This window comes from Miscanthus floridulus, chromosome 6 (genome assembly GCF_019320115.1).
Source record: "Miscanthus floridulus cultivar M001 chromosome 6, ASM1932011v1, whole genome shotgun sequence".
In the NCBI taxonomy this organism is placed as follows: domain Eukaryota; kingdom Viridiplantae; phylum Streptophyta; class Magnoliopsida; order Poales; family Poaceae; genus Miscanthus; species Miscanthus floridulus.
In genome coordinates this window covers 15,512,749-15,584,837 of record NC_089585.1, presented here as the reverse complement: position 1 = coordinate 15,584,837, position 72,089 = coordinate 15,512,749, and the positions used below count along the sequence as shown (strand labels likewise).

At 49.0% G+C, this 72,089-nt stretch overlaps 1 protein-coding gene, 1 long non-coding RNA gene and 1 pseudogene across 3 annotated transcripts; 1 reads left to right on the top strand and 2 right to left on the bottom strand.

The window, feature by feature from the left end:
* Positions 1–32,496: 32,496 nt before the first annotated feature.
* Positions 32,497–33,796, bottom strand: LOC136457738 (carboxylesterase 15-like). The gene has a single exon (XM_066457752.1). It carries the CDS (start codon positions 33,608–33,610, stop codon positions 32,597–32,599), a length of 1,014 nt encoding a protein of 337 aa, XP_066313849.1. The 5' UTR covers positions 33,611–33,796; the 3' UTR covers positions 32,497–32,596.
* A 20,996-nt stretch (positions 33,797–54,792) lies between these two features.
* Positions 54,793–57,225, top strand: LOC136457737 (uncharacterized). Of its 2 annotated transcripts, XR_010759794.1 has the most exons (4): positions 54,793–55,080; positions 55,304–55,505; positions 55,656–55,991; positions 56,698–57,218. It is a non-coding gene; the product is annotated as an uncharacterized lncRNA (long non-coding RNA). The 2 variants fall into 2 exon arrangements; XR_010759793.1 differs by having other exon boundaries at positions 55,656–57,225.
* A 445-nt stretch (positions 57,226–57,670) lies between these two features.
* LOC136457736 (carboxylesterase 15-like) lies at positions 57,671–63,889 on the bottom strand (annotated as a pseudogene).
* Between the last annotated feature and the right edge of the window lie 8,200 nt (positions 63,890–72,089).

Below are 72,089 nucleotides of genomic sequence, written 5' to 3'. Positions count from 1 at the left end.
TCTGACTTGAGCTCCACCTCAATGTCACTCCTGTTCTCCCTAGCCCACACGCATCGAGCGATATCCTACTCCTTCTAGTGCCTCCTTCGAGCCTTCTCAGCTCTCTTCTTCTTTTGGCTATCCGCTGCCTCCTTCAGGGCCAGCTGCCAAGCCACACCCTCTGACCCCTTTGGGAGATGTGTCCGGGACTTGTAGCGTTCGAGTGCCTACTAAACGGATGACTCGAAGTCAAGATTATAGGAGAGCAGGATCAAAAGGGACATGAAATAAGGAGAGGAGAACATACCAGGCTGGACAACTTCAAAGCATGAAGAGCTCTAGGCTTTCTATCGAGGGACTCTTTGGGCCTCATTCGCAGCACCTGGTCGAGTTGGCTCTAGACTTCTTCCTTCGCCAACTCCTCCGATGACGCACGGTTGGGGTCCGTCGGGCCGGTGTACATCCACATCGGCCATGTCCTCTCCACCAGCTGGGTGACCCGATAGTAGAAGAAGGTGTGGAACACCCGCACCCCATCAAGGCCCTGCTGCACCAACTTCTAGAGCTCCGCCCTGATGACCTCCATCTTGTTTTGTCGGCTAGAAGGGCCCCATGACCAACTGTCCCCCTCTTCAACCTCCTACCAGTGAACGACAAGAATGGTGCCTCCACTGGGTTCCTATTGTAGAACCACTCCCCGTGCCCCTCCCGATTGGAGTCATAGGGGGAGTACGCGGGGTAGGCGCCCGACGCACTCGGCTTCTTTTGTAGCGTGATGCCCCCCATCGGTGCGATCCTAGGTGGGTCCCCCTCTAATAGGGCTCATCTAAAGAAGAGCCGCTAGAAGAAGTCCACATGTGGCTCCATCCCAAGGAAGGCCTCGCAGATAGTGACAAAGCCGGCGATGTGCAGCACCCTAGTCGGATTGAGGTGCTATAGCTCCAGGCCCCACTCATTGAGGAGCCCATGCAGGAACCAGTGCATGGGGTATCCTAGCCCATGCTCATGGAAGGCGAGGAAGGAGACGACCTCGCTGACCCGAGGTGGTGGAAAAACCTCCCCTGCGAGAGCCCTTCAGTGCGCCACCTACTTTGGCGGCAGCACCCCCTTCTCGGTGAAGGCGGCCAGCACCGACTCGCTCACAACGGATGACCTCCAGCTTGACATTGCGCTCTAGATTCATGAATGGATCTATGAGTTTCTCCTCTCCCTCGCTCTACCCTTTTTTTCTCCTAGGAACCGCCTTGGCACACAAATGCTCTTGGCAAGAAGGAAGAAGGAGGAGAGGCGGCAGATGGGAAATAGCTGAAGGAATGGGATGAAAGCCCTCTCCCTTCCCCTATTTAAGGAGGAGGCACAACAGTTGGGGAAAGGTGAAGGATTGGGGCAAAAACCCTCTCCCTTCCACCGTTTAATGCAGATTGGATGAGGTGGGAGGCGCCCTGACCAATGGAATGTGCCTTGCCTAACGAGACAGCACCTGGTTAGATGGGACATGGCCTAGGCATGGCCCACCACTATCACATGCTGGGCATGGGAAACAAGGCGCAACTACGTGCAGGCAGCCCTCCGCCTTCCTAGACAAGACTTGGAAGGGCCCAACAACGGGATCTCCACCTAGGGGAGACCAACGGGCCTCCTGAGTTGATCGGATGGCTCAGGCGAATGTCGAGAGATAGGTAAGGAGTAGAGGGACACCTCATGTGGGCCATGCCGACTCCGCCATGAACAAAAAGCTCGGATCCTGTTTGGACATATCCGATAAAGACTGCTCAAACCCATCACTCGAGTCATCAAGGTAACTCTACCAAACCCCTCTTACTTCATTTAAATTTCTGAATGCATAAAACATTCATTCATCCATTCTCATGCATGCATTCACATATTCATTCATACAAGTCATTCATTCATCTCATACATCCGAAGCATCGCATATGCAGTTAAATGCATCACAATGCTCCATGTTGCGTCATGAAGCGGCAGTTGCCTCATTCAACATGAGCAAATGACCGACTGAGGTTCAAAGGCTGGCCCACACATAGCAAATGACCGACAGGGGAGAAAATGCAGATGAGCCCTAGCGGCCCTCACCTAGTCTGCTCCAAAGCAGACAGGGTCATTTCAACCTTCTCGTTTGATCCTAACCTCAAGCTATGCCCACAGAATCTCCATCGAGGGAAGGCCAGCGGGCCACCTAGGTTGGTCTCCGAAATGACCTAGGCATCTATCAGGACATGGGTTAAGGAGCAGTGGAATGCCACATGAGGGCTATGCTGACCCCATCACGAATGATGGGCATGGATTTCACTCAAACATGCCCGTTAGCAAGCTCACCGAGTGCGTCACTCGAGCCATCGAGGCAAGCGACGTTAGCTCAGCCCCTCCGATTACGGAAACCGAGGATGGGGTAAAACATGAAACTCAACCGACCCCTACCAAGCCCAATGGGGCTCAGGACGCCTAGATCCATGACTCTAACTCGCCCGATCCCTCGGCGCACTCGATGCCTAGATCTGCTACTCTGACTCGTTCGATCCCTTGGCTGCGGTCGACACCTGGTCCGTAAGTCCATCTTGCCCGATCCCTTGACGTGACCGATGCCTAGATCCATGACTCCAACTTGCTAGATCCCTTAGCGCGACCAACGCCTGGTCTATGAGTCCATCTCGCCCAATCCCTTGGTTGTCCCTTAGCTACACCAAATGCCTAGATCTGCGAGTCCATCTCAACCGATCCCTCGGCACGCCCAATGCCCTGGTTGATGACTCCGTCTCACCTAGTCCCTCGGACGCGACCAAACGCCTAGGACCGCGCTCCTGGAAATGATGGGTCAAAACTAGAAAGAGGAGGCTATGCCCACCAAGGTGCACACACACACACGCCCACTGACAAAACCCCCTAGGCGATTCTACCTGAATCACCCAGGGGCTTGGGGGGCTACACCCACGGGGGCGCTCGCGCGCACCCGCTGTCAAAACAAAAAAATTCCCCCACTAGCAACACTGTAACACCCTAGGTGTTTGGCTTCCACTAATTGCATTTCCTTTCATAAACATGTGCATCATCTATCTCATCATGCCTTTGTTACTGAAACATGCATATGCAACATTTTCCAATTGTGTATGTTTCATACTTGAGTGTTGTGAATAGTAATGGTGTAACATGTGAATGCAACCTGAGTTTCTTATACCTTGAAACATGGCAACAAGGTAGTAATGTGACAAGTATAGAATAACAACAAAGTCATGAAACATGTGAAACATGGAATTGAAACATATGAATGAATTGCTTGTTTTAATTGCTTTATCACATGTGATCTTTAGAAGTGGTATAACAATTTTGTAAAGTGGTTGATCATGGTCTATTACACCTTAACTACACTTAGGTTACTTGTTGGGACATTGTTCATGAAGATCAAAATGACCAAAATGCCCTCAAGTGGAGGTTTGACTTGAATTGACTCCTGAGTCTCACAGTTTGATTGATTCAAAAGACCAACTTAGAGATCTTGCATGGCTATACACTCTTTACAAAAGTTGTATCTAATTTTTAAGGAACAAAAGTCTCAATATGACCATCTCATGAAAATGGCTAGAACATGTTCAAACAAGGCCCACAAGTCAGATGGCCATGCCGATTTCACTGAAAAATTTGTCTAAGTCTTAAACTGCATTTTTAGTTGCATTAAGCTCACTTTGGCTTCATGTAACTGCTGATCCATGGCGAATTAGGGAATGGTCCTTGATGAGAAATTGTAGATGGATGGTAGACCTACATTTTTCATATACACCATTTTTGCAAAGGTGCAGTAGATTAGCCGTGTTGACACTTTGAACTAACGCTGTCAGTCGGTTTTCTTCGTCTGAATGGATGCTACAGTGACTGACCAATTTCAGAAAACGCCCAACGCATGTGTGCCGCACGTCGCCGATCGCCTGAGCATGCTACCACGCGCCGCGTGCCTCCTGGCGTGGCTGGCCGTGACAAGAGCACCCCGCGCACCTGCCCGACGCACTCGCCGCGCCATTTGCTTTTCCTTTCTCCTTCCCCGTGTGCTGCGCCAAGCCACAGCAGCTGTTCACCATTACCAACCGTGTGTCGCCATCATCATGCGTGCTTGCCACCGCAAAAACGGGTTGCCCAGTCTATCAGTAGCCTCGCCGTGGTCTCCTCTACCTTTTCCACCCCACCGTCGGTCCGATTGTGCCGTGGTAAGGGCAAAATCGCAGCTTCGTCCCACCGCCACCATGGCTGTTCTTGCCGGCGTTGTTGCTCCACGCGGACAGCCACCACCGTGACCCTCCCATCCCTCCTCTATCTCGTGCTAGGGTCTAGGAATGCTGCCGTAGCTCGTAGGGTTGCCCTATTGGGCTGCGACGCCGTAGCGTCGTCGGAGCCGGCCGTGCCGTGGTCGAGCGCCACCATGGCCATCGCCACCCCCTCTAGCTACGTCAGTAGCTGCAAATAAGGGTTCCCCTAGGTCCGCTAGGGTGAGGCGAACACGTAGGCACCGTTGCCTTCACCGGAGAAGCCACCGACGGCGAGTTGCGTCGTCGTCTTCCTCCGCTCCCCTGTTTCTCTCACTGGCACGCGAGCCCCTCTCGTCAGTCGCCACGGCTGAGGCGGGAGCCCAGTGTGGGCTATGCCGTTGTCTAGGCCACGCTAGCGTTGCTCGCGGGCCACCGTTTCCTTGGGCTGGCCCAGTAGCTGTGTAGGTTTTTCCATTTTGTTTTGTTTAATTGTTTTTCATGGTTTTGGGTATAGATTCAAAAATGTGTAACTCAAGTTTGGTAGATCCAAATGTGATGGTTCCAATTTTGTTAAGTTCCTGGTCATGTCTAGTATTTAATAAAAATATTATATGAGCACATGTTTTAGAAATTCTAGATAAATTAAATAGGACTTTGAAATGTGTTTTTGGATACATGCAAACTTGTTTGAATTTTATCTTGAGTTTCCGTGGTCCAAAAATAATGAAATTTTGTGGGTAATCTATTATTGCTTAGTAGAATATCTGGTTAAAATTTTAGAGCTAGTGCATGTATAGTTTTTGAGTTATAGAATTTCTTTTTATCAATGGATGGATCTTGTGTGAATTTTCATAATTTTTCTATAGATCCAGTATAGGTAAAATTTGGTGAGTAAGGTTCTTATGCTAGAATGATGCTAGAAAAAATGTGACATCTGTTGCTTAACACTTTTCATTAGGGTTTCCTAATTATGCTAAAAATGGACATGCCACTTGTTATTTTGGGATACAGCAAGTTCTTCTTGCTCAATGGCTTTGAAATTTTTATGGTAGTCTATGTGAAGCATGAGATAGCTACTATAATTTTTGTAGATTTTTATGAATAGTTTTGCTATATATTGCTTTAATCACTTAATTAACTAAATAAATTAGAAAAGGATATTAAATCATTTATTTAGAAGTTGGCACTATACTTTCTAGTGTTTCTCTAGTATGCAAAACATGTTGGTTAACTTGGCTCGGTCAAATTATTGTTTTGCATCATCATTAAATAATTAAGCTAGTAACCCTGTTATTTCTAGAACAGATTCTAGGTTTACTGGAAATTGATTTGGTTAACATAAGAATCATGCTTTGCTGTTTACAATTGATTGTAGAGAATTTCATAAGCTTTCCAGAATGCCCTCATGCAAATCATTTGGAATTGTAGAGCTCTGGCTGTGATTAAATTAAGGGACTTCTTGCATACATATGAAACTTTAAATGTTAAATTATGTATACCTTTACTATTTCTAAGTTGTGGTAATATTCCTAGGTGTTAGGCCTTTAACTAAAGATGAGCATCTTTATCTTAGGTTATGTAAGTTAGGTAAGTTGATCTTGTTCTTTAAGTTTAGTTAGATACATGCTTAAAGTGATTTGAATAGAGCTATTTACTTGGTAAACGAGTGTCCAGTGATGCTTTCGTAAACACTTACTGTGATTCATTCATCATGAGCATCATGTCATTCCTTATGCATCCATGATATTTATCTTGTGCATCAGCATGCAATAGGTGTACCGGAGGGAGTAACACTGCTGGAATTCGAGGAACCAAGCGAGCAGCAGCAGCCGACACCGGAGGTTCAGGAGGTGCAGCCTTCAGGAGAAGTGCCAAACAAGGTCACCGTTGAGTGCCCGGATCACCGTCCTTGCAACTTTGTGAAAGGCAAGCCCCGGAGCATATTAAGCCTCCTAATTTCTGAAATGCAGTTACAGTATTATTATTACATATATTGTTGCATTAAGTTTAGGTGTTGGATGCAAACACTTGCTGCATTGGTTATCCATTCCTTGTCCAGATATTGTTACCCTGAATCCTATGTAGCTTAGGCTCGTGTAGTGCTTAGCCCTGCTTAAACATGATAGAAGTCAGGTGATTTCCTGTCACCTGCGAGATATAGGAAGATACATGTGGCACAGTTGGCTATATTTGCTATCATGGAAAAGAACCAGTCTTAATTTGAAATGAAGACCGGACGGAGGCTTGCCGGTTTGTAGTGACTCCGTCTGTGTCGCTTAAGGACTGATTCCTGGAGCCTTTCCTGTTCATGTTGAATGCATGCCTCTCTCTTAGTTGGCCGGGTCTAGAGACCGACCACGAAGCCGAGTAGCTCAACTCAGGCCGAGAGTCGATAAGTATAAAGTACACCTCAAAAGGGAGCCGTAGGCGTGAGTCCAAGGGCAGGTGATTTAAAAGTCCTGATCGTCCTGGTAGAACGGTAATCCCTGAGAGCGCTGGTGCTGATCGAACCCGCGAATTTGGTTCCTGAGTTGTACCAAAGGTAACCCACGGCTACCCTTGCTAAGTATGCCAGGGTGAGAGTTAGGAATACCCCCTCAGCTGAGTTGTAATTCGATTCGAGTCGCTGTCTCTCTCGGTTAGTGAGAACTTGACGGGCTTATCTCCAATGTAGATACACTAAATAACTTAATGGTTTGGAAATGATGATATGATGATGATAGCCTTATTATACCTGCTATGGTTAATATTGTTTGCCCCTAATAAGTGAGTACTCTAGTACAGGTGCTAATCTAGTGGACAGGTAAATGATGATAAGCTTGATGCTAAGTTTAAATTGGTTACTATAATCATAAGCTCTTTTATGCAACTGTGTCAAGCTAGCCCACCTGAAAAGCCTTGCATGACCCTTGGTGTCTTTTAATTTCTGGTTTTGACGGGTAAGTCTAGCTGAGTACCTTCTCGTACTCAGGGTTTATCTCCCACCTGTTGCAGATGACCAGTTCTACTTTGGTTGCTACAAGTACTGCCTTCTCTCGGCTGGGGATGAAGACTAGACCGTTGGGCGCGGTCTCTACTAGTTCTCGTACCTGATAATGCTTTTGTGGGACATGACTCAGACTTGGCAATATATTTGAAAACTATGATGTTTTGTATTAAACTATGTTGCTTCCGCACACTCAAACTTGGTTTGTAATATGTTATTTGAACTCTGATGGATGTAATCCGAATGCTACTTATGAAATGTTGTAATGGATGATGTGTTGTATTGAATCACTATGATCTTGGTTTGTATGTCGAGAGTTGGTTGAAATCCTTCGTGATTTCTAGACTACCGGGATTATGGGAGCTTAAGTATAGGAATTTGATCGCTTCGGTGATTGTTTTTATACTTACGTTCTTATAATTTGGTCGGTTTTGTTACAGCTAGTATCAGAGCAAGATTTGACACTAAACATGTCATTTGTGTATTTAAAACAAAAGTATTTGTGAAAATCCTAAATTAAATACTAAGTATTGCCAGTGGTCATATCCCTTATGCCCAAATAAGGACTCTTAGGTGGCTTATTAAAGTACTAACTTTGGGGTTCCTGCTTGTTTCTGTTTCATCGTCCATACGGCGTGCTATTATATGGATGCCATCCGCTTGGGTGGTAATGTATGGTTCAAAATACCTCTACACTCTGGTAAGTGGGAGTTGTGAGAGCATGACCGTCCAACCGTTGGTCTAGGGGAGAGTAGTTGTGGTTGCTCGCATACTTACATGCTCAATCATGTATCTATGAGAGTACTTAAAAGTGGGTATCTCTGACGAGTAGCTGTGATACTAGAGTATATGCATCAGGGGATGCATGTATGAAAGTATTTAGTACTGCTTGCTTTTTATGCTTTTTGGGAAATTATTGGGCTGAAATGAGATTTTCTGCAGGTACACTAACAACGTATCGTTGTAGATCGACTAGCTACTGTATACGAGAGAACGTATATATGCCACCGTATATTTCGCTAGCCTTTAAATTTTTCTAGGTTTGTGAGGACGTACGGATCATGCATGCATCATGTTCAAGCATACATGGCATTTCTTGCATTATTCCCTCCCTTAAAATTTGATTGTCCCGACTAATTAAATTTCGTATCCCTTAAATGATTCTTCCCTTATGTTGCAACTTTTTGCTACAGATGGCGCACACAAAACTCACTGCTCGCAAGTCTGCTGGAGGAGGGGCACCTCATCACCGTTTAGCTCCTCGTGAGCCCCGTCCTGAGCCTACTAAGGTGGAAAGGCTAAGGATAGAGCTGGCTCAGGTGACCACTGAGAGGAATGTGGCTCAGCACCATTTGGAGCAAGTAACACAAGAATGGGACCAAGAGACCCTTGAGGTTTAGAGGTTGATAGTTGCTCACTGCAACTGTGAACGTATGTTGATTCACGTGATGAACCAATGGAATAAAGCCTAGCACAAAGAGAATGTGTTGAGGGCGTGACAGGTGGAGTTAGAGCAGCAAGTGGCAGTTGCTGAAGAGTACAATGACCATCTCCATGAGGAGGTTCACCTGTTACACAATCAACTTCACCCTCTCCTGCCACCTGAGGATGAGGATGAGATGGGTTCTGGTGTCATCATGGCTGAAGGTGATGATGACATGGAGGTCAATGGACCCAAGGACATCCCACCTGATGAGGAGGAAGATGAGGAGTTAGAGCCTACTAGTGATGAAGATGGAGGAGAGATCTTCGACACTGACTCCGAGGATGATGTGTAGTTTAGCTTACTACTTAGCTAATGCGCTAGAGCTAGTCTTTTGTTGATCCTCATGCATGAATGAGTAGCTTTGTCTCAAGTTAATCATTGGGATGTAATATCAAACCCTATGTTACCCTTGATGTAAGTTGGAACCACTATGGTTGAGATGTAACCTATCGGACGTATTATGCTCCACGTATGTGAGCTTTTGATGAAATTCGTCTTTGTGGTCTATGGATCTCGATTGTTGGTTAAGTTCATCTCATTTATGTGTCAATTGATGCGCTTGATGAGTTGTGTGATTGTGATGAATGATTGTGCCTCTGTTGATTATATAAATGCATTCTCTCCGATGGAATCAGTTTGGCATAATTATACAATTCATCTACAAAAGTTTTCACATTGTCAGTGCTCATTGGCTATACCTTTTGCAGATGGCTTATAACCTTCGTCGCGGTCGTAGCATGGGAGATGAGGAACAACCACCTCCTCCACCACCCACACCAGCTGAGCTAATGCAGACGGTTGTGGAAAGTCAGCGCATGCTAGCTGAGGCTATGCGCCAGATGGCTAACCATGAGGATCGGCATGTCCGCCAGGGACCTGAGCCAAACTAGTACAATAGCTTTAAGGATTTCATGGACACAAAGCCTCCTATCTTTCGTGAGGCAGAGGAACCATTACAAGCTAATGAATGGTTGAGCACGATAGAGCAAAGGTTTGGATTGCTCAGTTTGACTGAAGGAATGAAGGCTTCGTATGTAGGACACCAGCTCCAAGGCCCTGTAGGCATCTGGTGGACCCATCACAAGACCACTTTCCCTGCTAACATTGCGATCATTTGGAACCAGTTCCAGGCAGCCTTCAGGGGACACTTTATCCCTCCTGGTCTCATGGCCATTAAGCATACCGAGTTTATGAAGCTAACCCAAGGTAACAAGAGTCTTAATGAATACCTCCAGGCATTCAACAACCTGGCGAGGTATGCTCCCGAGTTCGTTGATACTGACACCAAGAGAATAGCTAGCTTCAAGAGGGGACTTTCCCCTAAACTGATGAAGTCTATGGGCAACTGCAAGTGTGTCACCTTCAATGAGTTTATCAGTGACACCCTAACCCAGGAGAATAATGACAAGATATATGCTGCTTCTAAGAACCGTAAAAGAAACTTTGAGGCTGGTGCTTCTCAGTCTAAGGCTCCAATGGTATCCAAGACCCTGTATCGTCCACCCAATGCTAATGTCCAGTACCGCCCACCTCAGAAAAAGAATCAAGCTAAAACTGGTTTCCACAAGGGGTACACAATTTCCTTGCCAAAGAATACCTCTAGGCAGGGCAGCTCCAATGCCCCACTAGCTAACAGGCCATGCTAGAACTGTAACCAGCCTGGTCACTGGGCCAATAAGTGTCCCTATCCTCCCAAGAATGCTCAAGGAAACGTCCATCAGGGGCGTGTTCACTACACGATGGTGGAGGAAATTCCTGCTGGTGAAGTGGTCACCGCTGGTAAGTTTCTTGTTAATGATCACCCTGCAGTTGTGCTCTTTGATTCGGGTGCTTCACACTCCTTTATGAGTTCTACTTTTGCGTCTATGCATAAGATGAATGTGATTACAATTGTCAAGGGGGTTATTGTATTAGTGCTGCTGGAAATAATATCCTAACTAACCAAGTAGTTAAAGATGTAAAGATTGAGATTGGGGATCGAGAGTTCCTTATGGATCTTGTAGTTCTACCGGGGGTAGGAATCGATGTAATCCTAGGAATGAAGTGGATGAGCGGGAATGGAGTGTTGATCGATACATCAACCCGTGTGGTAATGTTGAGGGATCCTGTGGATAAGAAGGGTTTTCTAGTGCAGTTACCTCATGATATCTCTATCCACAATACAGCCAATGCTGCCCTAGCCAAAGCCATTGAGGATCTACCGATTGTCTGTGAGTTTCTAGATGTCTTCCCTAATGACTTGCCTGGATTACCTCCAGACCATGATGTAGAATTCAAGATAGAACTCATTCCAGGTATGGCTCCTATTTCTCGAAGGCATATAGAATGCCGCCCAATGAGTTGGTTGAGCTAAAGAGTCAGTTGAATGAGCTATTGAAGAAAGGTTTGATTCAGCCTAGTTCTTCTCCTTAGGGTTGTCTAGCTATATTTGTGAAGAAGGATGAGTCTCTATGCATGTGCGTGGATTATCGCCCCCTTAATGCTATGACTATCAAGAACAAATACCCTCTTCCTCACATCGATATTCTGTTTGATCAGCTCTCCAAAGCTAAGGTATTCTTCAAGATCAATTTGAGGTCTGGCTACCATCAGATCAAAATTTGTCCTGAAGATATACCAAAGACAGCTTTCTCTACTCGTTATGGCTTGTTCGAATACCTCGTCATGTCATTTGGGTTGACAAATGCTTCGGCACACTTTATGTACCTGATGAATTCTGTATTCATGCCAGAATTGGACAAATTTGTCATCGTGTTCATTAATGATATCCTGGTATATTCTTAGAATGTAGAAGAGCATGCTGAACATCTAAGAATTGTTTTAACTCGGTTGCATGACAACCAGCTTTATGCTAAGTTCAGCAAGTGCGAATTCCGGTTGAACAAGATACCTTTTCTAGGTCATGTATTATCTGGTGATGGAATTTCGGTTGACCCTACTAAGGTGCAAGAAGTCCTTGAGTGGAAGGCACCTACTACGGTCACAGAAGTCTGAAGTTTCCTAGGATTGGCTGGCTATTATCGTCGCTTTATCTCGGATTTCTCAAAAATCGCCAAGCCCATGACTCGACTACTGCAAAAGGATGAGAAGTTTGTGTGGACTCCGAAGTGTGAAGAGGCTTTCCACACTTTGCGGACCTTACTAACCTCTACTCCTGTATTGGCGCAACCTGACATAGAGAAGCCTTTTGATGTCTACTGTGATGCATGTGGCACCAGTTTGGGGTGTGTTCTTATGCAGGAGGGCCAGGTAATTGCTTATGCTTCGCGCCAGCTTCGAAAGCATGAAGTCAACTATCCTACCCATGACTTAGAGCTAGCCGCGGTTGTTCATGCCCTGAAAATTTGGAGACATTACTTGCTGGGTAATGTGTGCAACATCTATACTGACCATAAAAGCCTCAAGTACATCTTTACTCAACCCGAGTTGAACATGCATCAATGGTGATGGTTAGAATTGATCAAAGACTACAACCTTCAAGTGCACTACCATCCTGGTAAGGCAAATGTGGTTGCTGATGCCTTAAGCAGAAAGGCCCATTACAATTCCTTGGTTAGTGAAGACTTTCATCTGGCACACCTCCTTCATCCTGTAGTGCTCCACAACATCACTATGGATTGCTCTCTTAGAAGTCGAATTATCGAACTCCAGAAGACTGATGTGGGTGTGTTTCACATCAAGTGAAAGATGAAAGAGAAAGAAACCAAGCACTTTAGGGTCGATGACAAGGGAATTCTCTGGTTTAATGATAGGCTTGTGGTACCCAAAGATAAAGAACTTAGAAATCAAATTCTGACTGAAGCCCATTCTTCTAAATTGTCCATACATCCTGGTAGCAGTAAAATGTATAAAGATCTCAAGTTGTATTATTGGTGGACCAAGATGAAGAAAGAAATCGCAGCCTACGTGGCAAGGTGCGATAACTGTTGCAGAGTCAAGGCTATTCACATAAGGCCCGGATTATTGCAGCCACTCTCTATTCCTGGCTGGAAGTGGGAAGAAATTAGCATGGATTTTATTGTTAGATTACCCACTACCAAAAAGGGTTATGATTCCATCTGGGTTATCATAGATCGTCTAACTAAATCTGCTCACTTTATTCCGGTCAAGTCTACCTATCACCCGCACAATTATGCTGAGATTTATTTTCAACAAGTGGTACGTCTCCATGGTGTACCCAAAACCATTGTTTTAGATAAAGGACCACAATTCATGGCTCGCTTTTGGGAGTGCTTACATCAGAATCTTGGCACTCATTTAATCCGTAGTTCTACCTATCATCCGCAAACATTAGGACAGACTGAGCGTGTTAATCAAATTCTTGAAGACATGTTTAGAGCTTGTCTTATCTCTTGCAAAGGCTCTTGGGAGGACTGGTTACCTCTCACTGAATTCTCTTATAACAACAGTTATCAAGAGAGTATCAAAATGGCTCCTTTTGAAGCTCTTTATGGCCGCAAGTGTAGAACTCCTTTGAACTAGGTGGAACCCGGAGAAAGAAGATTCTATGGTATTGATTTTGTAAAAGAAGCCGAAGAGCAAGTTCGAACTATACAGAAGAATATGACTACCGCTCAGGCTTGACAAAAGAGCTATGCTGACAAGAGCAGAAAACCTATTGAGTTTGAAGTAGGTGATCATGTTTATCTGAAGGTATCCCCTATGAAAGGAGTCAAGCATTTTGGAATTAAAAGGAAGCTTGAGCCTCGATATGTTGGACCTTACCGCATTATCGAGAAAAGTGGAAGAGTAGCATATAAGCTCAATCTACCACGTGAGATGGGAGCTATATTCCCGGTATTCCATGTGTCCTAGTTGAAGAAGTGTCTTCGTATTCCCGAGGAAAAAATAGCGATAAGAAAAGTCAACTTGAAATCCGATCTTTCTTATGAGGAAAAGCCCGTGCAAGTTCTAGATACTCAAGAAAGAGTGACTCGTACATGAGTGGTTAAGTTATACAAGGTAGTTTGGAGTAATCATAGCGAACGGGATGCAACTTGGGAGCGGGAAGATTATTTAAAAGAAAATCATCCAACTCTCTATACTAAATGGTACGCTTTCCAAATCTTGGGACAAGATTTTTCTAAGGGGGGAGGGCTATAACACCCTAGGTGTTTGGCTTCCACTAATTGCATTTCCTTTCATAAACATGTGCATCATCTATCTCATCATGCCTTTGTTACTGAAACGTGCATATGCAACATTTTCCAATTGTGTATGTTTCATACTTGAGTGTTATGAATAGTAATGGTGTAACATGTGAATGCAACCTGAGTTTCTTATACCTTGAAACATGGCAACATGGTAGTAATGTGACAAGTATAGAATAACAACAAAGTCATGAAACATGTGAAACATGGAATTGAAACATATGAATGAATTGCTTGTTTTAATTGCTTTATCACATGTGATCTTTAGAAGTGGTATAACAATTTTGTAAAGTGGTTGATCATGGTCTATTACACCTTAACTACACTTAGGTTACTTGTTGGGACATTGTTCATGAAGATCAAAATGACCAAAATGCCCTCAAGTGGAGGGTTGACTTGAATTGACTCCTGAGTCTCATAGTTTGACTGATTCAAAAGACCAACTTAGAGATCTTGCATGGCTATACACTCTTTACAAAAGTTGTAGCTAATTTATTAAGGAACAAAAGTCTCAATATGACCATCTCATGAAAATGGCTAAAACATGTTCAAACAAGGCCCACAAATCAGATGGCCATGCTGATTTCACTGAAAAATTTGTCTAAGTCTTAAACTGCATTTTCAGTTGCATCAAGCTCACTTTGGCTTCATGTAACTGCTGATCCATGGCGAATTAGGGAATGGTCCTTGATGAGAAATTGTAGATGGATGGTAGACCTACATTTTTCATATACACCATTTTTGCAAAGGTGCAGTAGATTAGCCGTGTTGACACTTTGAACTAACGCTGTCAGTCGGTTTTCTTCGTCTGAATGGATGCTATAGTGACTGACCAATTTCAGAAAACACCTGACGCATGTGTGCCGCATGTCACCGGTCACCTGAGCATGCTGCCACGCGCCGTGTGCCTCCTAGCGCTACTGGCCGTGACAAGAGCACCCCACGCGCCTGCCCGACGCACTCACCGTGCCATTTGCTTTTCCTTTCTCCTTCCCTGCGCGCTGCGCCAAGCCACAACAGCCATTCGCCATTACCGACCGTGCGTCACCGTCATTGTGTGTGCTCGCCACTGCAAAAACGGGTTGCCCAGTCCGTCAGTAGCCTTGCCATGGTCTCCTCTACCTTCTCTACCCCACCGTCGGTCCGATTGTGCCGTGGTAAGGGCAAAATCGTAGCTTTGTCCCACCGCCGCCATGGCTATTCTCGCCGGCGTTGTTGCTCCACACGGACAGCCACCACCGTGACCCTCCCATCCCTCCTCTGTCTCACGCTAGGGTCTAGGAATGCTGTCGTAGCTCGTAGGGTCGCCCTATTGGGCTGCGATGCCGTAGCGTCGTCAGAGCCGGCCGTGCCGTGGCCGAGCGCTACCGTGGCCATTGCCACCCCCTCTAGCTATGTCAGTAGCTGCAAATAAGGGTTCCCCTAGGTCCACTAGGGTGAGGCGAACACGTAGGCACCGTTGCCTTCGCCGGAGAAGCCACCGGCGGCGAGTTGCGCTGTCGTCTTCCTCCGCTCCCCTGTTTCTCTCACTGGCACGCGAGCCCCTCTCGTCAGTCGCCGCAGCTGAGGCGGGAGCCCAGCGTGGGCCACGCCATTGTTTGGGCCACGCCAGCGTTGCTCGCGGGCCGCCGTTTCCTTGGGCTGGCCCAGTAGCTGTGTAGGTTTTTCCATTTTGTTTTGTTTAATTGTTTTTCACAGTTTTGGGTATAGATTCAAAAATGTGTAACTCAAGTTTGGTAGATCCAAATGTGATGGTTCTAATTTTGTTAAGTTCCTGGTCATGTCTAGTATTTAATAAAAATATTATATGAGCACATGTTTTAGAAATTCTAGATAAATTAAATAGGACTTTGAAATGTGTTTTTGGATATATGCAAACTTGTTTGAATTTTATCTTGAGTTTCTGTGGTCCAAAAATAATGAAATTTTGTGGGTAATCTATTATTGCTTAGTAGAATCTTTGGTTAAAATTTCAGAGCTAGTGCATGTATAGTTTTTGAGTTATAGAATTTCTTTTTATCAATGGATGGATCTTGTGTGAATTTTCATAATTTTTCTATAGATCCAGTATAGGTAAAATTTGGTGAGTAAGGTTCTTATGCTAGAATGATGCTAGAAAAAATGTGAAATCTGTTGCTTGACACTTTTCATTAGGGTTTCCTAATTATGCTAAAAATGGACATGCCACTTGTTATTTTGGGATACAGCAAGTTCTTCTTGCTCAATGGCTTTGAAATTTTTATGGTAGTCTATGTGAAGCATGAGATAGCTACTGTAATTTTTGTAGATTTTTATGAATAGTTTTGCTATATATTGCTTTAATCACTTAATTAACTAAATAATTTAGAAAAGGATATTAAATAATTTATTTAGAAGTTGGCACTATACTTTCTAGTGTTTCTCTAGTATGCAAAACATGTTGGTTAACTTGGCTTGGTCAAATTATGCTTTGCATCATCATTAAATAATTAAGCTAGTAACCCTGTTATTTCTGGAACAGATTCTAGGTTTACTAGAAATTGATTTGGTTAACATAAGAATCATGCTTTGCTGTTTACAATTGATTGTAGAGAATTTCATAAGCTTTCCAGAATGCCCTCATGCAAATCATTTGGAATTGTAGAGCTCTGGCTGTGATTGAATTAAGGGACTACTTGTATACATATGAAACTTTAAATGTTAAATTATGTATACCTTTACTATTTCTAAGTTGTGGTAATGTTCCTAGGTGTTAGGCCTTTAACTGAAGATGAGCATCTTTATCTTAGGTTATGCAAGTTAGGTAAGTTGATCTTGTTCTTTAAGTTTAGTTAGATACATGCTCAAAGTGATTTGAATAGAGATATTTACTTGGTAAACGAGTGTCCAGTGATGCTTTCGTAAACACTTACTGTGATTCATTCATCATGAGCATCATGTCATTCCTTATGCATTCATGATATTTATCTTGTGCATCGGCATGCAATAGATGTACCAGAGGGAGTAACACTGCTGGAATTCGAGGAACCAAGTGAGCAGCAGCAGCCGACACCGGAGGTTCAGGAGGTGCAGCCTTCAGGAGAAGTGTCAGACGAGGTCGCTGTTGAGTGCCCGGATCACCGTCCTTGCAACTTTGTGAAAGGCAAGCCCTGGAGCATATTAAGCCTTCTAATTTTCGAAATGCAGTTACAGTATTATTATTACATATATTGTTGCATTAAGTTTAGGTGTTGGATGCAAACACTTGCTGCATTGGTTACCCATTCCTTGTCTAGATATTGTTACCCTGAATCCTATGTAGCTCAGGCTCATGTAGTGCTTAGCCCTACTTAAACACGGTAGAAGTTAGGTGATTTCCTGTCACTTGCGAGATATAGGAAGATACATGTGGCATGGTTGGCTATATTTGCTATCATGGAAAAGAACCGGTCTTAATTTGAAATGAAGACCGGACAGAGGCTTGCCGGTTTGCAGTGACTCCGTCTGTGTCGCTTAAGGACTGATTCCTGGAGCCTTTCCTGTTCATGTTGAACGCATGCCTCTCTCTTAGTTAGCTAGGTCTGGAGACCGACCACAAAGCCGAGTAGCTCAACTCAGGCCAGGAGTCGATAAGTATAAAGTACGCCTCGGAAGGGAGTCGTAGGCGCGAGTCCAAGGGCAGGTGATATAAAAGTCCTGATCGTCCTGGTAGAAATCCCTAAGAGCGCTGGCGCTGATCGAACCCGCGAATTTGGTTCCTAAGTTGTACCAAAGGTAACCCACAGCTACCCTTGCTAAGTATGCCAGGGTGAGAGTTAGGAATACCCCCTCAGCTGAGTTGTAATTCGATTCGAGTCGCCGTCTCTCCCGGTTAGTGAGAACTTGATGGGCTTATCTCCAATGTAGATACACTAAATGACTTAATGGTTCGGAAATGATGATATGATGATGACAGCCTTATTATACCTGCTATGGTTAATATTGTTTGCCCCTAATAAGTGAGTGCTCTAGTACAGGTGCTAATCTAGTGGACAGGTAAATGATGATAAGCTTGATGCTAAGTTTAAATTGGTTACTATAATCATAAGCTCTTTTATGCAACTGTGTCAAGCTAGCCCACCTGAAAAGCCTTGCATGACCCTTGGTGTCTTTTAATTTCTGGTTTTGACGGGTAAGTCTAGCTGAGTACCTTCTCGTACTCAGGGTTTATCTCCCACCTGTTGCAGATGACTAGTTCTACTTTGGTTGCTGCAAGTACTGCCTTCTCCTGGCTGGGGATGAAGACTAGACCGTTGGGCGCGGTCTCTACTAGTTCTCATACCTGATAATGCTTTTGTGGGACATGACTCAGACTTGGCAATGTATTTGAAAACTATGATGTTTTGTATTAAACTATGTTGCTTCCGCACACTCAAACTTGGTTTGTAATATGTTATTTGAACTCTGATGGATGTAATCCGAATGCTACTTATGAAATGTTGTAACGGATGATGTGTTGTGTTGAATCACTACGATCTTGGTTTGTATGTCGAGAGTTGGTTGAAATCCTTCGTGATTTCCGGACTACCGGGATTATGGGAGGTTAAGTACAGGAATTTGATCGCTTCGGTGATTGTTTTTGTACTTACGTTCTTATAATTTGGTCAGTTCTGTTACAAACACGAAAACCCCCTAGATTATTCTACCCGAATCGCCCGGGGCCTCGGGGCAACACCCGTGGGTGCGCTCGCGCAGACCTGCTGTCAAGACAAAAATCTCCCAGACGATTCTACCCGAATCGCCCAGAGCTCGGGGGATCCTGTCGGGTTCATAAACCTGGGGTCTCTCGTGGACCTACTTCCCAGCAAAAGCTCAACCCAGCAAAATGACATTGTGAACGACGTGCAACTCCTAGGCTAGCCCAAAAACTGGAAGGCCTAGCCAAGGAAAGGACGACGCTCGCTTTCGACTCCGGCTCGCCTCTTCGACCGGAAGGCCTGGCCAAGGAGGAACAGTGCTCGCTTCTGACTCCAGCCCACCTCTCCGACCAGAAGGCCTAGCCAAGGAGGAATGGCACTTGCCTCCAACTCCGGCCTGCCTCTTTGTCCAGCACTCACTTTTGACTCTAGTCCGTCTCTTCGATTGGAAGGCCTAGCCAAGGAGGAACAGTGCTCGCTTTCGAGTCCGACCCGTCTCTTCGACCAGCGCTCGCTTTCGACTTCGGCCCGCCTCTCTGACCGAAAGGCCTGGCTAAGGAGGAATGGCGCTCACCTCTGACTCTAGCCCACGTCTCCAATCGGGGATGCACTAAACCTCTACCTATAGCTTGTCTTCGACTGGCGCAGTCAGAGCCAACTAGGACCAACCGACCGGGGATGCTCGCTCAGTAAGGACCCTAGAAACAGGCGAAGCAAGTAAGGTAGGGTGCTCAAGTCAAAACCGCAATACCAAGGACTGTACCCTATACACCTGTAGCACAGTACTGATAGGGCATATCAGAAGGGTGCCCTACCACCTTCCAGGCATAACAGAACCCAAGCAGTGTTGTGGGCTCTGACATTTGCCCTGTAGTGTTGTGGGCACCCTCAACTCCCATACCAGGCGAACATGATAAAACCCCCCACATGCCTCTGGGCATCAACAGTGTTGTGGGCACTGTCATTTGCCATACATGACAAACATGATGGAGCCTACCACATGCGTCTGGGTGTAAATAGTATTGTGGGCGCCCATAATCTTCTTGTACCCGATGGCGTGGGCAACAAGACTTAGCAGCATATGTACACACTCTCTCTCACTCACTTGTGAGGCCGTCCCCTTCATCTATAAAAGGGGATGCGCTCTCTCCCAATAAGGATGATTCAACCACCAGGATTGATACACGATCGATTCACAGAGTCAAACAATCTACGATTCAAACAATTCCAATAAAGCACACGCTCAAATACTTAGCACACATAGGAGCTCCTGTCTCTCTTGGCCCTTCAGTCTAGAGTTCGACTGGACCTCTTGCACCCTCCATCTTACTCCCTCTTGTTTGTAACCCCACAGCAAACTTCAAGCACCTAGGCTCAGGAATAAAGTCACCGACTGACTCAAACTGGACGTAGGGCACGTTGCCTGAACCAGTATAAACCCTATGTCATTGAGTGCTAGGCCACATCCGATCACAATGTATGACAAAACTACAAATATTTATGTGTTGGTCACTTTCTGCACCGACACATAGTTCTCCCTTAGAGGGGCTGGTTAGTTAAATAGGTCGTGTGGTCGTTTTTGTAATAAGAGGACAAGTTCCATCCCTTTTGTTTCGTTTGAACAAGTCTGTTTTTCATTTTGGTTGAACAAATTTGTTCTTTCTCCCCTTTTTATGTGTAAAAATGGGTAAAGCGCTCTGACCCTTCCTGTTGTTAAGATTGTAGAGCTCGAGGTGCGGGCGAGAAACTCTAATCACACTAGTAAGCAAGAGTATCGTAGCCGCTAGGGCGTAGGTTTCTTGCAGTCCGACCAGCCTTACTCAGTCGTTTGTTTCCGCAAACCTTGCCTCTAGGTTTTTAACATGAGAAAGGGTTGGACATGAGGACTATTTCAGAAAGGGTATATATATGCCCTTATCAGCCCCCGAGTGAGACTCGACCCCTTGCTGTTGCTGGGGTCGGGTTTCGCTAAAGATCGAGGAGACGATAATGAATCTAGTAGGAGAAAGCATCTCTCATTTTAGAAATGTAACCCCTCCATAGGATCTAAGCCATCGTTCTATGACTGCGCATTCGGTCTCCTTGTGAGTCCAACTTTCCTCGAGCCCCTACGCGTAGCAGGGGTCCGGTCGAGGGTAGGCTCATCTTTGTGATCATCACCCCATTAGTGGTTTCTGCATCTAGAGGTGTTGAGCTAATGTCACTTGCCTCGATGGCTCGAGTGTCATGCTTGATGAGCTCGCTAACAGGCATGTCTGAGTGGAATCTAGGTCCGTCGTTCATAACGGGGGTGGCATAGCCCTCATATGGCATTCCACTGCTCTTTAACCTATCTCCTGGCAGATGCCCGAGTCGTTCCAGAGACCAACTTAGGTGGCTCGCTAGACTCCCCTTGATGGAGATTCTGTGGGTATGGCTCAAGGTTAGAATCGAAAGAGAAGGTCGAGATGACCCTGTCCGCTTCTGAGCAGGTCAGGCAAAGGCCACTGGGACTCATCTGTGTTTTCCCCCTGTCTCTATTCGACGCGAGGCGGCCTCGAGCCCTTTATGGGACGGCCTTCGAACCCTGGTTGGTCACCGCTCATGTTGAATGAGATGATTGCTGCTTCATGACATGACGTGAAGCATTGTGATGCAATAATTGCATATGCGATATTTGGATGTATGAGAATGGATCAATGAATGCTTATGCACTGGAAAAGTAAAGTAGGGGTTGGTAAAGTTACCTTGATGGCTCAAGTGATGGGTTTAGGGAGCTCTTATCGGATATGTCCGAGTGGAATCTGGATCCATCATTCATGATGGGGTCAACATAATGAAAGGTCCTAATGGCTAGAGGAGGGGTGAATAACCTATTAAAAATTTCTACAACAATACTTAACAAACCGGTTAGAGAAATATGAGGCAAAGCGAGTGTTGCGCTAGCCTACTAAAAATGTAAGCCACCTACCACAATTCTAGTTTCTATCCACACAATGGCTATGTCACTATACTAAGTTAGTGTGCTCTCAAAAGCTAACTAAAGAGCCACACTAACCAAACTAACAAGCTCTCACGACTAGCTACACTAAAGAGCTTGACAACTAGTTTGCAGTAATGTAAAGAGAGAGAGAGAGCAAGATGGTTATACCGTTGAGTCGAGGAATGAACCAATCAATCACAAAAATGAATACCAATCACCTCAGAATCAAATGATGAACACAATGATTTGTTATCGAGGTTCACTTGCTTGCCAGCAAGCTACTTCTCGTTGTGGTGATTCACTCACTTGGAGGTTTACGCGCTAATTGGCATCACACGCCAAACCCTCAATAGGGTGCCACACAACCAACACAAGATGAGGATCACACAAGCCATGAACACTTTACTAGAGTACCTTTTGGCTCTCCGTCGGGGAAAGGTCAAGAACCCCTCACAATAAGCACAATCGGAGCTAGAGACAATCACCAACCTCCGCTCGACGATCCTCGCTACTCCAAGCTATCTAGGTGGCAGCAACCATCAAGAGTAACAAGCGAATCCCACAGCAAAACACGAACACCAAGTGCCTCTAGATGCAAACACTCAATCAATGCACTTAGATTCACCCCAATCTCACAAAGATGATGAATCAATGATGGAAATGAGTGGGAGGGCTTTGTCTAAGCTCACAAGGTTGTTATGTCAATGCAAATGGCTAAGAGTGTGAGCTTGAGCCAGCCATGGGGCTTAAATAGAAGCCCCCATGAAATAGGGCCGTTGGCTCCTCAGTCCACTGAAAATCGAGGTGACCGAACGCATCGGTCGGTTTGACCGGACGTAGGACCCCAGCGTCTGGTCCTCAAATTTTCACCATGTGTCCCCTACTTCAAATGTTGATCGCCCGATCTCAATGGTCAATAGTGCACTTAAGTTGTGATAGGACGCTCTATAGTGTAGGACCAGACATAGGACCCCAGTGTCCGATCACTTCCAGTAAGGTTCTAGTCATGACCGGACACAGTCAGTTCGATCATGACTGAACACAGGAGGGGCAGCGTCCGGTCGAGTCCAGAGAGCTCCTAGAGCTGCTCAACTACGATCGGACACGTCCGGTCGGTCATGATCAGACGCAACAACAATGTCCGGTCCTTCTCCTCTTCTCTACGCCGCCACATCAGTGGGACCGGACGCACCCACTCCGTGTTCGGTCACAAAGTGACCCAGTGTCTGGTCGAAGACCGACGCTAGCGTCTTCACTGCTTTCACTGATCGGACGCACCGGTCTAGTTGAGGCCAGCGACTGGACCACTCTGTGAAACCCTATCTTTCCTGTATAGGGCGCCGGTGGCACCGTCGGACCAATAGCACACAATTAATCAATGAGGAAACATAATACCCTTTCTTTTATTTATTTTTTTATTTTTTTCCTTTTTTCTCTTCTTTCTCATCCTTATCTACTAGCTTGAACTTGGAGTCACATGGCCTCATCCACTCGTACCCCAAGGCCTCCAACTTCATCTGCCTAAAGCCTTGCCAAGGCGGCTACGGAGCCCCAACGCGACCACGCCCTAGTGGGTCTACATGACGGCGTCCTGGTAGCCAGGCAGGTCCATGCAATAGAGCCCCGATGGTCGCATGCCCCAATGACTTGGTAGCCTGAAAGGTCCTAATATGGTTAGAGGGGGGTGAATAGACTATTTCAAAATCTACAAACCAACTAGAGCAATTTGATTAGTATGGCAAATAGTGAAATGCAAACTTGCTCTAGCTCTACAAAGGTTGCAAGACACCTCAGCATGATCGGACGTTGAACAATGTTCAGCCAGAGTCCGGTCGCCCATGTTCAGTCAAGAGACTGAGGGCGGCCTTCACTATGCGCCACTGACCGGACGTAGGACCCCAGCGCTCGATCACTGCATGACCAGCATCCGGTGCACTCTGTGAAACTCTGTCTTTTCTGTATAGGGCGCCGGACACTCCGTCGATGAAGTTTTCAACCCTTGCTCCCAAGTGCTAAACACAATATGTATCACCTTTGTGCATGTGTGTTAGCATATTTTCACAAACATTTTCAAGGGTGTTAGCACTCCACTAGATCCTAAATGCATATGCAATGAGTTAGGGCATCTAGTGGCACTTTGATAACCATATTTCGATACGAGTTTCACCCATCTTAATAGTACGACTATCAAACCTAAATGTGATCACACTCGCTAAGTGTCTTGATCACCAAAATAAAATGGCTCCTACCACTTATACCTTTGCCTTGAACCTTTTGTTTCTCTCTTTCTTCTTTTCAAGTCCAAGCACTTGATCATCACCATGGCATCACCATCATCATGTCATGATCTTCATTTGCTTCACCACTTGAAATGTGCTACCAATCTCATGATCACTTTGATAAACTAGGTTAGCACTTAGGGTTTCATCAATTCACCAAAACCAAAACCAAACTAGAGCTTTCACATAACCCACATGGGTCATCCTACTACTCCTTACACATCTCTTAGCAGCGGCCTGAGCCATCCAATTGACTTGGGTGACCTGCTGGCATAGGACTTACGTCGATGGCTCAAGTGATGAGTTCAGGGAGCTCTTATCAGATATGTCCGAGTGGAATCTAGATCTGTCATTCGTGATGGGGTCGGCATAACCCACATGGGGCATCCTACTGCTCCTTACCCATCTCTCGGTAGTGGCCCGAGGCGTCCGATCAACTTGGGTGACCCGCTGGCATAGGACTTACATGCGGAGATAGAAGGATGGGATCATCCTAAGAAATTAGTTAGATAGATAAGCCAGGTGGCGAACTCATAATAAGTGGACAAGCTCTTAATTTTCATCATGGCCAAATAGATTTTTAGCCCTTCTCCCCTTTTCGTATAAAAAGGTTAATGCATTCCCACCCTTTCTATCGTTAAGGCTATAAAGCTCAGGGTGTGGGTGAACAAACTCGGATCACGCTGGTGAGCAAAAGTGTCATAGCCGTTGGGGCATAAGTTTTTTGCAGTCCGACCAGTTTTACTCAGCATTTGTTTCCACAACCCTTGCTTCTAGATCTTAACGTGAGAGAGGGTCGGACACAAAGAATGTTCGCCAGGTGGATATACTCTTAAATGTGTACCGACTCTTTCCGTATTTAAGGCTAAAAAGCTCGAGGTGCGGAAAAAACTCTGATCATGCTGGTGAGCAAAAACACCATAGTCGCTGGGGCGTAGGTTTCTTGCAGTCCGACCAGTTTTACTCAACATTTGTTTCCACAACCCTCGCTTCTAGGTCTTAATGTGAGAAAGAGTCGGACATAGAGAATGTCTACCGGACAGATATGCTCTTATCAGCCCCCGAGTGAGGCCTGACCCCCTGCCATTGCTAGGGTCAGGTGTCACTAAAGATCAAGGAGTTGATAGCAAAACTAATAAGAGAAAGCATGCGTAAATTAAGGGTAAAAGCGACGTAGCTATTCGATGTTGCAGGCATTGACGAAGACTTCACCATCGATTGTCCTGAGCTTATAGGTGCATGGTTGGAGCATCTCCATGATGACGTATGGTCCCTCCCAAGGTAGAGAGAGCTTGTGGCTATTCTTGTCGCTCTAGACAAGGTAGAGCACTAGGTCCCCGACGTTAAACGCCTGACCCCGTACTCGACGGCTGTGGTATCGGCATAACGCTTGTTGGTACTTGGTGGAGTGGAGGAGGGCAACATCATGCGCTTCATCTAGCTAGTCCATGGCATCCTTGAGGGACACCTCGACTCCCTGTTCATCGTACGCCCTGACCCTTGGCGCTCCATAGTCGAGGTCGGTTAGGAGGATAGCCTTAGAACCATAGACCATGAAGAATGGCGTGTAGCCGGTGCCCCGGCTGGGGGTCATCCTCAGACTCTAGAGCATTGTGGGAAGTTTTGTGACCCATCATCCACAAAACTTGTTCAACCAGTTGAAGATCCTAAGCTTGAGGCCTTGTAGAACCATGTCATTCGTGTGCTCGACCTACCCATTTGTGCGGGGGTGCACCACAGCAACCCAATCGATGTGGATGTGGTATTCATCTTGGAATCGGAGGAACTTCTTCCTAGTGAACTACATGCTGTTGTCCATGATAATAGAGTTTGGGACTCCAAAGCGATAGACAATGTCAAGGAAGAACAACACAGTTTGCTCGGACTTGATCGCGAAGATCGGTCGAGCCTCTATCCACTTTGTAAACTTGTCTACAGTGACAAGCAAGTGCGTATAGCCTCCAAGTGCCTTCTTGAGAGGTCCAACCAGATCGAGCCCCTAGACCATGAATGGCCACGTGATGGGGATTGTTTTGAGTGCTTGGGCTGGCATGTGGGTTTGCCGAGCATAGTATTGACACCCTTCATAGGTGCGCACAATCTATTTAGCATCAACTACTACGGTTGGCCAGCAGAAGCCTTGTCAGAACATGTTTTTGACCAGGGTCCTAGGCGCGGCATGGTGCCCATAGACCCACCATGGATATCACTCAGCAACTGCTTCCCTCGTTCGATGAGGATGCAACGCTGTAGGATCCTGGTGTGGCTTCGCATGTAGAGCTCGCCCTCCATAAGGACAAAGGACTTGGCGTGACATGTGAGCCGCTGAGCCTCTGTTTTGTCCATCGGTAGTGCCTCATGGAGGAGGTAGTCGAGGTAAGGCATCCTCTAGTCGGCCAGAGGGTCAGGCTCTGTCGCTGGATCCTCATCAAGCTCCATGACTTTGGGGTCGGATGGAGCCAACAGCTGGTCAACCCCCAAGCCTAGGGCAAGGGGCCTGTCACTAGTCTGTTCTGTCACCTCATAGCGGACTGAGGGCTTATACTGATCGCTGGCGAAGATGCCCATTGACACCGGCTCTCGGTCGGATGCCATTTTTGCCAACACATCGACCGCCTCATTGAGACACCAAGGGATGTGATTGGGCTCAAGACCGTTGAACTTGTCCTCCGGCTAGCGGACTTCTCGGCAATACGTGGCCATCTTGGCATTGTGGTAGCTTGATTCCTTCATGACTTGGTCGATGACCAGCTGGGAGTCACCTCAGATGTCAAGCCATCGGATACCCAACTCGATGGTGATGCATAGGCCATTGATGAGTGCCTTATATTCAGCCACATTGTTGGAGGAGGGGAAATGGATGCAAACCATGTACCTCATGCATGCCCTAAGGGGCAAAATGAAGACCAACCCCACATCGGTGCCTTTCTTCATTAGTGATCCATCGAAGTACATCGTCTAGTACTCTTGGTCGACGGCTACTGGCAGCATTTGGATCTCAGTCCATTCTACAATGAAATCAGCCAGCACTTGGGACTCGATGTCCGTCCGGGAGGCATATGAAATGCCTTGACCCATCAGCTTGAGTGCCCACTTGGCAATTCTTCCTATGGCATCCCTATTTTGGATGACCTCACCGAGAAGGAAGGACATCATGACCATCACTGGATGTGACTTGAAGGAGTGATGTAACTTTCTCTTGGCGATGAGGATGGTGTACATGAGCTTCTGGATTTGGGGTAGCGAGTCTTGGAATCGGACAAGACATCGCTAAAGAAGTACACGGGACACTACACTTTGAGGATGTGTCCCTCTTCTTCTCACTCTACCACTAGGGCGGTGCTGACCACTTGCATGGTGACCGTAATGTAGAGTAGAAGCAGTTCCCCGTCGGTCGGGGGAACCAAGATCGGGGCCTTTGTCAGGAGCTACTTGACCTTATTAGGCACCTCTAGGGCCTCGGGCGACCATTTGAAATGGTCGGCCTTCTTCAGAAGCTGATAGAGGGGGAGACCTCATTCATTGAGGTGCGAGATAAAGTGGCTGAGCATGGCGAGGCACCCCATAACTCGCTGTACCCCCTTTATGTTCTGAATCAGGCCCATCCTAGTGATGGCTAAGATCTTCTCTGGGTTGGCTTCGATGCCACGCACGGAGACGATAAAACCCAACAGCATACCCCTTGGGACTCCAAAAACATACTTCTCGGGGTTGAGCTTGATGCTGTTTGCTCGGAGTTTCATGAAGGTCTACTCTAGGTTGGCTATGACCTGGTCAGCCCATTTGGATTTGACCACGATGTCATCCACATAGGCCTCAACAGTCCACCTGATGAGATCCCTGAAACACTAGAGCATGCAATGTTGGTACAAAGCCCCTGTGTTTTTTAGATCGAACGACATTATGACATAGTAGAATGATTCGAATGGGGTGATGAAAGACGTCATAAGCTAGTCGGACTCTTTCATCATGATTTGATGGTACCAAGAGTATGCATCAAGGAAGCAAAGGGTTTCACACCCTGAGGTCGAGTCAACTACTTGGTCTATGCATGGCAAAGGAAAAGGATCATTTGGGCATGCTTTGTTGAGACCTGTGTAGTCAACACACATTCTCTATGTTCCACTCTTTTTTCATACAAGAATAGGATTGGCTAACCACTCGAGGTGGTATACTTCCTTGATGAACTCGGCCACCAAAAGCTTCACAATCTCCTCGTCGATGGGGCTGTGTTTCTCCTCGTCGAAGCGATGTAGGCGCTGTTTCACTAGCTTGGAGCCTAGCTTGATCTTCAAGTCATGCTCGGTGACTTCTCTCGGAATTCCTAGCATGTCCGAGGGTCTCCATGCAAAGATGTCTCTGTTGGTGCGGAGGAAGTCAACGAGCGTGTTTTCCTATTCAGAGGAAAGAGTGGTGCCAATGCACACCACTTTGCCTTTGGAGCTGCTAGGCTCTATGAGGACGTCCTTGGTGCCCTCTACAGGCTTGAAAGACCTAGATGACCGCTTGGGGTTGGGTGCTTCTTCGATGACCTCCTCCTTGATGGCCGCAAGCTCTCTAGAGGCGACAATTGCCACGGCGTGTTCGCAGCACTTGACCTCACACTCATAGGCATGCTAGAAGGAGGTGCCGACGGTGATGACCCCACATGGACCCAGCATCTTTAACTTCAGATAGGTGTAGTTGGGAACGGCCATGAACTTCGCATAGCATGGACATCCCAGGATAGCATGGTAGGTTCCATGGAACCTGACCATCTCGAAGGTAAGGGTCTTCATCTTGTAATTGGTTGGATCCCCAAAGGTGACGGGTAGATCGATCTGCCCAAGTGGCATGGCCTGCTTTCCTAGCACGATGCCATGGAAAGGCACCCCGGTCGGCCAGATGCGCGCTTGGTCTATGCCCATGGTGTCAAGCGTCTTAGCGTACATGATGTTGAGGCCACTGCCTTCATCCATCAGCACCTTGGTGAGCCACTTTGTCCTGATGATTGGGTCAACCACGGGCAGATATCTTCCTAGTTGTGGGATGCTTTTCGGGTGGTCAGTCTGATTAAAGGTTATGGTGGACTCCAACCATCGGAGGAAGGTAGGCACGGCCGGCTCGGCTGTATAGACCTCATGGCACGTAAGCTTCTGGTGATGCTTGGAGTCATAGGCCACCGACCCTTCGAAGATCATGAGGCAGCCATCCAGCGCTAGAAATCCATCGTCCTTCCCCTCGGTGTTGTCTGTGGCTGACTTAGGCTCCTTCCTATGCTCCCCCTAGTTGGAGCCTCTAGACAAGAATCACTTCATGAGGACGCCGTCCTTGTATAGGTGCTTGATGGAGAAGGCATGGTTCGGGCATGGCCCTTTGAGCAGCTTCTCGAAGTGGTCTAGGGTACCCTCGGCGGGCTTCTAACCCCCCTTGCAGTTGGCGGTGGCCACGAGTGAGCCCTCATGCCGCTGCTTGTTCTTCTTCTTGCTGGGATGGTTGGAGGCGCCTTCACCGGTGTCCTCGTCCCGCTTAGCCTTCCCTTTGAGGTGGTCAAAAATTGCCCCGGCCGCCTCCTCGCCTGAGGCATGGCTGGTGACAATGTCGAGGAGCTCCTTGGTGGTTCGTGGGCCGTTACATCCTAGCTTATGAAGTAGGGACTCACAGGTGGTCCTAGACAGGAAAGCTCCTATGACATCGGCGTCGGAGATGTTGGGCAGCTCGTTGCACTACCATGAGAAGCGCCGGATGTACCCACAAAGAGTTTCCTTAGACTTCTATCGATAGTTTTTGAGATCCCATGGGTTCCCAAGACATGCATATGTGCTCTGGAAGTTTTCCACAAAGATCTCTTTTAGACCCACCCAACTTTGGATTCGGTTGGGCGGAAGGTGTTCCAACCACGTTCGCATCGAATCGGCCAGGAACAATGGAAGGTTGCAGATAATGAAATCATCACTATCCACTCCACCGTCTTGGCAAGCAAGCTGATAATCCTTGAGCCACAGTCTAGGGTTCGTTTCCCCAGAGTATTTCGAGATGTTGGTCAGCGGTCGGTATCGCGGTGGGAAGACAGCGTTGAGGATGTGTCGGCCAAAGGCCTGAGGTCCCAGCAAGTCAGGGCTTGGGCTTCGGTCCTCGCTGCTATCATAGTGTCCACCACAACAAGGGTGGTAACCGTGGCTAGCCTCCTCCCTCGTATCGCCGTGGGTACGCCTACAGGCATCGAGGGTGTCACGTGCATCATGGTGGAGACCGAGAAGCTCATGCACCAGGACCGTGGTGCATGGCCTACCTTCTTGCTGCACCTGGTGGACTGATACGTCCTTGTCGGGTCACTCTAAGGGCGCGCGCTGGCTGGCGTCGAGCTCGTGTCATCGAGACAGTGAGCTCTTGGCCGCTGCACCGCCGTACGCTCGAGTAGCGTGCAAATCTCGTGATGGGCCAGATGATCCTCGGGAGTCACGAGCTTCAAAAGCCCCTAGAGCAAGGCCGCCGTAGTAGTGATGTTCTGGCTTGCCCAGGTGAAGTGTGGGAGGGCTTCGTTGTCCTCGATTATCCTTCGGTTCATGTTGCGGGCCACAGCGTGTGCACACACACTGTCTCTGTGGCACTCGATCTCTCGCTTGAGCTCCACGTGTTCCTGCTCGAGCTGAAGTCGTGCTTCCTCGATCTCTTGGTGCCGGGCCTTCAGCTGGTCTACCCGCAGGCGAGGTGGGGCCCCTGCATCCTCCTTGACCTCGTCATCGAGGTCATTCGTTGGGGTAGCCTCTCCCTCATGGATGCTTTTGACGTATCCCTTAGGGGTATCTGCCATGAAACATTCATGAGAAGGGTGATGGCTCCCCCTGCTGGAGTCAGAGTCAGACGGCGACCCCAATTCTCCCGTGAGGAGGTTGTGGAAAGATTATGTGACATATTCGGTCATCCTCATGAACTCATCATTCATGAGGGATGGAGACGTGCGTTGTGCCATAATGTGGCCAACGGTATCTGTGGCGTTGTGGAGACCTGACGGGAGCACTGTCGGGGTGCTCTGAATGAGGTATTCTGGGGAGAGTGGCTCTCCTTCAGCAAGCTGCGTCATGATGTTGGTGAACGGGAAGGTGAGGTGGTGTAGGTCCTCCCAGGATGGTCGGGGTCCCAAGAAGGCACCGAGCTGGCACTCTAGCCTCCTATAATCGAAGTCAAGGAGTTGGTCGGTCCTGGAGGTGCGGGCCTCCGATGCGTGCAGCTATAGCTCCTCAAGCGCCACGGCGATCGCATCAAGGCCGGTGAAGTGGAGAGGTTGGACGGCGGTGGGAGCCTGCGCCAACTCTCCCTCCATCGTAATGATGAAGTCTAGGTTCCCGAAGTGCACGTGCATGCCTAGGACCCAGCTGACACCGTGACTAGCCATCCGAGGCCTGATGTGGACGTTGAAACACGCAAAAAGCCCATACCTGGCACACCAATTGTTGGTATTTACACGTCTAGCTCGGATGGTGTGCTTAGAGGATACGAGGTTTATACTGGTTCGGGTAGAAAGTCCCTACGTCTAGTTCATCGTTGCTGCTCGTGTTACTAGCACTGAAAGTTTGTAGTAGGGGTTACAAGCAGGCGAGAGAGTAAGAGGATCCCAAGTCTCTGGTGGAAGGAATGAACGGGTGCTCAGAGCTCGATCACTGCTCAGCCGTATGTCCGTGTCGTGCTCTTGTGTTTTCTATCTCGTGGTTTGGGTCTTGTGTGGATCTCGATCCCCATCCCCTTTATGGTGTGCCCTGCTTTCCCTTTTATAGGCCAAGAGAAAATGCAGGTTACAGCGGAGGAAAAGGAGAAGAACGAGAGAGAGGAAGGCTTCCAGGATCACCGAGTCCTTCTCCTTCATGCAGGTCCCGTCGATCCTGTAGATGTCAACAGAGATGGCTCCACGTCGTAGCCCTGTCCTTCACTGGCGCCATACGCAGGCCTCATCTACCGGTCATGGCGTTTCATCCCGTCCCGACGGACATCGTGGTGAACTAACGCACCTGTCAGCGTTCGTACGTGGGTTAGGCAGAACAACACTGGTACGTCCGACGCTGTTCTTGATGTGAATCCTTAGGTATGGTCTGTCGTGGCTTCGGGTTACATCGAGTCGTGCCCGTCTCTTCCCTTGTGTCTGAATTTTGATCCAGGCCCATACGCCTGGACCAAGAGTGGTTGGCGGCAATATGGGTCCCCGTCGGGTGAGACGGAGCCCGCGACCCTTGGGGGCGGACGAGACGGAGCACGGACCCAAGGGTCGGGCGAGACGAAGCCCGCGGCGTCGGAGTCGGGCGAGATGGAGCCCGTGGCCTTGGGCGAGACCCCCGCGACCTCGGGGTCAGGCGAGACGGAAACTGCGTCCTTAGGGTTGAGCGAGACGGAGCCCGTGGCTTCGAGGTTGGGCGAGACCCCGTGGCCTCGGGTCAGGCGAGACGGAGCCCGCGACCCTTGGGGGTCGGACGAGACGGAGCATGCACCCAATAGTCGGGCGAGATGGAGCTCGCGGCCTCAGGCGAGACCCCGCAGTCTCAGGGTCGGGCGAGACGAAAATTGCGTCCTTGGGGTCAGACAAGGTGGAGCCCGTACCCAAGGGGGTCCGACGAGACATGTTGATGGGTCTTGCTCTGTCCGGAAAAGTCAGCGTAGGCACTAACTCCCTTAGTTTGGGTATACCTAATATCAATACCCGATAAATATGTCTTATCATAGATACGTGTGTGTCGCACGTGCATGGCTACTAGTATATTAAAATACTCCAACTTTTATTTAGAAAGCGAGAGAAAACCCGATAAATTTGAACTTTCATTCAAAGTTATTATTATTGTGTGACAATTGTGAGCTGGATGGCTCGAGTAGATAACAACACTACCAATAACCAACCTATGACCTCACTTGAGCACGGCGGCGGCGGCGCCGTGGTTTATGAACTGCTTCAGGATTCGCATCAACTCCTCTGTCGCCTCGCTCCACTGTCCGACAGAGAAGCCATGTCGCTCCCCAGCGAACTCGGCGAGCTCCACGGCCTTCCCCATCTCCTTGAGCCTGGCGGCGTAGCGAAGCATATGGTCATACAGCACGTCGCGCCCGGGCGCCACGACGAGCGCCGGCGGCAGCGGCAACGGCTCCAGGCTTGGGCTGTCGAGGCCGAACGGGTTCGCCAGCGGGTGGTCCCTGGTGGCTCCCAACGGCAGCGCCATGCGCCAGGCTATGTCGAGCGACTCCACCGTCACGGACACGCCGGCCGGGGGATGGGACTCCGACGCCACGCGCTCGTCGCTGCCAAAGAACGCGGAGAAGAGGACGTATCCGGCGACGCGCACCGGGCCAGGCACGATCTGCCCGGAGGCTATTCGGACCACGACGTGGTGAGCCAGGTTGGCACCGGCCGACACGCCGGACACGAACGTCCTGGAGAAGTCGGCCGATTCGGCAAGCCACGGGTTGGCGGCCGCGCCCGGTGCCGGTGCGGCCTGCGCGCGCAGCCAGGAGAAGAACGTCGCGGCGTCCTCGATGGCAGCGGGGAGGCGGTGCTCGGGAGCGAGGCGGTACTGGACGGAGAGCACGACGGCGGGGACCTCGGCGGCGACGTGCTGGCAGAAGGCGTGGAACCCGGGTTGGTCGTAAGCACCGATACAGTAGGCGCCTCCGTGGAAGTACACGAGCACCGGGAGCCGCCTGCCGCCTTTGGGCGCGGCCACCGGCGACCTGTACAGGCGGACCCCGAGGCCGCGCGCCGGGTCGTACACGACGTCCCTCCACTGAACGGCAGGGACGTCGGGGAATGTCGCTCCCGGTGAAGTCAGGACGGATTCGTCTGCGCGGACGACGGAACCGTCGCTGAGGAGCTGGACGACGCCCAGCAAGTCCTCCACGACGTGCGGTGCGGTCGTGATACCGGACATGGTGTGTCAAGGACGCGGACGGGCTCACGATTTGCAGCTCAGCTCGACGCTGGATCTATGGACAAAATTTCTGCGTGCGTGCGTCTGGTTTCTTCTAAATGGAAATCGGGAAAGTTAAATAGGGCACGCGATCGCGAATTCGCTATCCATGAAGGTTCTTGTTGTGCACTCATGTCGCAGTCGATTGTGGACGTGCCAGGCCAAGGCGGACCGAGGCTTCCCTCGTCATGTGCTCGAATTTGGCCGTGACTTTGGAGGCCGCCCACCGTCTGAGAAAAATCAAGAGAAGAGCCGAGGTTCTCTTGGACTAGACGGCAATAGAGAGCTACGGCCAGAAGGTCAGATATGCATCGCCTTCGCATTTCACATCCTTGCATTTTCTACCCACCGAATTGGTGAGGCAGATTCATGAGACTGATGTTGATCAGGAGTGGTTGGTTCGACGATTTTTCATGGCCTATCGAGCTATCTGTGTCTAACTTAGCTAGCTTTTGTGCATGCGTGTAATCACGGTGTGGATGATAGGTAAGACTGACCCGGGTCATGGCCACCCCTCGGTTCTTTTTTAAATATAAAAAAACAAACATACAGTAATCTATGGCTAAATCCATTCAATTCCTGCATCATTAGTGACCTCCCTAAATCATTGTGTCAGTGTCTCGAGTCACTCACAAGTAAATTTCTAGATTACGCGTCTGGCTCGGATAGTGTGCTTAGAAGACACAAGATCTATACTGGTTCACCGCTGTGGCTTGTGTTACTAACGCAGAATGTTTACAGTAGGGGTTACAAACAGACGAGAGAGGGAGAGGATCCCCAATCTCTGGTGCGTGTGCATGTGTGTTTTTTTTAGCCTTCCCTTTTATGGACTAAGAGAAAGGCTTGGGATACATAAGAGGAAAAGAGAAGAGGGGAAAAAAGAGAGAGAAAAACGAGGAAGAAGAGAACTCCGGGGCTACGCCTCTCTTCTCCCTCAGTGGGCGGGTCCCACCAGGCTTGTAGCGACTCCTCGTCACGTCTCTGCTACAAGCCGGCGTCGTCATCTGGTCATGGCCTCCATTCCCGTCGTCTGCGCCTGGTATGGTCAACAGCATGGCCTGTCGTAGCTGCGGGTCGCGTCGAGACGTGTCCGTCTCCTTCCTGGCATCACAGGCATGGCTCTGGGCCCACATCCCAAGTCCGTGGTAGCTGGAGATAACGCAGGCCCTTTCGGGGGCTCGCGCGCCCCTATTCGTCGGGCGAGATGGAGCCCGTATTCCAGCCATCGGGTGAGGCGGGGCCCGCGCCCCTGCCGTCGGGCGATGCGGAGCCCGTACTCCAGCCATCGGGCGAGGCGCAGCCCGCCCCCTAGTCATCGGGCGAGGCGAAGCCCGTACCCTAGCCATCAGGTGGGGCGGGGCCTGCGCCCCAGCCGTCGGGCAAGCTGGAGCCCATACTCCAGCCATCGGGCGAGGCAAGACCCGCACCCTAGCCATTGGGCGAAGCAGGCCCACGCCTAGCCGTCGGGCGAGGCGGGACCCGTGCCCCAGGGGTCGAGCGAGACAGGGCTCGCGCCCCTTGTGGCCACTTGGAGCCGTAGCCGCGCGCCTAATCGCTTCAGTTGAATTGGTACTGATGATCATTAGTTCCTCCTCTTCAAGCACCCTAGTATTGGTACCCGACAGTAGCCCCTGAGCCTCCGGGCGATTCAGGTGGGATCGCCCGAAGGATTTCTCGACTTGCCGGTGGGTGCGCGCGAGTGCACCCGGTGGGTATAGCCCCCGAGCCTACGGAGGAGTTGGATACTCCTTTGTAGGATTTTTTGCGTGGATGGACTCCAGCAGGCACCCTTGGTTGTTGCAACACGCATGGTTTCCCCTAGTGATTGACTTAAGGTTCGTATGCGACCGCGCGTAGGGTCTCTTTGCGAGGCTGAGCCCCCGAGCCCCCATGCGTAGCGGGGGTCCGATCGAGGGGTCGGCTCGTCTTATGTTCGTTTTTCCTCATGCGTTTTCTCGAGAAAACGGAGGGGTCGAGCCGTGCCATGATTTCCCTCGTTGGGTGAACCATGGTGCTCAACGAGCTATTAGCGGGTAAATTCGAGTGGAGCCCTGGTTCCCGTTCGCGGGGACCCAACATGGGTCAGCTGGTGACCGACTCCTAATTCTTGGTGGTCAGCCCATATAGTTCTCAGGGCCGTTTGGCCGGTCCCATGGGCTCATTGCCTCTCTACGAGGAGAAACCATGGGCCGCATGCAGTCGAGACTCAAACATGGGCCAGCACGCCCCTGGCGCTCGTGCGCCTGAGTATTGGTCGCTAGCAGGCCCATCCCTTTCCACCCCTTACTCTTTGGTTGCCCTGAGCAGTTGTCGAACCTGTTAATGGGCCAACCCTCGAACTCTTGGGCCTAGTTTGGTCGTAGAAGCGTTTTCAGCTCTGTATCCCACTTACCTGCGATGGGTCACGGTCTGTTTGGGAAGGCAAAATATCCGGCGCATCCTTCGAGGGGGTGGCTAGAGGTTGCATGCGCATGCCCCGTGATGAGACATGGTGATAGGACACATTGGGCGTGGAGATCTAGGCGGGCGGTTGTTTTCCTCGCACCCGTCGTCCCTATAAAACCAAAGGGTTAGCCCTTCGTGTTTTGCACACGTTCCTGCATCCTTACCTCCATAGCTACGCCACCGCCGCCAATGCTAGGGATTCCTGCCTTCGCATTCTCACCGTCGTTGAGCTCGCATTCATTCGCCCCCGCCTATAATGGTCCGTGGTACCGCTCTGACATCTCCTTCCTACGCATGGTTACTGCCCGGCGATGAGGAGTCACCGTCACCGCCTGATGGCCATGTGGTGTCGTTCACCCACTTCCATGAGCATGGGCTCATGACCCCCACCCACAAATTCCTCCAGGGGCTGTTGCATTTCTACAAGATTGAGCTGCAGCATCTCAATCCCAACGGGATCTAGCACATGGTGATGTTCGTCGCGCTATGCGAAGGATTCCTAGGGATCAGCGCTCACTTCGACTTGTGGAGGTACTTCTTTGTCGTCAACCTCCAGAAGAAGAGGGAAATGGGCGGCAAGCAGGAGTTGCATATGCCGATGGGGTGTGCCAGCATCCAACTTCGAAACAACTGGGCCGGCGAGTACCCGTCCATACGGCTCTCGACGTCCAACAAGGGGTGTCACTCATAGTGGTTCTACCTCAAGAATGACGCCGCCGCCCCTCTATCAGAGTTCATCTGGCACCTAAACAAAGAGGCCTCGGAGCCATGGAGGAAGTGGAGCATCCCGGACAAGTATAAGAAGAGGATTCAAGCCCACATCGCTGCCATCCAGATCCTGAAGGAGAATGGCCTAAAAGGGCCAGGCATCATCGGGGCTTACCACGTGAGGAGGGTGGCACCGTTGATGACGCGTGCGCTCTCGCTATACGCGATGGTGCTCGAGGCGTCGTTCGATGGAACGACGCTCGCCAAGGGGGTGCTCCTCGACTTTGAGATCACGCAACGCGTTAAGGAGGCGATGGAGCCCCTATAGGATGACGCTGGTGCTACCCTTGACTCCGTCTAACTGGTGTCGAGGCATCCCCCAATGCGACCAGAACCAGGCTACATTATATTCATAAGTTTCCCTTTCTCCTGCCTCTTTTCCTCAATTGATTTTCTGACCCTGTAGGACTGATTTTGAGAGGGTCAGGGCCAGCCTTGGGACCTCATCCTTATGGATCACCTAGCACCACTGCCAAGGGACCCAGCCATGAGGGTGGCTAATTGCGCTGAGAACGAGCGGCTAAAGAAGGCGAAGGAGGATAGGAAGAAAGAGAAGCAGCGGAAGCTACAGGTGTGGGAATGAGGGAAGGACACTGATGACGATGATGATGGCAATGATGACGAGGGGATGAAGGAAGGAGAAATGGTAGCCAACGATATCAAGTGGGACAACCTAGAGAATGAGGATATGCTGACATGTATCGGTTCGTCCTTGTAGGCATCAGGACCCTTCCCGTTCCACGGAGGGGAGGGCACGTCTAGGGAGCCGATGGGGGCAGGCCATTCCGACAATGCCCCCTAGGAACCGACAGAGGCGGAACACACCGCCGGCCTACCCCAGGAGCCAACAGTGGCGGGCGGCTCCGTCGTCGTGCCCTAAGAGCCAATGAGAGTGGGCGCGTACCGTTGATGCGCCCCAGGAGCCATCAAGGGCGAGCCCCTCTGTCTAGGAGCAGAGGGCAGGCTCGAAACGGCCTTGTATCGACAAGACAGAGCAAGGGTCAGGGGGTTTGTCCCCCAAATGCATCTGTCGCCTAGTGGCGCCGAGGTGAGCTACCAACTCCTCTGTTTTTCATATTTTAATCGAACTTCATTGTGACTTATGTTTTTTGCCCCTTGCAGCACCGGCAGGCATCAAAGTCCTTTGGCGCTGATGCCAAAGAAGAGCGTCGCCCTCCAATCAGGGTGTAGACCATCGGCTGGCGTCGCCCCCAAAATGGGCGGGAGCGGCATCGGTGTGGCCACGTCTCTTGACTTCTACTAGTAGTTCTTGAGGTCCCATGGGTTCCCAGGGCATGTATAGGTGCCTTGTAAGTTGCCCATGAAGATCTCCTTCAAATCCACCTAACTATGGATGCAGCTGGGTGGGAGGTGCTATAGCCATGTTTGAGCCGAGTCGGTGAGGAACAGGGGGAGATTGTGGATAATGAAGTTGTCACTATCCGTGCCACCAGCCTAGTAGGCAAGCTGATAGTCCTCAAGCCATAGCCTAGGGTTCGTTTCCCCGGAGTACTTCGGGACATTGGTTGGTGGCCGATATCGTGGTGGGAAGGGCACATTGAGGATGTGCCGGCTGAAGGCCTATGGCCCCGGTAGGCTAGGGCAAGGGCTTCAGTCCTCGGCGTTGTCGTAGCGCCTGCCCCAGTGAGGGAGGTAGCCATGGTTGGCCTCCTTCCTCTTGTCGTCCTGCCAACGTCGGTGGGCATTTAGGGTGTCATGGGCGTCATGATCACGGGTGAGGCACTCGTTCACCCGTGCCGCAACTTGCTTTCCATCATCGCATGATGTCTGGTGGACGGAGACGCCCTTGCCATGCTACCCCAAGGGTGCGTGGTGGCTAGCGTCGAGTTTGCACTATTGGGACAACGAACTCTCTCTCTGCTGCACCACGGCATGTTCGAGTAACGTGCGGATCTCTCGGTGGGTCCAACGGTCCTTAGGCATTGTGGGCTTAGGGAGCCCCTAGAGCAAAGGCTGCCACGACCGCTATGTTTTGGCTCGCTCAGGCAAGACATGGGAAGCCACCGTCATCCTCAATGATCCTCTGGTTCACCTCGCGGGCCCTAGCGTGTGTGCGCCCACCATCTCCCCGGCGCACGATCTCCTGCTTGAGTTCCATGTGTTCTTGCTCGAGTTCAAGTCATGATTCCTCGAGCTCCTAGCACCGCACTCGTAGGTGCTCTTCCTGCATGTGCGGAAAAGCCCCCACGCCTTTGTGGTCCTAGTGCGTGAGCGCCTTGGCCGCGATCGCGACGTTCGCGACACCCTAAACGCCCGCTGATGCAGACGGGATAGTGAGAGGGAAGAGGCCAATCATCTCTATCACCCTCACCAGGGCAGGTGCTATGATAGCACCGAGGACTAGAGCTTGAGCCCTAGCCTACCGAGGCCTTAGGCCTTCGGCCGACACATCCTTAATGTGCCCTTTCCGCCACGATATTGGCCACCGACCAATGTCACGTAGTACTATGGGGAAACGAACCCCAAACTATGGCTCGAGGACTATCGGCTTGCCTTCCAGTCCAGTGGTGCAGATAGTGATAGCTTCATTATCTACAATCTCCCCCTATTCCTCGCTGACTCGGTGCGAACATGGCTGGAGCACCTTCCGCCCAATCACATCCACAGTTGGGCAGACTTGAGGGAGATCTTCGTGGGCAACTTCTAGGGCACCTACCCATGCCCTAGGAACCCGTGGGACCTTAAGAACTACCAGCAGAAGTCTAGAGAAACTCTTTGTGAGTACATTCAGCGCTTCCCCCTACAGTGCAATGAACTGCCAGACATCGCCGATGCCGATGTCATTGGAGCCTTCTTGTCAGTGACCACCTATGAGTCCCTGGTGCACAAGTTGGGTTGCAAAGGCCCAAGGACCACCAAGGAGATCCTTGACATCGCCACTAGCCATGCCTAGGTTGAAGAGGCGGTCGGAGCCATTTTTGACTGCTCCAAGGGCAAGGCCAATCTGGACGAGGATGCTAGTGAGGGCGCTTCCAACCGCCCCAACAAAAAGAAGAGCAAGCAGCGACACAGGAGTTCACTCATGGCCACTGCTAACTGCAAGGGGGTCGGAAGCCCGCCGAGGGTGCCCCGACCACTTCGAGAAGCTACTTGAAGGGCCATGCTAGAACCACACCTTACCCGTCAAGCATCTATACATGGACTGTGCTCTTATGAAGCGGTTCTTATCCAACGGCGCCAACAAAGGGGAGCCAAGAAGAGACGCCAAGCCAGTGGTGGATGATGCTGACGAGAAGGATGACAGCTTCCCAACCCTCGATGGCTGCCTCATGATCTTCAGGGGGTCAGTGGCTTATGATTCCAAGTGCTGGCAGAAACTAGAACACCGTGAGGTCTATGTGATCGAGTCTGCCATGCCCGCCTTCCTCTAGTGGTTGGAGTCTGCCATCACCTTCGACTGGACCGACCGCCCCAACAGCATCCCTCAAACGAGGAGGTATCCGCACATCGTTGACCTAATCATCGACATGAAGCGGCTCACCAAGGTGTTGATGGACGGAGATAGCGACCTCAACATCATGTACGCCAAAACACTGGACGCCATAGGCGTCGACCGGTCGCACCTCCGGCCAACTAGGGCACCTTTCCATGGCATTGTGCCTAGGAAGCAAGCCACGCCGCTGGTGTAGATCGATCTGCCTGTCACCTTCAGGTCAGACGGAGACCCTCAGTTTTGAGGTAGTGGGGTTCCATGGAACCTACCACATCATCCTCGGATGGCCATGCTAACTGAAGTTTATGGCCATCCCCAACTACACCTACCTTAAGCTAAAGATGTCGGGCCCATGAGGGGTCATCACCGTCGACACTTCCTTCTAGCGTGCCTACAAGTGTGAGGTAGAGTGCTACAAGCATGTCGCTTCCTTCGAGCTCATGGCCATCCAGAGGAAGACCACTGAGGAGGCACCAGACTCCAAGTGGTTGGATGGGACCTTCGAGCCCGTAGAAGGAGTCAAGGAGGTCCCCGTGGACCCCAACAGGCCCGATAGCAAGATACTCCACATCAGCACCACGCTTTCCTCCAAATAGGAAAGCACGCTCATCGACTTTCTCCACGCTAATAGAGATATCTTCATGTGGAAACCCTTAGACATGCCAGTCATTCCAAGAGAAGTTGCGAAGCACACATTGAAGATCATGCCAGACTCCAAGCCAGTGAAGCAACACCTGCGCTGCTTCGATGAGGAGAAGCGCAGGGCCATCAACGAGGAGATTGCGAGGATTCATCAAGGAAGTGTATCATTCTAAGTGGTTAGCCAATCCCATTCTTATAAGAAAAAAGAGTGGGAAATGGAGAATGTGTGTTGACTACATGGGTCTCAACAAAGCGTGCCCAAAGGATCTGTTTCCTTTGTCGCGCATAGATCAAGTGGTCGACTCCACCTTAGGGTGCAAAACCCTCTACTTTCTTGATGCGTACTCTGGGTACCATTAGATCATGATGAAGGAATCTGACCTACTCGCAACTTCTTTCATCACCCCCTTCGGATCATACTGCTATGCCACAATGTCGTTTGGTCTGAAAAACGCTAGGGCCATATATCAGCGTTGCATGCTCAAGTGCTTCAGTAACCTCATCGGGTAGTACATTGCTCTCGCAAAAATTGCCCAAACTACATTTGAATGCATTGTGAACCTTGTCATTGACGTCCTGTTCATGAATTGGTACTCCTGTGGCGAGCTCGTGTTGGCATGCTTCTATCTTCTTCTTGGGTTGTTCTTTCGATGTGTTGATTGCTTCGTCGGGATGTTGGTACTGTGGGCTTGAGGATAGGGGAGTTGGTTGGATCTCGATTGAGATCATTAGCAGTTTTTACTCTGCTTTAAAAACCATGCGTGTTGTTGTTTCGGTCGTTTGGCTCCTGTGGCCACGATCACCACGTGAACATGGCAACGCGGCTGTCTGGCCATGGCCGCTGCTTTGCTAGGCAACCTCACTGGTGGCTAGCCACACATCAGGCCAGGGCTAGCAGCGTTCATCTCTGCAGGACCGAGCTAGGGTCGCTGCCGGCAAGGCTGTGCGTAGGCCAAGCCATCGCCATGGTGGCTGTCATCTAACCAACGTGTACCACTTCTGCCACTCAAGGCACCTACTCACCAAGCCACTGCCTACCTCTGTAGTCACGTTGAACAAATGCCCTGTCGCGGTGTCACTACATTTTCTCATGTCGTGTTGTTGCACCGGCTTGCGAGATGGTCCCGCACGCGGTCGCCGCTCCCTGCCGTAGCCCACATCCTACCATGGTTGAGCAGTCTATCGCAGCACCCCACGATGCTCTCTCTCTCTCTCTCTCTCTCTCTCTCTCTCTCTCTAAGTCTCCCTGTGCGGACGCCTCACTTCATTATCACACCCTTGACCGAGGTAGCTTAGCCTTGAAGAGTTGCCGCCCCACCTGGCCTTGCCACTGATAGGATCGCCGCCTCGCACGCCAAATACGTGCAGTTTGGAGCACCGCACCTCAATTCGATGTACTAGTAGTTAGATAGGAAGGCCAGCTAGCAGCCAATCCTCACCTTGGTATAGCCGAGTGCTATGGGCCACCAATTGGGCATCTTTCTCACCGCTGGCTGGATGCACCGCCGTGCCCACGAAAGTGGGGTAAGACTCGAGTGAGTTCAATTGCTTATATCCACGAGCGCATTTGACCTACTCTATCCGGTGCTCATGCCAGTTGGCCAGGGTGTTGGTCAGGGGGTGGTGGCAAATGGGTGTCCAGTCTGGAGCACCGCCGTCCTGGTGGCTTGCATGTGGCTAGACCACCACGGCGCCCTCTAGCTTCAACCATCACCACAGCATACCGTGATGCTTCCCCACCGTCTTTATCCACCCGTTGGTGCTCTAAGTAGCCTGAACGGCTGTGCCATCACCACAGATAGCTGCTTGCGGCCATGGCTCATGCTGGTACGTCCCTAAGCCTGTAACTGCCACCTAGTCGTGCGTACTTAGCCATAAGTCGTAGTTGGTCTGTTATTGCTATTGCAGGTAGCCTAGCGTGGCCGGCTCAGCCGCCGTGCCGCCGGTGTGCCGCGCCACCGCTCGCGGGCACGTTGGGGACTAGCGTAGTGAGAAGGCAACGTCTTTGAGGATGTTTTTTCGCAAAACTTAAGACTGAGGGAATAGTGCGGTGTCGTAGCGTGTGTTTAATCAAAACAGTGGGGTCCTTTCTACAAATTGCGCTGTACGCGTGGGCTCTCCACCGTGGGCCATTTGTTGGGTCGGCCAGCTGTGCGTGCGGCCACTCCTGTGCGAAGTCATTGGGCTGCTGGGACGAATTGGTGTCGTCGGTCCTTCTCGTTTTCTAAAATATATCTTAATTTAGTTCTGTGTTAAATTTGAAAATTCAATATAAAATGTTGTTGAAATCCAAAAATTGTGAAACCAATTTTGTTGAGTTCGTAAAATCCTAATCTATCTTCTATTGTATTTTCTTCACATAGTTTCATAGAATTTTTAAGAGTAATCTAATTAATTTGAGATACGTAATATTATTTAAACATAAACTTGTAGAAATTATTGTGATGGATTGGTAGCAGTGTTGACCCTGGAATTTTTACAGTAAATTCCTGACATTATTAGGTGCTCACCGTAATTTTTGTAGCTCGATAGGAATTAGTTTGTTAAGGTAAGTAAATGAGCCCTTGTACAAAAATATATATTTAATCAATCAAATGTCAAAATAATTGGGGGTTTATAGAACGAAAACATTTTCTAGAAATGAGCCTCGCTTGACCACGTGGATATATGGCTTAGTATGTTAGTCATTAGAGCTAGCTCGTTAGCTTATGAGGTGTAATCGTATTTTAGAGTTGCGGTTACCGTTGATTATTTACGTCCCTACGTTGCATCCGCATATCTCATGATAGGAGCAATGATGGGTCACGGAGTCGTCTGGAGTAACGGAAGCAGATGGTGACTTGATGATCATGCCACCATGATGAAAAGCTAACTTGGTTATATTTTACCCAGGCAAGCCCTAGTGCATAACCCCTATTATTCTGCACTTTATTTTATGCTTGTGCATTAAGTTTAAGGAGTTGAATGAAACCCACTTACATATATTTATCCTTATCCCATGAGTCTTACTAGTATGACAGGATCATGTAGATTGCTATGCTATAGGACCTCAGTAGAAGTCGAGTGATTACCTGTCACTCATGAGAGATAGGAAAGATATAATTATTATTACTATTATCATGTTACTATCACATGAAATATATCAGGGTAATAAATGGAGACCGGGTGAGACTATACTTTGGATGTGGATTTGGACTTGGTTAGGCAACTGAGCGAGGCTTTGGTTGCATTTGTCCCGCCTATGTTGATTGAGGACCGTCCATTGCTATGGATGGTAGTTAGGTCACAGACTTATTGTCATGAGAACATACTTGCTTATGGAAGCAGGAAGACTTTATCACTCTCTTGTCATGGGTTCTAGCTCTTTCCGGACCAACCTTTAGGGGTGGCTTTTGGGTGGAGGTCTAAGCACCGCACCGAGTCCGGGACTCAGGTGTGGGGGCTTGGAGTCCAAGTTTGGATAGGGACCTAGACCCCTTGACAGGAGTTAGACGAGTTGGTCTTGTTTGTGCCTGGGGTACAAACAGGGTGTGTGTTTTGGGATACCCAGTTAGGATATATTGGTTCGCAAACCATCGTGTGAGATGGTATGACTTGGCTATGGTCTAGCACCATAGTTAGAACTAAAATATAAAAGATGATAAAATGGTTCTGATTGCTCAACCCTTGCTTAAAAGTAGCATAGGTGCTTACCTAGAATGGTTAGATAATGAACTAATGATGACCGCTAATAAAATTGAATATAAGGATGCATGTTTAGTAATGCTCCTACAGATGCAATAAACCCACAAGCTAAATAGCCTTGCATATCTTTGGAGTCTTTTATTTTCCTCCTATCGGGTAAGTCTTGCTGAGTACAATCGAGTACTCAAGGTTTTATTCCCCCTGTTATAGGTGACAGGTGAATGCTAGGCTGATACTTGCGTGTGGAAACCTCCTGGTGGGCTCAGCGAGGATTTCCTTACGATTGCGAATGTAGAGTTATTTATAACTTTCACCCAAAAATGTTTTACAATGGAAAAACTTATAACCTATTATTATGTATACAACTGATCATCATGTTAATGTTTAACTTAGTCATTAAATGATTTTATTTTTGCTAAAACTCTGATAACATTGTATAATATGTTGTTATAAGCCATTTGGTGTAATACTCTGATGTTGCATTAAAAGAGATGGAAGAAATGGTTAGGGATGCTTGTAAGCATTATCCTCTCATTTATGATACTGATAGAAAATGTGGATTTTCGAGTTCTCCCTTGTGGTGTGCTCGACTAGAACTACATAGTTAAGTGCTCCCTCCTAGGGTACATTAGTGTCTAATAGAAGACAAGTACCCTTGGAAGGGTATTAGATTAGGCGGTTCTACCACACTGCACCAATGAGCTTGTGACCGACCTTGAGCTAACCTTCATGAAGCTCTGAGCAAATGACATCAAACTCAACCCCAAAAAATGCATCTTTGGGGTTCTGAGGGGTATGCTGCTTGGGTTCATCATTTCTGAGTGCGACATCGAAGCCAACCGAGAAAAAATCTCAGCCATCACGAAGATGGGCCTGATACAGAACATAAAGGGGGTACAACGGATCATAGGGTGCCTCACCGCACTTAGCCGCTTCATCTCATGTCTCGTCGAATGAGGCATTCCCCTTTATCGACTTCTAAAGAAAGCCGACCACTTCGAGTGGACATCCGAGGCCCAAGAGGCGCTTGATAAGCTCAAGGAGCTCCTGACAAAGGCCCCGATCCTAGTTTCCCCGACCATCGGGGAGCCACTCCTGCTCTATGTTGCGGCCACCACACAAGTGGTCAGCGCTGCGCTAGTAGTGGAGCAAGAAGAAGAGGGACACGCCCTCAAATGACAACACACCATGTACTTTATTAGCGAGGTCTTGTCCGATTCTAAGACTCGCTATCCTTAGATCCAAAAGCTCCTCTATGTCATCCTCATCACCAAACAAAAGTTGCGCCACTACTTTGAGTCGCACCCCATGATGGTGGTGACATCATTTCCCCTCGGCGAGGTCGTCTAGAACCAGGATGCGACGGGAAGAATTGTCAAGTGGGCTCTCAAATTGATGGATCAAGGCATTTCGAACGTCCCACGGACTGTCATCAAGTCCTAGGCGCTGGTGGACTTCGTGGCGGAATGGACCGAGATCCAAATGTCGTCGATGGCCGTTGATCAAGAGTACTGGACCATGTACTTCGATGGTTCACTGATGAAGAAGCATGCCGACATGGGGCTAGTTTTCATCTCACCCCTTGGGTGTGCATGAAATACATGGTTCGCCTTCACTTTCCCACCTCAAACAATGTGGCTAAATATGAGGCCCTCATCAATGGCCTACGCATTGCCATAGAGTTGGGCATCCGATGGCTTGACATCCGGGGCGACTCCCAGCTGGTCATCGACCAGGTCATGAAGGAGTCAAGCTATCGCAACCCAAAGATGGCTGCATATTGCCAAGAAGTCCAAAAGCTAGAGGACAAGTTCGACGGCCTTGAGCTCAACAACATCCCCCGATGGCTCAACGAGGTAGCCAATGAGCTAGGGAAGATGGCGTCTGGCTGGGAGCCAGTCCTAATTGGCATCTTTGCCAGTGACCAGCATAAGCCCTCGGTTCACTGCGAAGAGCCAGAGTAGGCTGACAACAGGCTATCGGTTTCACCCGACCCCTTCGCCTAGGGCTCGGGGGCTAGGCGACCATCGGCTCCTTCCAACCCCTTCAGTTTGGGCTTGGGAGCTAGGGCCGGTGACATACTCCCTGCTCTAGGCTTGGGGGCTCACCCCCTATCAGCTCCACTCGACCCTGAGGTCATGGAGGTCAACGAAGACCCAACAGAGGAAAGCCATGGAGATCCAGCGGCAAGGTCCAACCCCTTACCTGACTAGAGGATGCCTTACCTCGATTGCCTCATCCATGAGGTGCTCTCAATAGATAAGATGGAGGTCTGATAGCTTGCGCGCCATGCTAAGTCCTTCATCATCGTCAAGGGAGAGCTCTACAAAAATAGCCACACCAAGGTCTTGTAGCGCTGCATCCCTACCAAGCAAGGGAGGCGGCTACTAGAGGATATCCATAGTGGGACCTATGGACACCATGCCATGCCAAGGACTCTTGTTGGAAACGTGTTTCAGCAAAGTTTCTACTGGCCAACCACCATGGCCGACGTCGAGAAAATCGTACGCGCTTGTGAAGGGTGCCAGTACTATGCTCGGCAAACACATTTACCAACCCAAGAGCTCCTGACGATCCCCATCACACGACCATTCATTGTCTGGGGGCTTGATCTGGTTGGGCCCATCATGAAGGCGCTCGGAGGCTACATGCATCTGCTTGTCGCCGTTGACAAATTCTCAAAATGGATAGAGGCATGGCCGATCATCAAGATCAAGTTCGAGCAAGCCATGCTCTTCTTCTGTGACATCATCCATCAGTTTAGGGTGCTGAACTCCATCATCACCGAAAATGGCACATAGTTCATCGAGAGAAAATTACTAAGGTTCTATGATGAATACCACATTCACGTTGACTGGGCTGCCGTGGCACACCCCCGCTTGAACGGGCAAGTCAAGCGCTGCGAACGACATGGTCCTACAAGGGATCAAGCCCAAGATCTTCAACAGATTCAATAGGTTCAGCGAGCGATGGATCTCAGAGCTCCCCATGGTGCTGTGGAGCCTAAGGACAACCCCTAGCTAGGTGACCGGCTACATGCCTTTCTTCATGGTCTATAGCTCCAAGGCTATCCTTTTGACCGATCTCGACTACGGGGCACCGAGGGTCACTGATGTACAAGGAGCTAGAGGCCAAGGAGTTCCTCGAGGATGCCTTGGACCAGCTCGATGAAGCACGCAACATTGCCCTCCTCCACGCAGCCAAGTACCAGCAGGCGTTGCATCGATATCACAGCCACCGGGTGTGGGGGCGAGTCTTCAACGTTGGCGATTTGGTGCTCCGCCTCATCTAGAGCAACAAGGATTGCCACAAGTTATCTTCGCCATGGGAAGGCTCGTACGTCATTGCAGAAGTACTCTGGCCAGGCACCAACAAGCTCAAAATGGTCGATGGTTGAGCCTTTGCCAACGCCTCGAAGATTGAGCAGCTATGTTGCTTCTACCCTTAGTTTCTTCCAAGTCATCAGCACGCTTATGTAAAATCATGTTTCTGAACTAAAAGGTACTTTCCCTTATCAGTTTCGTTATCGCTTCCTCGGTTCTTAGTGACACCCGACCCTAGCAACGGCCAGGGGTCGGGCCTCATTTGGGGGTTGATAGGGGAATACTCTTGATTGGAAACACCTTAAGCACCTGACCCCCTCCCTACGTTAAAGAGCCTAAAAAGTAAAAGTCACGGAAACTAACTTTGAGAAAAACCGGACGGACTGCTAAAACACCTACGCCTCGACAGCTACGACGTTTTTTGCTCCCCGGCGTGATCAAAGTTTTTTCACCCGCAACTTGAGCTAGGCAGACTCAACGTCGGAAGGGATCGGGTCGGGTAGACTCGCTTTACATTCAAAATATAAACTTGTTCATCATAAGTTCACATCACACTCCTTTAGAAAAGGACAAGCGTTTAAGATAATGAAAAATACTTATTCATTACATGGTTGGTGTCTCTATGGCCTGAATCTGCCTAACTAACTAACCCCTCCAGGGGAGTACTATGTCTTCTATTCTGTTGGCTAGGTCCTACGAGAGGGAAGCCACCACCACCTCTATCTCCTCTAGCTCATGGTCCTCATAACTAGGTGCATAGCCTAGACTCATCGCCTATAGATCAATGCTGTCCCCATAATAGGAATGAGCAATCGTGAAGGACCGATTGATGCCAGTGCAGAGGGTGTTCCTCTCGAGCTAGCGCGCTCGAGCCATTATCTAGACAGCACGAGCCACGAGCGAGCTGGTCCCCTTTGACTGCACCACTTTAAGGTCATTGTAGACCACTCTGAGGGCAGCGCTTAGGATACTAAGCTTGTCACTCTCCGCCTAAAGATTTCTCTTGACCTCAGCGAGCTCCACCTGGCCCCAAGCTAGATCCGCAATGAGCCCAGCAGAGATGGTCTCAGCCTCTAGCTTTTGGGTCGTCTCCCTTTCAAGCTCAACTTGGAGGGAACCAACTCACTGCTTTGTGGCATCGTGCTCTTGGTAGGACTGGCTACACTCATTTTGGGCCATGTTGTGCTCCGAACGAAGCCTCTCCACGGTCTAGAACAACCCGTCCCGCTCCTTGCGCAGTCGATCAATCACTGCGGCATCCTGGCTCGCCCTTGTCTCCAGGGCCATGAGCTTCTCCTCGGCCCCCAGCTTTAGGTCCCTCTCTTTCTCAACCTTTCCTAGGAGGTTGAGGATCCACTGGCGGGCTTCGGCGTTCCTCTGAAGCAACTCATCCCCCTCCTTCTGGATCTGCATGGCCTCTTTGTCATCCATGCACGACCTCTACGATAGGTCCGCAAACACCCTCTCTGAGTCATCGATGTGACGACGGGCCTTAGCCTCCTAGACCCGAAGGTTGGTAGCCTCCTCGATGAGGGGGATCAGTTCGGCCACCCTCTGCTAGGTGGTGGCAAGCTACACGGCCACCTCCCCATGTAGTCATGCCTCCTTGATGAGCTGATCCCGGGCGTCCTTCTGCTGACATAGGAATTTGGACTTTTCCCGACTACGAGCCATAAGAGACTGTGGGAAGACACAAGTTAGAAACATAGAAAACCAAGTGGAAAAAGACAAGAAGCAAGATCATGCAGTACCTAGCTAGCTAGGATGACGGCATTATGCAGCACACCCATCGCATTGCCCATGGCCTCGAGCGTGGACGAGACCCCTATGTCAATGCTCTCCCGCTCCATGTCCTCGGTAGCGTCGTCGAGGGTGAAGAGCGTCAACATTGGGTCCCACTGATCCATCCACCGAAGCGGGGGCTCTCCCCTTGTTTGTGAGTCGCCGCCTATCAGGGCCAAGGCCTAGGATGACTCCCCGCTGGCCTCGGGCATCGTCGATCCCTTTGGCTGTGACACCTCCACCAGGATGGTCTCCCCAGCGGTGAAAGGGGCCAGTGGTGTGGACGTAGACCCCTGCTCTGCCACCATGACTTCTAGGGATGCCTCGGCTACGTCCCCCTCCGTCCGACCTACCTTGGGCACCATCTCCCGTGCTACCGACAGCATGGGTTGTGGCGTCGCGCCGGCATCTGAGCCAAACGCGCATTCTAGAAATTTACTAGTTGGTAACTCGAAACACCGACACCAGGTGCATGCAACCATAGATCCTCGAGGGCATCGGCAAGTGTGTCGAGGCTTATGGGGTGGAGAAACTGAGTAGGGTCCAACACCCGCACCAGCTCTCCATCCACGACGACGATGAAGTCCATGCTCTCGAAGCGCATGTGCGCGCCAGGGACCCAGCCGATGGCGTGACTGGCCATTCGAAGCCTGATGGAGATGTCAAGAAGTGCAAAGGCCCCTACCTGGCGTGCCAACTGTCAGTGTCTCAAGTCACCGACTAGTAAATTTCTAGATTGCGCATCTGGCTCGGATGGTATGCTTAGAGGACACAAGATCTATACTGGTTTGGGCAAAACATCCCTACTTCCAGTTCGCTGTTGTGGCTTGTGTTACTAGCATAGAATGTTTGCAGTAGGGGTTACAAATAGGTGATAGAGGGAGTGGGTCCCAGTCTCGGGTGCATGTGTATGTGTATTTTTTAGGCTCCCCTGTTGGGGAGCCTAGCCTTCCCTTTTATAGACTAAGCGAAAGGCCTAGGATACATCAGAGGAAAAGAGAAGAGGGAAAAGAAGAAAGAGAAAAGCGAGGAAGAAGAGAACTCCGGGGCTGCGCCTCTCTTCTCCCACTACGGGCGGGTCCCACTAGGCATGTAGCGACTCCTCGCCATGTCTCTACTATAGGCCAGCATCATCATCTGGTCATGGCCTCCATTCCCGTCGTTTGCGCTTGGTATGGTCAATAGTTCCCCTTGACTGGGGTCATACAGGGATTTGGTAGAAAAGTCCCGGTCCGCGCGGCACTATTGAGGATGTGCGTGCCCGAGCATGGCCTATTGTAGTTGTAGGTCCTGTCAAGACGTGTCCATCTCCTTCCTAGCGTCACAGGCATGGCTCTAGGCCCACATCCCACATCTGTGATAGTTGGAGATAATGTGGGCCCCTTCAGGGGCTCGTGTGCCCCTGTTCGGTGCCCGATTCACCTAAAGGGTCGGGCGAGATGGAACCCGTATTCTAGCCATCGAGCGAGGTGGGGCCCGTGCCCCAGCCGTTGGGCGAGGCAGAGCCCGTACTCTAGCCATCGGGCAAGGTGGAGCCCATGCCCTAGCCATTGGATGAGGCGGAGCCTATACCCCAGCCATCGGGCGGGGCAGGACCCACGCCCCAGCCATAGGGCGAGGCGAGACCCACACCCTAGCTATCAGGCGAGGCAGGGCCCACACCCCAGCCATCGGGCAAGGCGAGACCTGCGCCCTAGGGGTCGGGCGAGATGAGGCTCGCGCCCCTGGGGGCCACTTGGAGCCATAGTCGCGCGCCTAATTACTTCAGGCGAATTGGTACTGATGATCATTAGTTCCTACTCTTTGGGCACCCTAGTATTGGTACCCGATAGTAGCCCCTGAGCCTCCGGACGATTCGGGTGAGATCGCCCGGAGGATTTCTTGACTTGCCGGCGGGTCCGCGTGAGCGCACCCGGTGGGTGTAGCCCCTGAGCCTACGGAGGAGTTGGATACTCCTTTGTAGGCTTTTTTGCGTGGATGGACTCTAGCAGGCACCCGTGCTTGTTGCAACACGCGTGGTTTTCCCTCATGATTGACTTAAAGTTCGTATGCGACCGCGCGTAGGGTCTCTTTGCGAGGCCGAACCCCCGAGCCCGCGCGCGTAGCAGGGGTCCGATCTAGGGGTTAGCTCGTCTTGTGTTTGTTTTCCCTCACGCTTTTTCTCGAGAAAATAGAGGGGTCGAGCCGTGCCATATTTTCCCTCGTTGGGCGAACCATGGTGCTCAGTGAGCTATTAGTGGGTTAATTCGAGTAGAGCCCTAGTTCTCGTGCATGGGGACCCAGCATGGCCTAGCTGGTGACCGACTCCTAGTTCCTGACGGTCAGCCCATATAGTTCCCGGGGCCGTTCGACCGATCCCGGGGGCTCGCTGCCTCTCTATTAGGAGAAACCATGCGCCGCACGCAGTCGAGACTCGAACGTGGGGCCAGGACGCCCCTGGTGCTCGTGTGCTTGGGTATTGGCCGCTAGCGGGCCCATCCCTTTCCACCCCTCACTCTTTGGTTGCCCTGTGCGGTTGTCGAACCCGTTAATGGGCCAACCTTTGAACTCTTGGGCCTAGATGGGCCGTAGGTGCGTTTTCAGCTCCGTATCCCACTTACCTGCGATGGGTCATGGTCTATTTGGGAAGGCAAAATATCTGGCGTGTCCTTCGAGGGGGTGGCTAGAGGTTGCGTGTGCACGCCCCGTGATGAGACATGGTGATAGGACGCGGCGGGCATGGAGATCTAGGCGGGTGGTTGGTTTCCTCGCACCCATCGTCCCTATAAAACCAAAGGGCTAGCCCTCTGTGTTTTCCACGCGTTCCTGCATCCTTACCTCCGTAGCTACGCCGCTGCCGCCAACACTAGGGTTTCATGCCTCCGCATCCTCACTGTCGTTGAGCTCGCATTCATCCGCCCCCGCCTCCAATGGATCCGTGGTGCCGTTCTGACATCTCCTTCCTGCGCATGGAGGGTGTCGTCCGTCGTGGCCTTCTCTGCGCATGGACCGTGGCCACAGAGTGGTTGCTACTAGGCGACGAGGAGTTGTCGTTTCCGCCCGACGGCTATGTGGTGTCGTTCGCCCACTTCCATAAGCATGGGCTCGCAACCCCCGCCCACAAATTCCTCTAGGGGCTGCTGCATTTCTACAAGATTGAGCTGCAGCATCTCAATCCCAACGGGATCCAGCACATGGTGGCTTTCGTCGCGCTGTGTGAAGGATTCCTGGGGATCAGCGCTCACTTCGACTTGTGGAGGCACTTCTTTGCTGTCAACCTCTAGAAGAAGAGGGAGAGGGGCGTCAAGCTGGAGCTGCATATGCCGATGGGGTGCGCCAGCATCCAACTTTGGAACAACCGGGCCGGCGAGTACCCGTCCATGCGGCTCTCGACGTCCAACAAGGGGTGGCACTCACAGTGTTTCTACCTCAAGAATGATGCCACCGCCCCTCTGCCGGAGTTCACCGGGCACCTGATCGAAGAGGCCCCGGAGTCATGGAGGAAGTGAGGCGTCCAGGATAAGGATAAGAAGAGGATCCGAGCCCACATCGCCGCCATCCAGATCCTGAAGGAGAACGGCCTGAAAGGGTCAGTCATCATCAGGGCTTACCCCGTCGGGCGAGGCGGGACCCGCACCCTAGCCGTCGGGCGAGGCGGGACCCGCACCCTAGCCGTCGGGCGAGGCAGGACCCGCGCCCCAGGGGTCAGGCGAGACGGGGCTCGCACCCCTAGGGGCCACTTGGAGCCATTGCCACATGCCTAATCGCTTCAGGCGAATTGGTACTGATGATCATTAGTTCCTTCTCTTCAGGCACACTAGTATTGGTACCCGACACATTGATACCCCTTTTAGGATGTGGTTCAAGCTCCGCCACTACACGTAATATCTTTTATAGTTGTAAGAAAAAATTTGCTAGCGGACATTGAAAGTGAGGCCGCTTTATAAGTGAACACTGAAAAAAGATCAATCTGCTGGTGGACACTCTAATTTATGTCAAAATTGCGAGAGGACACCGAACGCATTAAAATATTCATTTCTGGTTGAGGAGGTAAGAGAATAGCCGTGAAATGACTATTTTTCCACTATGTGTAGTATCTTTCATAGTTGTAATGGAGATTGAATTATGCAATGTATTTTTTTTCTACACTGTACCTGTTTATTTATTTATTTTTTACTATATGTTTTGGTATATATGTTACTCCCTCCATTACAAAATTTAAGATATTTTGGCTTTTCTTAATATATATATTATTACTTTTACTATGCACCTACCAAAAAAGTACTGAATTTGGAATGGAGGAAGTATAATAGGATCCACGCGGCAGTTTTTATCCATGAGATGAAAAGAGATTATTTTTTTAACTTCATCTATCGTAATACTTATGGAAATCAAACTATTTTTTGAGTTCGATATTAAATTTAGAATCAATTTTAAGAGAACAAATAATTTAGAAGTAAAGATTACGAATTATCTCAAAATTGTTCTTCCAAGCATCCTTTGATGGATGCTGATTGTATTTTTTGATGATTTTTTTTGTCTCGATGTCTTATCTTTTTCTCTCTTTTTCCGAAGATGTGTTGGTCGAAATAGGAGAAGAGTTTCAAGTTTATATTGGCTACGTCGTGCAGACCAGGGAGGCGAACACGAAACATGCATATGTAACTCCATACAGCTCCTAGCATCCGCGCGATGAGAGCGCTGCAGCTACTATGCGGATATTGTTCACGAATCGGCCGCCTCCATGTGCCTCGTGCGTGTGTCCGCGTCCTTTTGCGCTCTCCCGGTTCATTCAGGGCGCGTTTACATGCAATTTTTTTTTGATTTTGGCCACTTTCATTTGTATTTGATAATTAATGTCTAATTATGGATTAATTAGGTTTGAAAGTCACCTAACTGTATAATTAGTTTTTTTCGTCTATATTTAGTACTCCGTACATATGTCGCAAAATTCGATGTGATAGATAGTGCGTAAAAAATTTTGGAAACTAAACATGCCCTAAATGCCGCCGCCTAGGGCCTCTGGAAAAAAAAAAACCTCGCAGTGCCTCGACGCCTCCGCTTCATCCTCTTCCCCTCCCCCAGCCATCGCCTCGGGTAGGTGCACACTCCTTTTAACCGCGCACCTCCCCCAACCGTGCGCCCATGTTCCTCCCTCGGCGTCGTCGCTCCCGAACCTCCCATCGCTGCCGCCGCGTCCTCGGAGTCTCCTCCACTATACGCCGCCTCCTAAACGCCTCCTCCCCTCCCAGCGTTGCCGCTCCGGCCTGCGCGACCGGCCCCTGGCGCGGTGGCGGCGCCCACCTAGGGATTCGTCTCTCCGTCGCCTACAGGGCGGCGGGCTCCAGGTGAAGGTGCGTCCTCTCCGTTGCTCCCCTCTGCTTTCCCTCGCCGATGCCGTGGCCTCGCCGTAAACACGGTTGCGGGGCGCCGCTATAGCGGCCAGACATGCGCAGGCGCGTTACGGTGGAGGTCCTCTGCCTCGATTCAGGCTCATGCTGACGGGGCCTTCAGAATCGATTTTGATGTTTTCTTTCTTTCTTTTTCCCCCTCACCTTCTCCGGTTCCCGTCTTCAGGCAACGGCACACCGACCTTGGATTTGGCTTCTGCACGTCTGGATGCTGCTGGGTTACCTTTGCTATGTCCAACACCAACGAGAGGCCACTGATGCAGCTCCCAGCCTGTCTGCCAACGTCTTCAGGTGTTCCTTCACCTTCCTCATCTACAGCTGTCAAGCCAGGAAGATAGACAGTAGCGGTCCCAGGATTTTTCTCAGATGTAAGCCTAACTAATTGCAATCCTTATTTTGTTCACTGTATTGTACTTATTCAGATTGCTATAGAATTCTAATTATTGGCCTAAGCCATGTCATCATATATTCTAATTATTGGCCTCAGCTAAATTCGTTTTTTTCCCAAAATTTGACAGAGAGGAACAAATAAATATGGTACTAGCTGTAGTACCTGTTGGTACTAACTGTAGTACCTGCTGCTAATTTACCACAGAGACCGTTTTCCATCAAGGAGAGCATAACCGATGTGTGTTTTAGTCTTACTTTTTTCTCCGGTCAGAATTGCTTTGTGATATTGTGAGGTTGTGCTCTGCTCACTGTCTGATATGTACATCCAGCTTACGTTTCTTCAGGCTTGTTTTTTTCCCACTCTTATTTTCAGATGTTGTGAGATTGTGTTATGTTCGCTGTCTGCCTGCCACAATGCTGGTGTACAATGTGCGTTTCCACACTCATACACCTGCAAAAATCAAGTGAGTTAATAGCGCCGCCTGCCTTTTCTCTGTTACTATTTATAGGTAACTAACAAATTACACAATTTCTTTTTGCCCTAAGTAATCTTGAGCATATGGAATCTAACTAGGTTCGTTGTAAAATTAATTTTCTTCATGTGTTTTTCTATACGTAATAATTGGTACGCTTACCTACCATGTCCTCTCTGATTACACAATATCAGTCGAATTAATGTGTATAGATTTTATCTCACTTCTCCATCACACTTCCTGTGTTACCTCACACTATCTACGAATAATTCCATACCATGGTTGTTAACCTTGTGAGCTGAATCATGATAGTGTCCAAGTGTCTGTAGTTCGATAACAGTTAGTACAGGCTGAATCCAGTGAGCCTTTAATTAGTGTTTATTTTTCTTTATCAATAGTTTGGCATAACTATCTAGGTTAATTTTGTACTGCCGAGCTTTACTAATTCTTAGCGACTCAGTATGTTAATATCAACTTTAGGTTGTTCCGCTTTTATTTCTACCTATTTCTTATGACCTCTTGCCCGATGTATGTTGTCCACTGACAGCAGCAAAAACACACCATAAAGCTTCGGTTATGGTTGTTGAATGGTTACTATATCCTTGCTCCTCTATTCATGGTTTCAGTTCCATTCTCTATCTATTTTTAACTAAAAAATGGTCTCCATCATGATTACATCAGAATTTATCTTTTACAGAGCACCTGTAGCTGCAAGGAATGTGCAACCAATGCTATTGGCATGTATTTCTATACGTTTTTCATTTTGCAATGCAGAAATTAGAGTTAGATAACAGCACTAGAGTATGACCAGCAGCATACCGTTATGTCTGTCTTCTAACAAGCACAAGACCCATACTGTATTGTATTGTTAGCTTATTATTTCCAATCAATTGCTTCATCTGTAGGTGTGGATTGTATGACTAATTTGGGTATTGCACCTTATTGGTGCCTTGCCAGTTTTAAGAGAGAAGTTTCACTGTATCCAAATTCCTTTAGGATACTCATTTCGGGATAGCATTGTCTCTGTACGAGGGTATGCCAGATTATGATATCTATCTGTTATATGGTCCCTCTTATATCATCCCATTATTTCGAACGTTCAAAGTTGTCACGATTGCTCGGTAAAATTCTCATGATCATGGTGCACGAGCAATCTGTTTATCTTGCAATGATATTCATGGCAAAAGTCAACACGATAATAGACAACCCACGAACCCAGGCAAAAGCTAATCATGGACAATGCATTGCCCGGGTTCAGCCTGCTTGCTTAAAATGATTGCCGTCTAGCATTTCACGTGCTTGCTTAGGTATGCAAAACTAAAAGCAATGCTTATGCGGGCGCAGCGTAGTGCACCTGACGTCCTAGTAGGCCCTAAACACGCAAGAGAGGATCCGTCGCGCGCTGCTGTCTGCTGACATCCAGAGAGAGGAGCAAGTCATGGCAGCTCGCATCCGATCGTGATTTCGCATAGCCTGTGTTTTTGGAGCATGGCCGCTATTAAAACTTGGCGTAAACAACGGCAGCGACTTGATGATGAGTGAAGGACACAAAAATGCGAACAAGAACGGAAAGGCGAGCAACACCAACTCGACGAGGACGGCTCTTCCACCATGGCATCATCAACCATAGGCCGGTCCGCTGACCGCCAACGTCAGCGCCGCCGGTCACTTCAAGTGGAACACCGGTGTACAAATCGCTTCAAGATCCGGATCAACTCTTCGTTCACCTGGCCCCACCTCGAACTCGGCGAGCTCCACGTCCTTCCCCATCTGCTTCAGCCTCGCCGCGTAGAGCATGTTGGAACCGATCTCCGGTAAGGGGCTCGGCACGTCGCGGCACCGGCCGGTGGTGACCGCGGCGACTAAAATCCTACCGATGGCGTGAGCACACGAACACGAGAGAGAGAGAGAGCGAGCAGTTTTTCACTGCGAATGGCGCAGCTTGTTTGATGCATTCAACTTGGCCTTTCTAGGCTCTGATCCACTCCCCCCGCCACGGTTGGGCGCTGCACGGTGTGCTGTGAATTCCGGTCACCCGTGCGACATGCACGGCGTGCCAGCCATGGCGGGGAGGCGCCTAAAGACTTGGTCCTAGCGTGCACGTGTGCAATCACCATGCACCTAAGATTCTACGTGATGTTACAAAATGTTCACAACTGAAATGAACCTATTACATGCATCTAAAACATGAAAAGATAACTTGCCACGATTACAAACGTTGGTGACAACATTTCACCCCCTTAATCGTGAGCAACAGCACTAACACCCATCTTGTAGCGCATCTCCACGAATTTGATCCTCCCAAGTGGCTTCGTTAGAATGTCTGCCAGTTGCCTGTCAGTGCCAATGTGTTCAACTTCTGCAATTCCATCACTGGCACACTCCCTGATGAAATGGTAGCGTGTGTCGATATGTTTGCTTCTCTCATGATAGACAGGATTTTTGCTCAGCTCTAAGGCCGACTTGTTATCCATCAACGGCTTGAATTTTTGCAGCCTCTCACCTGTCAGATCTGCAATGAGTCTGGTCTACCAAACACCTTGGCAAGCTGCTGAAGCTGCTGCAATGTATTCAGCTTCACAGCTTGATAATGCCACAACCCTTTGCTTTTGTGATGTCCAAGTCACCACATTGCCATTCAAGAAGAACACCACACTAGATGTGCTCTTTCTCTTCTCTAGGTCACCAGCATGATCACTGTCAGAGTATCCTAACAGTTTCAGGTTTGTGAATGAGCTAGTGGTATATCTGCAACCATATTTAGTGGTGCCTGCCAAGTATCCGACGATCCTTTTGACAGCAGCCCAGTGTTTAGTGGTTGGACACTCCATATATCTGCTCACCATACCAACAGAATAGGAGATGTCTGGCCTAGTGTTCACTAAGTATCTTAGGCTCCCCACTAAACTCCTGAATTTGGTCACATCTTTAGCCATGTCAGGTCTCCCAGGTACTAGTTTGCAATTTTGCTCCATTGGAGTATCTATAGGGTTACACCCTGTCATACCACATTGATCAATGATTCTTGCTGCATATGCTTTCTGACATAGAGTAATCTCACCAGGTTTTTGCTTGACTTCCATGCCCAAGTAGTAACTGAGTAACCCCAAATCACTCATACTGAAGGTTCTGCACATCTGCTGTTTGAATTCAACAATGTACTTGTTGTTTGGCCCACAAATGATGAGGTCATCAACATACACTCCCAGCAACAACAGTGAGTCACCATTGCCCCTCTTATAGACTGCATGCTCCTCCTCACTCCTGCAGAACCCCAATCTGATCAATTCTTGGTCCAATTTTGCATTCCAGGCCCTAGGTGCCTGTTTGAGGCCATAGAGTGCCTTTTGCAACTTCAGTACTTTGCCTGGATATCTTGGGTTTTCAAAACCTGGAGGTTGTTTAACATACACCTCCTCCTACAACTCACCATTGAGAAAAGCTGATTTGACATCCATGTGGTGTACTTCCCACTTCCCACTGGCAGCTAGAGCTAGAATCGGTCTAATAGTTTCTAGCCTAGCAATAGGAGCAAAAACCTCCTCATAATCCACTCCATGTCTCTAAGCATATCCCTTTGCAACAAGTCTTGCTTTATGCTTGACAACATTCCCCTCAGGATCCCTTTTTACCTTGTATACCCACTTTAAACCTATTGCCTTGTGACCTTTAGGCAGATTAGTGTAATGCCAAGTGTTGTTATCTTGTATTGACTTCAACTCAGAATTCATAGCCTTGACCCAACAATCTTCCTCCAGGGCATCTTTCACCCCACCTGGTTCATCAGCAGCCAATAAACAGATACCACTGTATTCATAATCTTGCATTTCATCAGTGGAGTCTAGGAGATCAGACAAAATTCTGAATCTCAGTGGTCCTCCAAATGTATTTTCAGAATGCTGACTAGGTGGTGTTGCATAATTGATGTTTGGAGCTGCAATAGATCCTGGAGTGTTTTGAGATAGTGGTGAGTCATTGTTACCTACACCACTCCCCAATCCTGCAGAGTTACTAGCTTCTATCCCTGCACCTGGACTAGCTGGCTGGTTAGTCACTGCTTCTATTGTCGGATTTTGGTCAGGCAGATCATACTACACAATGAATGTGTCTGTCTCTTGTTGATCTGAGTTGCACATCCAGTTGTTCCATTCCCAGGGCATTTTTTCATCAAAAATCACATCCCTACTCACCACCAACTTGTTGGTAGAGGGATCAAAGAGCCTATAGCCCTTAGTGCCTGACTCATAGCCTATAAAGACCGTTCTTCTAGATCTGTCAGACAATTTGCTTATGCCAGGACCAACCAGCTTTACATGTGCCACACAACCAAATATTTTCAAGTGACTGACCTTGGGTTTCACACCATGCCAAGCTTCAAAAGGAGTTATGTTGTTCAGAGCCTTTGTGGGTGACCTGTTTAACAGATAAACTGCAGTTCTCACTGTCTCTCCCCAGAATACTGATGGGACTTTCATAGTTTTCAACAGACACCTAGCCATCTCAACAACTGATTGGTTTCTTCTCTCCACCACTCCATTCTGCTGTGGAGTATATGGGGTGGTGGTGTAGTGTTTTATCCCTCCTTCACTGCAAAAGACAGAGAACAGATTGGAAGTAAACTCTCCTCCTCTATCTGTTCTCAGGGCTTTTAGCTTTGCACCAGATTCATTTTCAGCTCTAGCAATGACCTTCTTGAAGCTTTCTAGAGCTTGATCTTTGCTTCTTAGCATCTCAACCCACATGTATCTACTATAGTCATCAACTACTAGCAGAAAATATGAGGCACCCCCTATGCTTTTTGGAGTAATTTGCCCACAAAGATCTGTGTGCACTAGCTCTAAGCCTTTGTTTGCTCTGAAACTTGACACATGTGGAAAAGGTTTCCTATGTTGCTTTCCAAGAACACACCCATCACACACCTTCTCTACTCTCCTGACAGTTGGCAGTCCCTCAACCATGCCCTTGGCACTGAGATCACTCAAGGATCTGAAATTGATATGCCCATATCTAGCATGCCAATCCCAAGACACATCTTCAGACTGTGCTAGTAAACAAATTGGTGGAACCAATCCAAACTTAGCCAAGTACAGCCTGTTACCAACTCTAGGAGCAGAAATCAACAGTGTATGTTCCTGATCATAAACACATAATCTCCCATTCTCTCCCACATACTTAAAACCCTTTTCTTCCAATTGACCCAAACTAACAATGTTGCTTTTTAACTCAGGTATGTAGTAAACTTCAGTAAGAACTTTGTGACCCTTGTTTCGATCTTGCATATCTACTGAACCCATACCTTTGATTTTGACGGTGGAGCCATCACCAAACTTGACTGTCCCTTGCACACCTCTGTCAAGCTGTGTCAGCGTTGACAGTGATCCTGTCATGTGGTTGCTGGCGCCGGTGTGAAGCACCCAGACGCCATCAGGGACGTCCACCGGCACGACCTTCTCCTCCATCAAGTGAACGCAGTGAGATGACCCGTGCACGACGTCGCATGTGGCTAGCATCAGCGTGCCCGGCTGATCAGCGCCGCCGATGGCCACGTTTGCCTCTGACTGAGCCTGATCCTTCTTCTTGTCTTTCTTGGGGCGCTTACAATCCTGCTCCCAGTGGCCATAGATGCCACAGTTGCGGCAGCGGCCTTTGCGTCGTGGCGTGCCCTCAGAGGTCAACTTGACCTGCTTTGAGGCACCGCCGTCAGTGCGCGCCGCCGCCTTGTGCTTTGGAGCACCGCTGCCCACACCGCTTCCTCCGGGCTTGGACCCAGATTGGAAGCGATGTTTGTTCTTCTCGATCCAGTCGTCCTCGGCGAGGAGCAGCCGACCCATCTTGTCAGTGACGTGTTCGGTCTTGTCATCGAACCGCTCCTCCATCACGCGCAACCTCCCGATCAGCTCCTCCACGGTCAGATTCTTCAGGTCGCAGAACATTTCGATGGAAACCACCACCTGCGTGAAGCGAGGCGGCACCACGTGAAGAAATTTCTTCACTACGCGGACATCATCGATGTTCTCACCCAGGGTTTTCAGGTTGCCGACGAGGTTGGTGATGCGCATGCCGAAGTCGTCAATGGATTCGCCCTCTTTGAAGGCGATGTTCTCGAATTCCTTCAAGAGCCTCTGGGCGTTCACCTCCTTGACTCGATCAGCGCCGATCCGCATCGTCCTCACCGCCTCCCACGCCTCCTTCACCATCGCCTTTCTTCCCAACGACTGCCACATCTCCTTCGGGACTGAGCGCAGCACTGCGCTCATCGCCTACTGATCCTGCGCGCGCTTGACGCCGGTACCTGGGTCAATCACCCCCCAGATCTCGAGCGCCTCGTAGTTGCACTGCATCAGCATCGCCCATTCGGTGTAGTTGTCGATGGTGAGCATCGGCCATAGGAGAGAACTCCCCTTGACGCCGCCACTGTTGGAGCTCCTGGCGTCGCCCATGGTGGTTGGTGGTGGCGTTCGCGAGGGGATGACAAACTTCTTTCTCGGTGGCTCTCTCGGTGGGCTCACAGAACCGTCGTATTGCATAAACACGGCTCTGATACCAGAATGTTGGAACCGATCTTCGGTAAGGGGCTCGGCACGTTGCGGCACCGGTCGGTGGTGACCGCGGCGACTAAAATCCTACCGATGGCGTGAGCACACGAACAAGAGAGAGAGAGCGAGCAGTTTTTCACTGCGAATGGCGCAGCTTGTTTGATGCATTCAACTTGGCCTTTCTAGGCTCTGATCCGCTCCCCCCGCCACGGTTGGACGCTGCACGGTGTGCCGTGAATTCCGGTCACCGTGCGACATGCACGGCGTGCCAGCCATGGCGGGGAGGCGCCTGAAGACGCGGTCCTAGCGTGCACGTGTGCAATCACCATGCACCTAAGATTCTACGCGATGTTACAAAATGTTCACAACTGAAATGAACCTATTACATGCATCTAAAACATGAAAAGATAACTTGCCACGATTACAAACGTTGGTGACAACAGAGCAGCACGTGGTCGCGAAGCACGTCGACCTCAGGCGCCTCCACGAGCACCGGCGGCAGCGCCACGGGCTCCAAGTCAGGGCTGTGGGGGCCGAACGGGTTGGCCAGCGGGTGGTCGAAGGTCGCCCCCACCGGCAGCGACATGCGCCAGAGCTGATCCGACATGGCGACCGTCAGCGAGACGCCGTCCGGGGGTGTCGACTCCGTCGCCGTGCGCTGGACGCCACCGAGGAACAAGGACAGGAGGACGTGCCCGACGAGGCGCACTGGGGCGAGGTCGATCTGCCCGGAGCCGGCCTTGACCGCGAGGTGGTGGGCTAGGTTGGCGCCCGCGGAGACGCCCGACAGGAACGTCCGGGCGAAGTCGGCCGACTCGGCGAGCCACGGCTCGGCACCGCCACCGCTTGCGGCGGCGAGCGCCGCCTGCCCGCGCAGCCAGGTCAGGAACGTCGCGCCGTCCTCGATCGCCGCCGGGAGGCGGTGCTCAGGGGCGAGCCGGTACTGGACGGAGAGGACGAGCGCGGGGAGGTCGGCCGCGAGGCGGCGGCGGAGGTAGTGTCCGCCTCCGAGCTGGTCGTAGGACCCGATGCAGTAGCCGCCTCCGTGAAAGTGAACCAGCACCGGGAGCTTACTTTTGTTACCTCCGTCGTCGCCGGCGTCCGCTGCCGCCGCCGGCTTGTACAAGCGGACCTTGAGGCCGCGCGTCGCGTTGTACACGGTGTCCTTCCATTGAACCCCCGGCCGGAACGTCCGAGAACGGCTCTGCCGGCATCAGGGCCGCTTCGTCGCCGCGCACGACGGTGCCGTCGCTGAAGAGCTGGACGGCACCGAAGAAGTCCTCCACGACGTGCGGCGCCGTGTCGCCGGACATGTTGGTGATGATCGTCACGAACTCACGATTGGATTGGAGGGGATTGACTTGGATTTGGGAGGTCGTCTGAATGAACTGAAGAGGAAGAGTGAGGTGAAACTCGAGGTCCTCGCTGTAAGCTATTTGTCTTCATCTGCTGGCGCATCTGTTATCTTCTTATAGGAATCCTGCACCCAAAAAAAGGACAGGCAGTGTGGCCACGTCGTCCGCTTTTCTCGGCCATCGGATTGGCCGTGCGGACTGTCCAGATCATGCGAGCCCTGGTCTTTTTGCAAAAAAATCCTTGAACTTTAGTCGAATTAACCCGTAGTCCGGACCTTCTCTTAGGGTTTTTTTTAAAAAAATCCTCGAACTTTATCGAAATCAACACTCAATCTAGGCTTTTTAAATGAGACGGTCTGCCTCCCGCTCGGGCCTGTATATCGCCGGACCTAAGCTTTACTGGGTCGAATTCGGCCCTCTATTTTCCTGCGAATTTATTATTTATCTAAAACGGTTGAAATTTTGTAAAGACCATAATAAAACAAATAAAAATAAAAAGATGCCAAACTAAGTTTGTTGAACTCTACACAACTAACACTGCACTATAAACACATAACATCACATGTTTAGTGTAATTTTTTGCTATTAATGTGGATCTAGATTTTTCTAGAGTTTTCTAAAAATAACTAATAGAGTTAATTTCTTTATTTCAATTGCTATGAAATTTTTACGGTAGCTTACCCATACCACGCATAAAATAAAATGATTGAGTGATTTTACCGGCTTTACGATCCTCTCTCTCGCGCGTGCTCTCTCTCTCTATCTATCTATCTATCTATCTATCTATCTATATATATATATATATATATATATATATATATATAGACACACACAACATGTATGAAATAACATTCTATAATTACAATTATAATAATATAGCGCAAAAAAACAAGCATAGTTAACGAACCCTAGTCCAACAAGTTCACCGAACCTAAATAGGTGCGCATAGCTCAGTTTGTAAATTTAAATAATACTTGCTCTGCTGCATCTTTGTTACGTGCTCCCATTCTTGAATAATTTAGTCAATCAAAGTTTAATACTAGGAACTGCTGCATACAATATATAATCAGCTGCAATCTATTGGAATGACCACTTCCTCTAACATTGGCCTTTTCAGAAAAACAACAAGCAAACCAATACTTGTACCCAAGTTCTTTTAAATAAATTATCAATTAATTAAATCTATTACATTAAAATGGTCTCATACCGGTCAGCGCGGCAACGCCGCTGCACCAAAATCAGGCTAACGGATAGGGCCAAGTCGCCCGTTAGCCCACTAGCTGTCCGATCTGGCGACGTTCGATCGGGCTAGTCGCGGGTCTCCCACCATTAAGGCGGTCACGAATACTCGCAAATTGACCCGTCACCTCCGCGGCGCATCTCCTTCTGTGACAGAACCGACCAATTATACGAAATTAAGTAAGAAAATCATCCACCAGAGCAGACGATTGACAAACTTAAGCCCATATAACCCGGTAGTCCGTGAAATCACGAAGGATTTCAAACCAACTCGTGTCCCAGCCATGATCGTAATAAGTTTAGCGGTCACCATCACATATTACATAAAAGTTCGCGGTCTCAGATACATCAGAGTTTAAACATAGTTATTACAAACCAGTTCGAATAAAAGTAGCGGAAGTCATTTGTTCAAACCACACACACACTCACGCAGAGTTTAAATATAGTGCCAGCGGATGATCATCTCCAACAAAAGCATCAGATGAGACGTAAGGAATGACCATGCCCATGGTCCTAAGCATCACCCATCGCAGGATAAAGGCAGTTGATACAGTAGCCATAATACATCTGTCCATCTGCAACAAGTGGGAATAAAACCCTGAGTACGAGAAGGTACTCAGCCAGACTTACCCGACATAACCGAAAATAAATGACACCAAGGATTATGAAGGGCTTTATAGTAGGGTAGCTGACTCATTTGCAAAAAGAAGCATTTTTAGCATTTCAAGAACCTTTCTAAAAGCATTATTGTCAAGTTAATTATTATTAACCTGTCAACTAGATTTGCACCTATGCTAGAGTAATCATGTGATTAAGCAGATAATGATAACCAATGATCATTAAACAATTTTCATACTGTCATATTCACTATAACTGTCCAAGTGTTCCATAACATTTACTACGATGAAGTAACTCAAGTCAAGTGCTCACTATCCAGGAGCGATGGCGATTTGAATCGATTCCTAACCAGCTGGTGATTTATTCCTTACACAAACCTCACTCACCCGCTAAAGTGAGATATTGATCACCGAGTCAACTTTTCAGGAATCTCGAGTTTGCCAGGAACCACATGTACCCGGGGGCCGACCGACTGCACTTTGGTCTTATCATCCCGCCCCCGTGTCCTACCACACCTGCTCTGGTACAGTGCGTTGCGGGCAATCTACTCGGCCCGAAAAATCTCCCAGCTTTGCGGTCGGAAGGTACTTTATCCGGCCAGCTAAATGTAAGGCATGCGTTCAACATGACTCGAGGCCCAACAACGGTCGGTCCTTAATCGACACAGACGGAAACACTACAGTCCAAAACTCTGCAAGTCTCCGTCCGGTCTCAACTTCATTTAACACTTAGTTATACCATGACTTCATAGTCATCCAAGCAGATCCAGGTAACCACCTATAGCTCGCAGGTGACAGAAAATCACCCGACTTCTACCGGTCTAAGCCAGCTAAGCATTGACTCGACTGCGGATACCAGGGTAACAAGGATATAGTATAACAAAGGTAAGCAAGGTATAATGCAGCAACGGTTGCAAACAACTCCTGAACGTAATGCATCAATTTAAAGTAAAGTATTTAATTAAATAATTGCAAACTAGGAGAAAATGCTCCGGGGCTTGCCTCTCTCGAAGGAGCTCGGACGGTGATCGGGGCACTCCGGAAGTTCCTCAAAGTCCTCCTCGTCGACTTCTGGCACTTCCTGCTGCTGCACCTCGAGCTGCTCCTCGGGCTCCTCGGGTATGACGACTGGGTTCTCGGTTTGTGATCCTGTATGATGCAATGCGCGTAAGTGATTATGCAAACGGTGCATCGAAGGAGATGAATGTAATGGATATGTTGAAATGCAAGGTAGTCAACATCATCCAAGAACTATACTACAAGCACATGTCATCTACTGCATTCTCTTCTACTACTAATATGTTAAGTTAACATACCTTATGAAATGCTTCAAAGATATACCAAAGCTTTACTAATTTCCTAATCACACTTAAAGCAACACTTGCTTAAACTCTAATTAATAATAGGTTTGAATAGCAACATATATTTTTGATGTTCCTAAAAATCTGAGAAAATTACAGTAGCATACTACTACCCTAAACAGACTACCATAAAAATTTCATGGAATTTGGATAAGTAAACTATCCTACACAAAAATGACAAGCTATAGCATAAAAATGAGCATGAAATTACTTTGTACTATGAAAAGTGTCAAACAACAGAATTAGTATTTTTCCTAGGTTCTTAATAGCATATAATGACTGTACAAAAATTATCACATGCATGTTTTATACAAAGTTTGCTCTCTAACAAAAATAACAGAATTCAGCCATTAAAGGTACTTGAACTACACCTCAAAATTTTCCACAACACATGCATGAAACATATTTTTCCTAAGAAGTACATGACACTAGAAGATTAACAAACTTAGAATCATATTTTTCTGAATCCTATAGATTTTTCTACATATTTTTCAAGTTATCAGCAATATTCATGATTAAATAAAGTTCCACAGAAAAGTATTTCAAAAATGGCATGCAATAATTTTCCCTAGTAGATCTGATGATAAGGAACCTAGCAAAATTTGTTTCAACAAATTTGGAGCAAGTTTGACCATCCAAATATTTTTCAAACCATTTCAGATTTCAAATAATAAAGAATAATGAAAATCAATTCACTTAAGCGTTACTGGGCCAGCCCGAAGGGAACAGTTGGCCCACGGCCATCACCGGCCTTCGCGGCCCGAGCGCGAGGGAGAGGGAGATGGCCCAACAGGGCGTCAGCCCCCGGCCTGGCTCGGCCTGGCCAGCCAAGGCATGGTGACACGCCGGGGCGCGCGCGCTGGCGCGACGGCGCGGCTCGGCCAGCGGCCGGCGGCCGTCTCCGGCCATGGCAGCGCAAGCCAGCGAGCGTAATAGGTGTGCGAGGCTATGGCGCAAGCGAGAAGGCAGCTAAGCACGGCTGAGAAGGGGAGAAAGAGGGCGCTCCACGGCGGCCGAGCACGGCGGCGCCATGGACGTCGGTGGCGAGGCGCGGGGAAGCTCACCCAGGGCTCGGAAGGCGGCGCAAGCGCGAGCGTGAGCCGAAGGAAGGCGAGGCGCGGCTGTGGGCGCGAGCAATCGGAAAATGACGCGGCGGTGCGAGAGCTTGGCGTCGGCGGAGCGGCGGGCGCGGCGAGGGCGGAGCTCGAGCTCTCGGCTCTGGAGGGAAGAAGAAGAAGCGTGGGCGCGAGTGAGCGAGTGCGCGGGCATCAGCAGGTGAAGGCGGGCGCGTGGGCGCGGTGTCAGGCCGCGGCTGCCGCGCGGCGGTTGACACCGGCATGCGGTCGTCACGCGGCGGACGCTTTCTGCCACGGTCGTGGCGTGGCGCGGCGAGCAGCAGGGGGACGGCGCGGCGCGCGGGGCTGGGCTGGGCCGAGGCGCGATGGGCTGGCGCGCGGCTACGGGCGGCTTGCTGGCGCGCTGGGCCAGCTTCGGCAGGCGGGCCAGAAGCGAGGCGGCGGCCCGCGAAGGAGGAAAAACATTTTTCAAATAAATTTTTCAAGGAATTTAAATGCCATCTTTCAAATATTATTTTGAGCAAGAAAATGACCTCTTATGAAAATGTACCAAAAATGAAAGTTGCTTAGAATTTAATTCTCTACAACTTTGCTTTTATGACCAAAGTCCAAATCTATCTAGATTTTAAATTATAGAATCAAAGTTAAATTTTTAACTCAAAACCCTAATTTTGGGAAATTACTTTGGGAAGCAAAATTTTGAATTAATTTGAATACAAACCTTGCTCCAAAAATTGTGCTAAACAATTCTAGATGATTTACAAGCATAACCAATAGTTTCTACTCAACTAGCAAGCAAGAATCAGAGCAAAACAACTCTAATAAGTGTATGCATCATTTACTTTTCACAAACATGTTTCGTATGTTTCGAAGTAATGTTTCAGTTGTTATATGCAAGATTACGCATGTATGATTAGGATGCTTGATGATGCACGATATGTATGATTAGCAATGCCTAAATGCAGGCATAACACCGGGGTGTTACAGCCCTCCCCCCTTATAAAAATCTCGTCCCGAGATTTGGGTTACGAACCATTTGTTATAAAATTCTTCATAAGCTTTTTGTAGATACTCTCCTGTTTCCCAAGTTGCATCTCCCTCATCATGATGATCTCACTGTATCTTGTATGTTTTTACCACACTATTCCGAGTAGCACGTTCCTTAGTGTCTAACACCCGTACTGGTTGTTCACGATACACCAAATCTGATTTGAGTTGGATACCTCGAGGTTCTATTCTTTCTTCCGGAACACGCAAACATTTCTTGAGATGTGATACATGGAAAACTGGGAAAACGGTACTCATTGTCTCAGGTAACTCTAACTTGTAGGCTATCGGACCTCTTCGTTCCAAGATCTTGTATGGTCCTACGAATCTCGCGGCAAGCTTTCTTCGAATTCCAAACCTTTTCTTCTTCATTGGCGTGACTTTCAGATAAACATAGTCACCAACTTCAAACACAAGGGGTCTCCTTCTTTTGTCTGCATAGCCTTTCTGACGTGATTGGGCAGCTTTCATATTCTGCTGAATAATATGAACTTTCTTCTCGGCTTCTTCTACAAAGTCAATGCCATAATACCTTCTATCACCAGGCTCGATCCAATTCAATGGTGTTCTACATTTTCTGCCATATAAAGCTTCGAATGGGGCCATCTTGATGCTTTCTTGATAGCTATTATTATAAGAAAACTCAGCTAATGGTAACCATGACTCCCATGATCCCTTAGAAGACAATACACAGGCTCTCAACATATCCTCCAAAACAGCATTTACTCGTTCAGTCTGACCATCTGTCTGAGGATGATAAGCGGTACTGCGTATCAAACTAGTTCCTAAGCCTTTGTGTAAATGTTCCCAAAAATGAGCCGTGAACTGTGAGCCTCTATCAGACACTATGGTCTTTGGTATTCCATGTAACCTCACAATTTCTGCGATATATCTCTCGGCATATTGAGGTGGTCGATAGTCTGTTTTGACAGGCAAGAAATGAGCGGTCTTGGTAAGACGATCCACAATTACCCATATCGAATCATGTCCTTTTTGAGTAGTGGGCAAACCCATGATAAAATCCATGCTGATGTCGTCCCACTTCCAACTAGGGACTGATAAGGGTTGCAACATACCGGCAGGTTTCATGTGAATGGCTTTCACTCGACAACATGTGTCACATCTGACAACATATGCTGTAATTTCTTTCTTCATTTTGGTCCACCAATAACGAGATCTTAGTTCTTGATACATCTTACTACTTCCGGGATGGATAGATAGCTTAGAAAGGTGAGCTTCATCCATGAGTTTATTCCTAAGCTCTCGATCCTTGGGAACCACAAGACGGTTGTCAAACCACAACATGCCCTGTTCGTCCACTTTAAAGTGTTGAGACGGCTTTTCTTTTATTTTCTCTTTGATGTGGAATATCCCCTTGTCAGTTTTCTGACCTTCTATTATCTTACTCTCCAAAGAGCAACTAATCTGAATACTATGCAACACAGCAGGATGCATTAGATCGAATCCATCTTCAAGTAATGGCTGCACATTCAAGTAATGTGACTTTCTGCTCAAAGCATCTGCCACTACATTGGCTTTACCAGGATGATATTGCACATTCAAGTTGTAATCCTTGATCAATTCCAACCATCTATGTTGTCTCATGTTTAGCTCTAGTTGGGTAAAGATATACTTAAGACTCTTATGATCCGTGAAAATATTGCACACATTACCAAGTAGATAATGTCTCCAAATTTTGAGGGCGTGCACAACTGCAGCAAGTTCAAGATCATGTGTTGGATAGTTGACCTCGTGCTTTCTCAACTGTCGTGATGCATAAGCAATGACTCTCCTTTCTTGCATAAGGACACAACCCAATCCAGTTTTTGATGCGTCGCAAAACACATCAAATGGTTTCTCAATATCTGGTTGTGCTAGAACCGGAGCAGTGGTCAACAGTTTCCACAAAGTGTGGAAAGCTTCTTCACACTCTTCTGTCCACACAAATTTATGATCCTTCTGAAGGAGGCTTGTCATTGGTTTGGCGACCTTCGAGAAATCTGGTATAAAGCGACGGTAATAACCTGCTAATCCTAAGAAACTTCTAACCTCAGGAATTGTGGTCGGTGCTTTCCAATTCATAACTTCTTGCACCTTACTTGGATCGACTGAAACTCCATTCTCTGACAGAATGTGACCAAGGAAAGGAACTTCCTTCAACCAGAATTCGCATTTGCTAAACTTAGCATATAATTGATGATCTCTAAGTCTGGTCAAGATAGTTCTCAGATGCTCTTCATGATCTTTTTCATTCTCGGAGTACACCAGAATGTCATCGATGAACACTACCACAAACTTATCCAATTCTGGCATGAAAACTGTATTCATCAAAAACATAAAGTATGCGGGAGCATTCGTCAAGCCAAAAGACATGACAAGATACTCATATAACCCTGTATCTGGTGGAAAATGCAGTTTTCGGTATATCCTGTGGCCTAATCTTGATCTGATGATAACCGGATCTCAAATCTATTTTTGAGAACACCTTGGCCTTGGATAATTGGTCAAACAGAACATCAATATGAGGCAAGGGATATTTATTCTTGATGGTCACAGCGTTGAGTGGCCTATAATCTACGCACATTCTCAACGTGCCCTCTTTCTTCTTTTTCACAAACAAAGCGGGACATCCCCATTCAGACTTGCTTGGTCGAATAAACCCCTTTTTCGACAAATCTTCTAATTGCTTCTTCAGCTCAGCTAACTCATCTGGAGGCATCCGATAAGGTCTCCTTGAAATCGGAGCTATTCCGGGGACTAGCTCGATTCCAAACTCAATCTCCCTATCTGGCGGAAGACCAGGTAGCTCATCCGGAAATACGTCCGGGAATTCACACACTACCGGAATCTGATGAATA

Excerpts from the sequence above, each read along its gene's own strand:
- LOC136457738 (XM_066457752.1), bottom strand. The coding sequence starts at position 33,610 with ATGTCCGGTATCACGACCGCACCGCACGTCGTGGAGGACTTGCTGGGC.